General features: G+C 36.0%; 1 long non-coding RNA gene across 2 annotated transcripts; it reads right to left on the bottom strand.

The window, feature by feature from the left end:
- Positions 1-17319: 17319 nt before the first annotated feature.
- Positions 17320-62810, bottom strand: LOC308196724. Of its 2 annotated transcripts, XR_013952366.1 has the most exons (6): positions 61366-62810; positions 59387-59420; positions 57301-57430; positions 54638-54759; positions 24278-24364; positions 17320-24075 (listed from the first exon to the last, which is right to left on the bottom strand). It is a non-coding gene; the product is annotated as an uncharacterized lncRNA (long non-coding RNA). The 2 variants fall into 2 exon arrangements; XR_013952367.1 differs by lacking the exons at positions 54638-54759; positions 57301-57430; positions 59387-59420; positions 61366-62810 and adding an exon at positions 28715-49449.
- Positions 62811-72089: the final 9279 nt, after the last annotated feature.

The following is a 72089-nucleotide window of genomic DNA, read 5'->3' as shown; positions in this document are numbered from 1 at the left end:
AACCTGCCATGTAACTATTTCAACTCTTTTAAACCACACTGCTGTTGGAACTTTCATTGATATTTTCCTGATTATTGTCATCTTCTGTTTCCATTTTTGCTAGAACTTTAAGCCAAATGGTCCATCTGGCATTCTCTCTCGCTTGTCATTTTATAAGTTGTAAAAATAAAGTATATTTTAAAATTCTAAATCATCAGTTTTGTTTTCTCACATAAGAACTGAACATAAGAACTCAAAAGCTTTTACAGAATATTTTATGAAAAAAAAATCTTTAAATCTGAGATCTGCATCTGTACTCTATTTCAGTATCTTACTGGCTGCCTACTGATGATAATAGCCAGGGAGAAGCAGTGTACCGAGCTAGAACATAAGTGGAAGGGTTACAAAATTTATCTATAAATTTTCAAATAGTACAGGGGGTTTAGCCACACATTTTCCATTGGAATGAACATGTGTATTGTGTGTAGGAGAGAAAGAGATTTAGAGACAGATAAAATGTTTCAGATCTTTCTTTGTATGGTCTTCTGTTTGCATTGTGCCTGTTTAAAGAAAAAAAAAAAAAAGTAACTGCAGAACATGTTCAACAGACTGGCGAACACCTCCATGAGCACAATCAACATGAGCTGAGAGGGACTCACTTTACTTCATGAATACATTTACATTATGTCATGTGAAATTACTGAGCAGCTGTTAGAGAAAAAAGAAAACATGATCAGTATTCTTGCAGAGGGACTTACTGAGGGCCAATCATCAAACACACATGGCAAATAGAAATGGCAGTCTGAAAAGGTGATAAGCAATCAAGTACAGACAAAAGTGAGACACCGTGACCTTACATTCAGCATGAGCACTAAATTAACATATCTGTGCAGTGTACTAGAAAATTAAGAGGACAATAAGGACAAAGCGACTTTAAGCCCAGCCATGGCTGCACAAATCTGAACTATCTAATCTAGTCTAATTACAGTCTATTTTACATCCCACATCCCAAACCTTGGCCACCCAATCTTTTTGCCAGCAGCGAGCAGTTCACAGCTAGGTTTGCAGAGCTGACCTGCACTGATTAAGCGAGGCATAATTCATATTCTGTGGGACACAGCTTAGTCATAAAGCAGGGCAATCTGAAGACAGACAAGTGACTTGGACAATGGACTCAATTAACTTGTCTTCATCCATTATGCAGCACTCATTTTTGCTCAGCAGAAGTCACTTCCCTCTGACCTGTAAGAGAGCCTTTTTAGGCAAATCAAAATACTAAACACAGAAGTGAAAGTTATTCAGGTAAACCAATTCTTGTGCTATGGGCCTGCACCTCCACTGGGAACATAGAACAGCAGCCCTTCTGTATGAGGGATGTGCCTGGGAGTGCTCTCAGAAACTTGATTTAAACCCTTCCATGAATTAAAAGACTTATTTGAGGTGACCTTTCCTGTTTCAGAGGAAGGTTAGCACTTCTTGAATTTATACAAATTTATCCCGTATGGATATAAGTTATCACTAGGACTCTTTAAAACAACTTTTGAAGAGCATACCTTTTGACTTTGGATCTAGCACACTACACCAGGTATTAACTACACAGAACAGAACAATCCCTGTGGATACTGCCTTCAGAGGTCTTTATCCCTTACTATTTTAAATAGCATTCTGAATATGCATGATTAGACTAGTATACTTGGTATGCAAATTAAAATGAATATTTCTTACAGATGAGCTCTAAAATTTTGCTTGCCCAAGATTTTTGTTTTATTACTTAGAGGAGGTCAGGAGAGATACTTCTCTTGAAAAGGGAATATTAAATTATTATATTCAGTAACCTTTCATCTGTTTCCCTGGAAATATATATGCCTCTGACTTGCAAGGTTTATCATAGACACATCTTTAATTTGTTTTTTTTTGTTTGTTTGTTTGTTTTTTAATGAGGACAGGACATGAAGATTATCTGCAGTCTTTAAGGCAATACAAAGAAGTCCTGAAATCATAAAAAATACAGCTGTAAATTCTATCTAAATCTTATAGGATATATATGTTATGATAACTTTTATTATTGCTAGCATTGTCCAGCAATGTAATATAAAGTGAAAAAAAATTATCCAGTATAAAAGCTGTGATGTATTTCCAGGTTTAGGTAACTGCAGATTTCCATACAGAAATTGAATATTAGGAGGAAATGAGACAGCAGTCACTTCTCTGGATTTCTGTGTGTCCTAAACATTTCCACATATGCACTGGCTGATTAGGGCCACAGATTGTGCAGATACAAAGTGTGTCTGACAGGCTTAGGATGTTTCACACTCATGGCACATATGCTAGTTCATACATTCTTACATATTTGTCTGGGAACACTTAACTAGTGGGAACACTAACTCCCCTCTCTGCCAAAAATGATATTAAGAGTTAAAAACAAATTACCAAATTTATGGTTTATTAGAAAAGTCTTACAAGCCTGTTTAGACAATGTACAGCCTTTCTGCCATGAATATTAAACAACGGTAAAAAATGAATAGTAAGCCAAAATGGGTAATGGAAAGGAAAATACTCCTACAGTGGTCAGAGCTTGCTGAAGTCTTTGGTCAGGAACTCAGCACAGGCCACTCAAGAAAACTCCATTTATTTTAATGGAAGTACATGAGTTCATACAAATGAGCAGGAATCCTCAAATTAGCATTTTTTACTGGTAATAATTTGCCTATACATCTCTTTTATTTATCCATAATATTTTTTTCTGTGAATTCTTATGAATAAGAAACAAATTCACAACAGCCTTGATGCTTCTGCTCAGGATGTCAGGTCCCTAATGTAATGTGTGCTAACAGGTAATATTTGTTCACATTTGCACTGTAATGCAAAGAAAGAAAAAGCTATTAGAGATTACGCAAGAATTTACTTGAATTTAAATTCCATAGATAAGAATACTCTGCTATAGCAACACCCAGACACTTCCAAACACTTCCTGCAAGGTTTACAATAAAATACAACCTGTGAATATTACAGCTTCTCTCTAGAACTGAAAGCTAGCCATAATATACTCATTTCTTTCAATTCCTGTAGTATGCTTCCAATTATATTTGAGTTTACACTATGCAAAAATAAATTTGGATAAGAGCAGATTTCATCCACATTCCCATCCCTCACATACATATGTACATAGTGCACATATGTATATAGTGCATGCAGTTCATATAAAGCAAGATTTTGCACAATCATGAACAAATGATGAAAAAGATGCTGGTGCCAAGTGTAGGAGTATTACTGGTGTTTGCTTCCATTTTCAAGTCACCATATAGCAGTATGATTTTATACTTTTAATAGCGGTATCATTTTAATAATAATGCTTTTTATTTAGTCAATAAATGCAAATCAGAAAAGTTTAACAAAGGAAATTTCTTCTATTAGGTTAAACTCTCAGCTAGGAAAAAAAAAAAAGAGATCAAATAAACTTTTGAACATGACGGGTCTTCTTATGGTCTGCTTAAACCTAGTCTATTTCAAGCATACTTCAGAATCTCATTACCTGTTGGCACAAGAAACCTTTTTCTCACAGGGGCTAGAAACCAGTCCTCATATTTTACAGAAATCTGAGTAAGAACTGAATACTAAGTTTTTATTTTCCATTAGTGACCTACTACAGAAAGATACAAAAATAAAGGGAGAGTAAAAGGACTTCATCTATTTCTCCTGTGCTTTAATTTTGTTCTCTCACATCTTTCTGTGCTTCACTGCTTCAGTTAAAAGACCAGGAGAAACACCACTGTGCACACACACATACAGACATTTTCACCATTTATTGTGATCATGCGCGTCACTCTCAGGTCAAATGATAAGCAGGACATCTCTTGCTTTTATAATGTAAGGGATATAATCAAGGAGCTTTTAACATAATGAACTGGACAGTACCTGAAAAATGGTTCATTCTTTTCGATGCATTGCCTTCCACACCAGTATCTAATGAATACAATTGTTCTAGTGGATGGAAGTTAAATTGCAAGAGGTCTTTTTATGTGTATACCTAGGAAACAAATATATTGTTGTGGATTTTTAATCACTCTGTAATCATATGGCTATAATGCATACCTATAATAATATTCCATTCAATTGAATAAACGGTTAGTCCAAAATGTTTTGGGAGTGCCTTATTAACAACCCCCCTCCCAAAGTAGAACATTCCTCTTTATCTAACTGCAAAGAAATAAATAGTGCAGAGATCTTGATAATAGATTTGATTTCTAAACTATTTGTAATAAAAACTGTAATAAAATATTGCTTGTGACAGAAAGTGCATCAAATATTTCCTGCAAATGCAACATTATTTCAGTTCTCTTTGTGAACAATGAACTAACTCTTTTTCTGAGCTATGAAAAAAAAACACAGTTACTTCAGGAGATGCCTAAAATTTTGGAGTTTAAAGTTATCACAATGAAGCAATACAGATTTGGATTTTTAAAAATGCAAATTTGTACAAAAATAATTTGTTTAGAAAGAAAAAATGGCATTTTAAAGTGAAATTTTAAAAGTTCCATTTCATCATTTACAAAATGAACATTTTCCTTAGTTGTTCAAACATGAGCAGCAAAGTCTGCAGGCAACGTCTTCAACTCCATCTGAAATATGCCATATATTAAACAGATCCAGCTTTCCATTTTGAATATAGTCTTTGATCTGACCTAGTGTTTCCACTAAAACATCGTCACTATCAATATCAAATTATCTTTTATTGAGTTCCTACAAAAAATCATAACACTAAAAGTTTCTTTCTGATATCTTTGAAGGCTTAACTGCCACCTCATAAAAAGCTATGTTTGGTGTATCATGAAACTCACTATCTTTTCAACTACTTACTGTATTTTTTTGAACCTGTGCATAAAGCAAAAATATTTATTAAAGACTCACACCCAAGCCTGGAGGTGTATATAGAGTGAAAACACAACCTGTTAGTACACTCCCTTAACAAGCCAGGTTGAAAATGAGAGAAATAGCTCAAAATTGTATAATGGACTAACACAAGTGCCCTTTCTCTTTTTTTCTAGACTCACTGTATGACCAGATTCTTTTCTTATTTCATGTACTCTTTTAAAATTGACAAAATATTTCCTTCATCATGGCTTACTGATACCCTACTGGTATTTTGAAATATTTGTTCTTAAGCTTTTCAGGGTACAGATTATCTTAAAAAAAAAAAAAAAATCATGGTATAGATCCCCATGGTTTCAACAGCTGCAATGCAAATCATTGCTATCAATAAGAAAACTGCATATCATATTCCACTAAAGTAAGAAACTAGCTGTATTTCTAGTTTCAGAGTATTTGACTTCAAAATAAAACAAAACAAAACAAAACCCAGAAACAAAGGAAAATAATGCACTGGTGGAAGAAGAATATATCTATATGCATAGAAATGTATCTGGAACAAATAATTATATCTACTTCTTCATAACTCTTTAATATGTGTGCAAGCATTTGGCTTTTTTATCTCACCAGGCACAAAACTGGGAGAAATAATAAAGCGAAGACATAGATTGGTGTTGGAATAAGCTATGTAGCTATTTCTACATGGAAGAAAAGTCTAATAATTCTTCTGGAAAGGACTAGAAACATTGAGAAACATGATTCAGCAAATAAAAACATCTATTTTTTGCTGCATAGATCCAGTTTTTAGGTTGAATTGAAGGGTTTCACTGAGGATGGTTTTCTGCCAGATCATATCTGGGCAAGATTTAAGAAATTAGTTGAATCATCGTGGTAGAGATGAAAATGTTGTAAATGTAGGTTTTAAAGACCGCTGAAAAAAATGAATATGTGAATTTTTTATAGTGTCCCAAACCCTCATCACTTGTACGTGGTACAAGTAAATCTGTTTTAGCTTTGCTACCGTGAAAAGTTTGACATAGTGGTAAATGAGTTATGTAACATTTTTGTGGGAATGGTAGCTATTATCAGCTTTTGAAGCTATAATGTTTATGGATTATACAAGTTTATAACCAACCATATTAAAATAACATTCTCAGTTTTTACAAAATGACAGGAATTAGATACATTGAGGGGTTTTATTGTTCCTACTGAACTTGTTTAGTCTTACAGGGAGAGGGCAGTATCCGAGGAGCAATCACTTTCCAGCGATGTAAAGATGTATATTTTATGTGCCAATTCACAATTGTGTACTAGGCTTGAGCTAGTCTACAAATTTTTGGTTCAGCAGTAGCTGAAGATCACAAACTAAATCTCTGACATGCAAAATTTCCATAGACTGCTTGTTTCCAGTCTGAGTAGTACAGCATTTTGAAAGGACTGAAATGCTACCTTTTCTTCCACAACGTCTGAATGGAGCGTGACAACACATTATATATCTTGGCAAAACTATGGGCTGCATCTAAATGGCAAGACATTTTCACTCTGCCCTGCTCCCACTGTTCCCACAGGCTTAAAGATGGAAGTTTACAGAGATTGGTACAGAGTATCACAATTTAGGCACCATCTCATTTCATCACACTACTCACCATGTTGCTTCAAAGCAACTTCACAAATAACAGCACGAATGTAAGTCTTTTAAATAAAAACAGTAAAAAAGGGGTTAGTTTGTTGGAATATGAGCATCTGAAATCTTCTGAAACTGTTAGAGGTTAAGAAAGGTTAAGAATCTTTTGACTTTCCAGAAATCTAAAATTTATGTGTACCCAAAAAGCTACTGTCTGAAAGCCACTAATCTGTATATTATCCCTATGGTTATGTAAAAATGATTATGAGAAAAATGATTTGTATTTTGATTACTATATTACTCCAGCTAGAAGAATATAATTAATAGTGGAATTCAAATGTTCTGTTTCTTATACAGTGATAGGGCCTACTTTTGTTGTTCTCTGTGCATTTTTATCATTAATGACAGCAATTAATTAAACCCAGAAGGGAAATATTTTTTGTCAGTGCTGTGCCATAAATCCAACTTTCACAAGCTTTGTGGGTACAGCTTGCATATTAGATGAATTTAGCCACAGAGGGCATGCTCTTACTTCTAATGCTTCTTCTGTGTCAAGTCTTATTGACATAGTGTATATAAAAAAATAATAATAGTAATAATTCCTGAAGAATTACATTGTGATAGTATAGGACACTACCTTGAACTCCCTGTCCTCCCGTCCCAGCATTTCATGATACTCTGTGTCAATCAAATTCAGAGCTGGATTATTGGTGTTGTATATTCCCAACTCTAGAAAGAGGGTTAAGGCAAACTGCTGCTTTGGCTCACAGCTGGGAGCAACACTCTTAATAGGCGTGTACATCTGCTGCACATAGAATGACAATATCCTTGGCTATTTGCATTCATGCCCATCTGTTGGGATGGCGTACTGCCTGCTCACAGGTTGGTCACATCATTGCCACATGGCACAAAAAGCAGAATAGGGACAGATTATATGTCCAGTTTACTTCTCAATAAAAGTGCTCATCTCTTCTTCAGGACATCATTATAAACACTGGCAGTACCATGTGCTATTCAAACTTGGTTTTGCTGAAATACATTTTCATATTGTAGTACCCAACCAATAGACCTTTCAACAAGTTCGTATATGCAACAGTCAGTATCTTGGTGAAGAACTGCCTAAGTATACTATGTGTTATTGCACTCTCTTAAAATACTTGCATAAACAGTTAATATTGTGTATAAACATATAACCTCTAACTAGAAGCTGAATCTTCCAATCTCTGCAGCTCATTTATGGCCTTCTCAGACTCTGAAGAGATCTTTATCTACCAAAACAGCTATTTTGCTACATTTCTGAAAATAGCAATATGCCTCTTTGATCTCTTGTTATTGAGGAAGGCATTTTTCTCAACATAAACACAGAAGATCTTATGTTGTTGACTTCATTTGAACCAATGGTGAGATGAATCAAAAGATCATTTTTGAATAAATTTGTGGCTTTGATAGCAACACTTCCAAATTAAGGAGAAGCAACATCAAATTTCCCATTTTCAGGAAGTTATTTGTGGAACAAATATAGAATTATTTAATCTACTGGTAAGCGGACACATCTGAGGAAATTCTTCACCCAGAGGGTGATGAGGGACTGGAACATGTTGCCCAGAGGTTGTGTATGCCCCATCCCTGGAGTTGTTCAAGGCCAGGTTAGATGAGGCCCTGGGCAACCTGATCTAGTGGGTGGCATCCTTGCCTATGGAAAAGGGAGGTTGGAACTAGATGATCATCAAGGTCCCTTCAAGCCTGAACCATTCTATGATATTATTCTATGATTTTATCTCTGGAGCACATAGGTTTTTATGGCTTAAGTTCTTTTTGACACTTCCTGAAAAAAAATGTAGAATGTGAGTACAAGCATATGGCTCCTGCCATCAGCGATATAGTATTTGTTGAAAGATATATACGTTATATAGTATATAAAGAAATATATAGTAATTGTTGAAAAGGGCAAAAATGAATGACTTACTCATACTCCTAAGTCACATACTAAGGTTGTGAATACTAAGGTTGTGAATACTACGGTCGTGAATACTAAGGTCGTGAATACTAAGGTTGTGAATATTTGTTCTGTTTTCTGTTTCAATTTTTCAGTTTAATAATAATATTATGTATTAGTGAGTACTTTAAAATATCAGATATAATTTTAGAAGTCTTTTAAAAATAAAAGTACGTATCATTTACTACTTAATTAGCAAAACCAATAGATATGCTGAAATCTCATTGGAATTTTTTTGACTGAAACTTCTTGTTGATGAAGTTTTTAATTTTTTTTTGTAGTTTTTATTTTTTTTCCACAATAACTGCTTTCTGTTTAAAAATCAATAGAAGTTTTAACACATAAACTCCTTTCTCAAGGAAAACATTGAAAGTTGAATCAGAATCCAGAGTACTGTTTTCCTAACGGTGCTATTTTGTTGTATTTTAGATATCTAACCTACCCCAGTCCTCTGTCAGCTCAAGATCTCTGGAAGCATACATCTTTTTCTCTACTAATGTGGAAGCTAGTAGGACATCAAGAAAAATAGGTTTAAAAAAAGCTTTCCTTGAATACAGCCAGCAATACGTGACAAAAAGCCCTAATGTTTATGTGGAAACTATAATTGAAAATTAAAATGGATCATTTTTAGACGTTTTTACCAGACATACTATATTTTAATTTCTCTGAAAACCTCATAAATCAAAAAATTCTCTAAAATAATGACTGTTTTTATAAATATCATGCCTTATTTATAAACATTGTCACCTCTATCAGTGGGAAGAGAACAAGCAATGAAGATTTATTCCTAATTGCAGAAAATTTTAAAATGGCAAAAAATGTAAGTTTCTCAGATGAGTTAAACAGAAATTTTTGCTAAAACACTTAGCAGGATTCAATAGTTTAATGTTTTATTGTGAGAGGAGTTAAATTTATTAAATCGTTACATTTTTATTTTAAGGATGTATTTAACAATTCCATTAATAATAAATGTTTACAGGGGATCCCATGAAAGAACTTTGAAGTCTTTTCAGAGCAAATTATGAAAAATAAACCATTAAGCCTTACTGTAACCACAACTAAAATCGATGACAAAATAATTGATTCCACTGCACATTAAAAATGAGCAAAATATGTTTCATAATGTGGAACTAAGTGATAAAATGTCATGATAGTAAATTAACAGAAAAGCTTACTTCTGAGTTATTCCTTATATCTAGGTGGAGAAACGTTACTTCAAGCATTATTATGCAAGAGCAGGTAATAACACTAATATGTATAGCTTGTGAATAGATTTGGCTATCACAAATAAGTATCTCTCAGACAGTATTGCAAAAAGTTTGCTTGAAAATCAAGACATGATCAAAGCAAGCCAGTTTTAGAAAATTAAAATGCACCAACTAAACAGTGTAGCTGTGAACTTTACTAAAGTTTTCATTTGTGATCATTTTTCATGATGAAACTAACATACAGGGTTTCAAAAACACCTGTACAGTTTTAATTCCATTAAAAGATGAAAGAATTTATGTTCCTAATGTTCATAAATCAGAAAAAAAAAATTTTGTGCAAGTATAGCTATTTTAGCAGTGATTTTTTTTCACTGAAAAACATACAGTACAGATTCAGCTATGTTGCCATAATGTTGCATAAGCCTGCACAGTTTTTATTCTGTTCCCACATGCAGAATATCAGTATTCATACATTAAGTACATGATCACAATACAAAATATAGTAAAATGCTCACCTATAATACAACTTTCCAAGTGGTTGTTGTAGTCAGCGTTTTTTTCTGTAGTGAAAAGCAACACTAGGTTTGTTTTTGAAAAAAATACTAGTTTATGCCCATTGATTTCTTTGCCTGTAATGAAATAGTCTCCTCAAAGAATAAAAATCTCACAGGGTTGTTTATGGAAAAAAAAAATATCTATATACATATATACACACACATCGTATTTTTAGGTATGGGCAAGGAACAAATGAGAAACTGAAATGGATCACAGTTTTAGCATTTTATTGTGGTAAATAGGAGTACATAATTTCTGGAAGCCAATGAATGGACATGTTTCTGTGAGGATAAAAAACAGAACAGAACGATGACGATGGGTGCCTCTTCCAGTCAACAACCTAAGATGAGCAGAAGGAAAAGAATTATTTAGCATTGTACCCATTGTACTTTATATTCAATAGTAATGATTAGAAAACCTATATTGAAATTGGCTAAACAAAAAATAAAATAAAATAAAGAGAAAGAAAGTCAAAGAAAAGCAATTTGTTAAAAATTGCGGGATTTCACTTCAGAAAATTTTCTTCATTTTTTTTCTATATGGGAGATTCCCATTGAAAATTATTTAATCAAAAAGCCTTGCCATGGTGTATTATCTTTTTTTCCTTTTCCTTTTCCTTTTCCTTTTCCTTTTCCTTTTCCTTTTCCTTTTCTTTTTCCTTTTTTCATTTTCTTTTCCTTTTCCTTTTTTCATTTTCTTTTTCTTTTTCTTTTTCTTTTTCTTTTTCTTTTTCTTTTTCTTTTTTTTCTTTTTCTTTTTCTTTTTCTTTTTCTTTTTCTTTTTCTTTTTCTTTTTCTTTTTCTTTTTCTTTTTCTTTTTCTTTTTCTTTTTCTTTTTTTTTCTTTTTCTTTTTCTTTTTCTTTTTTTTCTTTTTCTTTTTCTTTTTCTTTTTCTTTTTCTTTCTTTTTCTTTTTTTCTTTTTTCTTTTTCTTTTTTTTTCTTTTTTCTTTCACTCTTTTTATTTTCTTTTTTCTCTTTAGAAGTTCATCATTTCTGGGGGAAATTTTTGTAATAATGTTGTGCCAATAATTTCTACCAGTTATCACATAAATGCAGAAACAGGAGTGGAATAATACAGTACAAGAGCTAAAACACCAAGACTAGCTCAGGGCTTCCTAAACAGGATAATTAGTACTAGTCAGTATGAGTAAAAATAGTGTAATTTAGCCAAAGTCAAAATTAAAGACTTAAATTTAAAGAATTAAATTTCACCTTATTTTGTATAATTTGTAGAATTTTTCCCCTCTTAGAGTACTTCTTGCCACTCTAGATAACAGCCACACTGATCTACAACTATCTGGTTTAGGAGAGTACTGCGTTGCATGTATTCACTAGCCAACCATCAGGAGAATTTTATTTCCTACACAAGAAAGTGTTCAAGTCAGATTTACCATTCTCAATTCTATCCCAAACACCTTTCTGTTACTTACTAAGTAAATTGTACTGCTACTATTAGCAAGCAGCCTCCAGTGATTTCATTGATTCATGCCCACTTAGGTTATGCCAAATTATCTCTGAACATCTATTTCATAACATAGCCTGAAAATAAAGTAAGATTGAGCTTGGAGAAGCATGAGCTAGCACTTTCAGTGAAATTAAGAATTAAAAACAACTTAATTGGGAAGAAAATACTAGTGTCAAGAAGAGGTTTAAAATGTGATAAAAGAAAACAAATTCAGCTACAGGATAAAACAGTAGTCAGAAACAGACAGTGAAAATTGCCTGTGGATGTTAGAGTTATGGATGACAGGGTTTATCTCAGCCTGGGATAGTACTCAAGTCTGGAGCACCATGACACATCACTAATATCCACAAATTAGCTGAAGAAAAAACAAATACTATTGGTAGGTAATTGACGAAATTGACTTCTGTGAGGAGATTAAAGGAGATAAATTCATATCATTTTTCTAAGTGTTTAGTCTGGAAAAAAATGTAGAATATTGTAACTACGTATTGTAGGTGGATTTAAGCACAGAGGAAGGAAAGGGATTATTTCAGGTGGCACAAGAGACCAGAAACACCTGAAGACATAATAGCTGACATTAAGAAAATGGTAATTTCAGATATACATTAGAAAATACTTTCTGATCCACTAGACTCTAATAAAGGAGACTATTGAAATCCTGACTGGTTAAGAAATTTAGCAATTAGACTGGAAGAAGTAACAGAAAATAAGATGGGAAAAACAGTACTTTACCTGCAAGAGAATTGATAAAAGCACTATCAGGTCATCTAATTCACCTTAATTTCTATGAAAATTAATGTTTGCTCTTTTCTCTTGGTTTAAGTTTTGCTCATCCAGTCATGACACCTCTTAAATATCTGGACCCAAAAACGTCTCTCATTCAGGCAGCAGTGCCTCAGAGCTATTCATACTAATTAGCCGAGGTCATTTAAATACATTTTGCATGAAGCACCTTAAACTCAGTGTGCCATTTTATGTATTTATCAAATTACTAATCAATATGCTATACCACAGTTACTACTGGGCCTTGAGCTACACACAGAATGCTACGTGAATTCAAATTGTGCAAGCTGCTGTTTGCATAAATGAAATTAAAGCGTATGTAGTGGTCATTATTCACAATACAAAAGAAATGAAGAAGTAGTCTAAATGCAGTACATGCTGCATTCTGTATTTTAAGTAAATCTCAACTGTGTTGTTTTTTTGTTGTTGTTGTTGTTTTCTTTAACAAATCTTCTATTAAACTAGCTTCAATTTCACTTTCTTTCTCCAGCATATTACCTCTACTGTATTGGTAAAGTAATTTATTCCATCCTCTGTGGAGAGCCTGGATCTCATTTGCCAGCATATTTATCTTTCCTGCCACTGCACTGTCATTCATCTGCAATCTCCACAGAATACCAGACCTGTGCAGAATTTCAATTAGGATTGATTCAACTAAATCCAGGCCACAGAACTGAGGCTGACAGGGTGACCCCCTGAGAATTTAATATGCTGAGTTAACAAATAAATAAATAAATATAGGAAAGAAAGACAGAAAGAAAGACAGAAAGAAAGACAGAAAGAAAGACAGAAAGACAGAAAGAAAGAAAGAAAGAAAGAAAGAAAGAAAGAAAGAAAGAAAGAAAGAAAGAAAGAAAGAAAGAAAGAAGGAAGGAAGGAAGGAAGGAAGGAAGGAAGGAAGGAAGGAAGGAAGGAAGGAAGGAAGGAAGGAAGGAAGGAAGGAAGGAAGGAAGGAAGGAAGGAAGGAAGGAAGGAAAAAGAATGAAAGAATGAAAGAATGAAAGAAAGAAAGAAAAAGAAAGAAAGAAAGAAAGAAAGAGAAAGAAAGAAAGAAAGAAAAAGAAAGAAAGAAAGAAAGAAAGAAAGAAAGAAAGAAAGAAAGAAAGAAAGAAAGAAAGAAAGAAAGAAAGAAAGAAAGAAAGAAAGAAAGAAAGAAAGAAAGAAAGAAAGAAAAAGAGAGGAAAATACAAAACAGAAAAACAGCAGAACTTTAACAGCATATTTCATTAAGTCCTCTATACACTCAATTTGATCTAGCTCACATTAGGTTTTTTTCAGACTCTGTATTGTGTGGGCAAACTGTTTTACAGTAGTTTTGATAACCACAGGAAAAAAAAATACCTTAAAAATCTCTACTTCTCTTTTGAGGTCCAGTTAACTTAAAGCCAGACAACTTGTAATGAACAGAAAAATGATTTCCACAGCTACCTTAAGCTTTCTATTCTGTATATGTATACATCAAAAAATCAACACAGTGTAAGTATACAGGTAAAATAGTTCTTTTCTTGGGTTCTTGATTTGACAGACTTACAGTGGTTTTCACCATAATTGACAGACTTCATCTGCTTGCCAGTTAAATGGCCTAAAAGAATTTCTTAAATAATTTGTGATTACTATGACAGTTTTGTGGGTTTAAAGACTGTTCAACTACAGAACAGTAACCTGAGAGGTTCTTTTTATCTCTACTATGTAGGTACATAGTATTGAAGTCTCAGTTTTATATTAGCTGCTGTAAAAAACATGACTTCTTCTTTAATTGTACACCAGAAGTGGATGTAAGTAAATACTGCCTTTTACTCCAAAATATTACAATAGAAAATAGAAATGATAGCAATTCCACATTTAATTATTTTTGTTGTCAACAAAGAATTCTCTTGAATATATTTTCCCTAAAGATCATTTTTTTACCATTGGAAAATATACAGCTATAAATTCCCACATAAGACAAGATAAGAACATACATATGAAATCAAATATAAAACCAAACATAGGAATTAAAAAGAAAAAAAAATAGAGTGGGAAAAATATCAGCACACGCACATATTTGTGTTAAATAAGACACGAGTCAGCTGGAACTCGATGAAATAATTGAGACACTGATACTGATATTTGTGCACACAGATACCACCACATCAATGAGTGTGGCATAAGCAAAGAACTGAACTGATATTTGCTTTTATTTTTTCCTACTGTGTTAACATAAATAAAGCAGAAAATATTTCACATATGACAAATATTTTATAATTTTTACCAGCCACACTTACAAATTTATCAGTGTATCATTATTACTATGAAGGAGAGGTACAATGACCATGAATTAAAATTCATTATCTACTCAAAGGGTCAAGAATTCAGTCACTATAAGGTAGATTTCTTTCTGAAATTTGGTCACAAGATCTACACATAACTACATTAAAAATGAAGCTGCATTAATACATAGTTTATTGCATTAGTAAAATAGATATGTGTCTTTAGTCTATAAGCACAGTGTGGGGTAGTATGGTTACACAAGAAATTGTGCTCCAGATATATTCTTCGACCATCACTTCTTTTCATGATTCTTCCAAGGTACCAGTTATAACTGTAACTGATTAGAATTTTTCTCCAGTACAACATATGTTGTGCAACCAGCACAAAGTACATTTGGAAGTACATACGTTTTTCTTAGTTCTTTTTCTTCTTTGTTCTTTCTTTGGGGAACAGCTGCAGTAATACAGGTGTATAACTACACTCCTTTTGGACTCCATTCAGATACAACAAAGAATTGTACAGTATGAAAATTTAATAATAACAATCAAATACAGTTGAAGAGGATGCAGGGTAATTTTACCTTCTTTCTTCCTTCATTTCTCTAGTTTTGATCTCTCTTCACTAATGATAAACCAAACTTTTCATTTTGGGGCATTTATCTGACTAACAGTACTTTGTTCCCCACTTTATAATCTGAAATTAAGATCAGGTGGTCCGATTCAGCAGTTTAGTCCAGTCTGTAGATCTAGCTCTTATTTTTAACAAATGCCCCCTATCAAAAAGCCTCTGCATCATAGAATTATGATATTAAAGACCAAGGAAGAGGGAAGGGAGCATAAGAGGGAAGAGACTATTAGAGTCCATCTGGGGAAAATGTTTCCCCAGAAAAGTTACTATGTGCTATAGAGAAAAGGAATAATAAAATAAAATAAATAATAAAATAAAGTAAGGAAATGGTACATTAAAATGTCAAAATAATAATAAAATTCAGGTAAGGTGTACCTTACCAAACTAGCCTCCGAATGCAAGATCATCTTCAATCGGCTTTATAAAACAATAATAAATTGCTATGTGGATGCAAATGAAGAAAAAGGAGTAGACTCTATGACACTGGGAAAACAGATCAACAGTAATGGTTCTTATTAGGAAAAGGATGTGATAACCGGTGAATACACACCAATAGAGGAACTCATGAAGGTAGTCAGTCTTTGCTTATGTGATAGGTTAGTTTTAATACAAGGCTGTAAGAACACGTCTCTAGCTCTTGTACTTGAAGTATCTTAAGTATTTACCTAAGTCTATAGATTCAGAGAATATAGGAGAGTAATATTTGTAGTATACTAGCTTACACTAAATAGTATATAGTATGTTAGTATACACTAAACTTTAAGTGCTTGTTCATTTCTCATGAAGTGCTTTTCTAAATAGCTAAATGTTTCCTGATTCTAGACCTAAAACTGAATAGCATAATTCCTGGAAAATTAGTAATGATACATAATCCCAGAATAAACATTGGAGTGATCATTTTTCAATATTTTATGGTATGTAATTAATAGTAATAGTGACAGTGATAATAACTACTTTCCCACGCAACTTAGTATAAAGTATATAATCTTCTGGATTTTAGACTGAGAATACAGGTCGAACACATTTTCTGCATATCTAAATGATATCCGCAGGCAAATTTTCTTTATCAGACTACATGTAATCAAAAGAAATTACTCTAGATATGCAAAGAAATCATTCTAAGCAGCATACTTAAAATAGATGATAGACTTTTACTCATAAAATGGACTGCTGCAAACAGAAAGGACTGGTCAGACAAATGGAAATAAAAGATCAGAATTGAATTCTGTCCTGTGTTTGAATACTAGTGATAGCTCAAACCATTAGCTCATAAGTAAATGGAAATATTGTTGAACCAAAAATATTGTGAGATATAAGACAAGATCTGTTCACCATTTAAAAACATCAATCTGCAAACATTTTTCTTCTAAGAAAAGCAAAATATTATTCTTTTTTTCCCCAGTGTCCTTTCTTTTTTAAATACAGACTGCAATTTCATCTCTACTTTTATCACATCAAGCAAAGAAACACTTCACTGTGTTCCCTATATTTTGTTCTAAAAATATTGCAGAGCTATTGATGGTGGAAATTTTGGCTGTTCATCGACTAGTTTCTTATCTTATGACATAACACTATATATGAGAATGTTGTGGTTTAACCCGGCCAGCAGCTAAACACCACACAGCCGTCCGCTCACCCTCCCCCCTCCCTCTCTGGGATGGGGGAGAGAAACGGGAAAGTGAAGCCGGTGAGTTGAGATAAAGACAGTTTATTAAGACAGGAATATAATAATAACAATAATAATAATAGTGATAATGATAATAGTATTAATAATAATAATGTGTAAGAAACAAGTGATGCACAATGCAATTGCTCACCACCCGCTGACCGATGCCCAGCCTATCCCCAAGCAGCCGGCCCCCCACCCCGGCTAGCCACCCCTATATATTATTTAGCATGACGTCAGATGGTATGGAATACCCCTTTGGCCAGTTTGGGTCAGCTGTCCTGGGTCTGTCCCCTCCCAGTTCCTGCTGCACCCCTAGCCTGCTCGCTGGCAGGACAGAGTGAGAAGCTGAAAAGTCCTTGGCCTGGTGTAAACACTGCTCTGCAACAATTAAAAAATCAGCATGTTATCAGCGCTCTTCTCATCCTAATCCAAAACATAGCACCCTACCAGCTACTATGAGGAAAAATTAACTCTGTCCTAACTGGAACCAGGACAGAGAAGATTTCCTTTATTTATTTTGCCACTCATGGTCATCTCAGAATCAGCTTGACACAAAGTCCCATCACTGAAATAACCCTAATAAGTATCTTATAAACCATTTAATTTTTTGTCTGTATGGAGAACCCTAGATTAGAACAAACCCATTCTTTAGATCCTACACTTACCTATCTTAAAAAATATCACCAGTTCTGAAATCTATATGGAAAACCACGTGATTCCAAAATTCCTTTAGATAGCTTTTAAATGCTGTAGATGGACTCTGATGAGAGGAAGGTTTCACCTTGTCTTTTACCTTCATTTTACTTGCTTGCATTTTTTTTAACCTACTGTATTTTTGTATTTGTATTAAACTTATTATACCCTTTAAAATTACTAACTTAAGAATCAATCCCAATGACTTTTCTTACAAATACTTAAGGAAGGAAAAGAACTGCATACATAGGTCTTCCCTGTGTTATTCACAATTTTCTCTCCTTTCTAGTAATGTATTTTGGTCTTTCAATTTATTTATACAATTTTTATTATTACTTTTTAGTGCTTGATATTACTTCTTTTGACTTATTTTGTCTGATTGTTCTACTGTTTTTATTCTATTACCTTACATTCAGCTCTTTTCCATTCTTGTGCATTTTTTTTCTTCTTAAAAGAGATTTGATGTAGCCACATAGATGATTTAATATATTTTCTATGTATATTCTTTACTAGGAAAGTTTGTTGTTGCACTTTTAATAAGGTTGCTTACTTTGACTGACAGCTCTGTTGTACTAGATTTTGTTCCCAAGAAGCTTTATCTTCTTTTCAATGATTTTACTGAGACTTTTTTTGTTGTTGTTGCTTTCAAGGTTTAATGATATCACTTTATTTAAACCATTCAGAAATTTCACTCCTAACTTTACATACTGAGGTAAAAAACCAAAGACAGAAAAAGTAAACCTATATCTTTTCACTTACATCTGTATAGGTACACCTAGTCCTCATCAGCTGCATGTTATATTTCTACTACGGTTGCTATTTTAATTAGGTTTTGACAATATATATTTTATTCCCAGTAATGTAATTTACAAAGTCATTTTTAGATATTTTTTGCAGTTACTCATTGCTGAAAATGGGATTTTCAAAGGCACATTGACCCAGTTCATTTTTCCAAATGAAACTCACTTTCTCATTTGCTGAATGCCATTTTTTTCTGTGTGAAATAAAATCTTTTCAATAAAGAGGAAATACTTCACTTATTAATGTCTATAGCAATAGTATATTGACTTCAGTAGGCCCTGGATTAGGTTGTGGACACAGACAAGTATGAAACACGGGTAATGACTAAGGCTGTAAAGTTTCTAAGTATTTTGTCTACTAGAAATTCTGTTCAATCCTCACACAATTCGGCTTTTGTCCTTTAAGTAGATTTAAAAAGAGCAGTGATTCCAGCAAATGGGCTAGAACTATTCCAGCAATCCACAATACCTTGAATAATATAGTCACTGCAATATGATGCACCTGGAATGTATGTGCAGCATAAAGACAATGTCTCCTGTATGGAACCAGGTAGATATACAATTTCATTTTACAGCATATCTATGACACTATAAAACAAAAGTAAGCACATTATTCTAGGATGTTCCCACTTATACTGTGCAGAGAGCAGCTGGGGGAGAGGCCAGAATTTTTGCAATGAAAAACAATAAAAGACAACCATTAACTGGAATTAGGCTTTGTTATTTCTGCAGTTTACTGAATGGATTGGTAGGGATTGCTTTTCTTTGAAGATATATTCTACAAAGGACAACACAACTGCAGAACTGTATGATGACATGATCCCACCAGTCATTTGTTCTATACCCAATACTGACTGTATCAGAGCTTCAAGATTCCACAGTTTAGTAAGACTTCATTCCTTTCAGAGTGTACTCTAGGGTACAGATTAGCTATTCCAGTTGATCTGTGAAAACAAGATTTGCGTGTTATCATTTTGCAACCCCTTGACAATATGACCATCAACGGTGAAATTCAAAAATGTCCAAGATGTCAGTTAGACTAGATTATTGGGGGCATATAATTTGCCAGGACTCCACTGCACTTGTCAATAAACCCACACATAAGGAAATATGTCCTCTAATCTCAAATCCTTATATTTCTATTTATAGTAATAGACAAGAGGAGATGCTTTCTGAATTATTAAAAAATAAAAATCTATGTTCCTCATTAAATCAACACTCATCACATGGCAAGTTACTCCCATCCATATATCCATAAACCACCAGATCAAGATGCATATTTTTATAGGCTATACACTTAAGTAACATTTTTTTTTTTATTGAAGACTACCTGCTAGTATATACTGTGAGTTAGTATAGTAAAATAATAATTAAAAAATAATAATTAATATACCCTCAAGAGTCTAGTTAACTCCATATTCAGCTTTCTATTCTAATCATGCCTCACTTGGCTGTTAAAATAAAGTATATGCCTAGAGCAGAATAGCTCTTTTGAGCAAAGTAATCAAAGTATCCATAGTTTAAATTTAAATCTTCTTTGAAACAAACATGTACTTACTTGTCTTGTTTTCAGCCACATTACTGTAACTTAAGCTCGTGTGAATTTACAGCACACAACTACTCCACAATGATTTCCCATGTTGATATTAGGAATACATAATAATGATATAATAAGAACAAATTGAACTTAATCCTTCCCTTGGTAAAACAAAATTCAGTAGGTGTTGTCTTTAAGGGAAAGACCTTGGACAAAAAGAAAAATCTTGATAAATGATTTGCACTGTATTACATGAACTTCTAAAAAGTGGATTGAGTAATATGTGTTCATTAATAATGTATTTAGTGATTCACTGGAAAAAAAAAAAAATGATTTCATATATTATTCACAAATATTATTCAAACATGTCCAAAAAAAGCCCCTGCACAAAATCTATGACTTCAAGTCTGCAGTGTGGTCTGCAGAACCATATTCATATCTCTGTGACTTCTTACTGTTTCTGTTCCAACAGCTTTTTAGGAAATGACTCTTGATAGCTTCTAATTAGTGGGAATCCACTGTAAGATTAAAATCTGTGGGGAAAAAAAAAATTGTCCTTTGTCTTTCAATGTGTTATATTCAGAAAAATTATTTTATGCTTAATACATTTCAGACAGTTCAATTTATCATTTGGTCCTTGAAAGAATTTTTATTTTTTCCATAGCAACAATACCAAAGCAGATCAAATTCATTAAATGATTATTAATAGTGCTCACATATCACTAACTAGAAAACTTGATTTCAAATACTTTACACTTTTGACGGAGCAAAAATGCAAAAAGCAGATTGCAGACAAATATTTTTGTGTTTATTATTCCCACCTCATTTGATGTGAATGGAACTCATACATTTAAACATGTTGATATCTCCTTAATCACTTATCCCTAGGCAAAGGTAGCTAAGACTTACAATGTGTCAAGTATATCCCTCCTAAGCATATATTTTCATGGCTTATGTCAGCTCTAGGTAATGAGTGACCTTGTTATAGCAATGTGTACATGGACAGATTTTCACTCTGAGGACTGCAGAGAATATTCTTTGTATCATTCTGACTTCAAAACCACAGGTAGACTTTTGAGGATGCAGTGTAAAGAGAGACTATGCATAACTTGTCCATAACATATTCAGGTAAAGATGCAGTCTTTCACAAGTTTAAATTAAAGTTGTGGTCCCATTCAAAGACTGTAAAGACAGCTGAAGCCAGCTCCACTTCTAACCAAAAATAATATCTGTTGGAAAATTCTTATGTCAAACTTTGTCAAAAAAGTGTCATTTATACATATATTTATTATCCAGAGAATGACATACTGTTTGTATACAAGACAAAGCTTCCATTCAGAGTGTTATTCTAACCCTTGTCCTTGAAAGAACTACATAGATGCCAGTCTTCCTAAAGAGGAATAATGCTTTTATATTACTTGGGATTACTCACATGCACTGAATTATTTTTAGGCAGAATATATATGTCCTGGTTTCAGTTAGGACAGAGTTAATTTTCCTCCTAGTAGTTGGTAGGGTGTTATGTTTTGGATTAGGATGAGAATAGTGCTGATAACACGCTGATGTTTTAATTGTTGCAGAGCAGTGCTTACACCAAGCCAAGAACTTCTCAGCTTCTCACTCTGTCCTGCCAATGAGCAGCCTAGAGGTGCAGCAGGAACTGGGAGGGGACAGACCCAGGACAGCTGACCCAAACTGGCCAAAGGGGTATTCCATACCATCTGACGTCATGCTAAATAATATATAGGGGTGGCTAGCCGGGGTGGGGCACAGGTTGCTCGGGGATAGGCTGGGCATCAGTCAGCGGGTGGTGAGCAATTGCATTGTGCATCATTTCTTTCATACACATTATTATTAGTAATACTATTATCACTATTATTAGTAGTAGTATTGTTATTATTATTTTCCTGTCTTAATAAACTGTCTTTATCTCAACTCACAGGCTTCGCTTTCCCGTTTCTCTCTCCCATCCTAGAGAGGGAGGGGGAGGGGGAGTGAACGGCTGTGTGGTGTTTAGCTGCCTGCTGGGTTAAACCACAACAGTTTTAGAGTCTAGGTAAACCACAAGCAGATGGCAGACATAAATGTGTGAATAAGCTATCACTAATGTTCAGCGCAGACCTGATCCAGATCTTTCGAAACCCATGGAAGTCAGCTTCAGCTGAAACAAACCATTTTACTTTTGGATTTCCATGTGGTGAAGAATATTTTAACTATTTTCCTCACTCCCATTTCAAGAAAGTCTCACAGTAAAGTGCTAAAAGTGGAAAATAACAAGAAATTAAAGTACATGAAAATCAATTCTTGAATGATTGCTTTATCAGAGACAAGGAAAAATACAACCAGCATAATTAATCATCTTATCTTTAAAGACTTTTAATTAATAGTTGCATATGTTCTTTCTGAATATAGGAAGAAAATATTAACAAGGCCCACAACATTCATATAGGACCTATACAGATGAATTTCACAAATTTCCAAGGAGTCACTCGTTCATATCCCCAACAATATAAGATGGTTTTGATGTTCCAAATATTAGTGGAAGAAAATACCTAATGAGTAATTTCTGAGAAGCCACAGATGACAAAAAGCATATTGCAGAAGGCTCAAAGTTTGATATGAAATATTTAGGTTTTGGTTTTTTTTTTTTCTTTTCTTTGACTGATTGGATAGCTTCCACATGGATGAAATACATACTAAATTATTTACAGATAATTACATCGCTGTATTTTTGCTAAAATATTAAGATGCCATTGTCCCACAGGATAAATTGTGACAGACACTGGCACATCAGCTAATGAATAGCTGTGGGGTAGTGGGAAAAAAGAGCTACCACAAGACCCTGGAATTAGGAAACAGAATGTCTGTAAATAATCCACACTCAAAGAAAAATGTCACTTTTCTTCTCCCCCTCCCTCCTACTAATTACATATAGAACAAATGCTCAACATTTGGTAGATGTTGCTTGAAGGCATTTTTTTCTGGAAATAGTCTCAAGGCCTCCTCCACTCCCTTTTCATTATAGGAAAGTATGACGTAGAAATACTGAATAATAACCTTGAACCAAAAATATTTTCAAATACTCACAAGAGTGGGCAGCCATTTTGGAGAAAAGATATATCACTACAACAGAGGAATGCAGTTCTCATATCATTTTTGTAATTATGGAGGAATGTTTTTTCACATCGCATTGTGAAACAATGAGAGGAACATTCCCAGGAAATATAGACAGATCATCACAGAATCAAACAGCAAGTCTACATTTTAAACAAATATTTAAACATTAAATCTGCTATAATTTGCCAAATCTCACCTTCCATTTCAATTAATAGAAATAAAACTATCTGGAATATTTATGCTGAAAAAAAAAGTACTTGAAAATTATTAAAAAGTAAAAATTAGCAAGACTCTCAAATATTATTATATTTTCGAGAAATAGAAGAAAAAATCCTTACGCCTAGCATTATGGGATTGAATATAGTCCAAAGGTGTCCTGCAAAATAAGGTACCCACTTTCATAGGACACACCTGTGGTTCTTGAAAGGGTGAAATGTATATCATTTGTAAGAAAACACTCCTCATAACCTCAGGCTGTGATTCTGACAAACCATGTATTTTGTTGTTAATTAAAGGATTTGTATGGCCTCACCTTACAATTAGTGATAGGAATCTATCTTTAAGACACCAGACTGTGCCACGTATCTAACGTAACAGTCACCAGCATGTTTATAGCCCTAGTGAATTACAGTTCTTCATTTTCTTGGCTGCATTAGGCAAAGTATTGCAAACAGGTCAAGAGAGGTGATCCTTCCACTGTACTCAGCATTGTTGAGGCCACACCTGGAGTGCTGTGTCCTGTTCTGGGCCCCTCAGTACAAGAGAGGCACAGACATGTTGGAGAGAATCCAATGTTGGGCCACAAAGATGATTAAGGAACTGGAGTACTTCTCCCATTAGGAAAGTCTGAGAGAGATGGAACTTTTCAGAGAAGAGAAGATTCAGGGAGGATCTCATCATAAATACCTGAAGGGAGGAAACAATGAAGATGGAGTCAGACTCTTTTCAGTGCCTAGTACCTAGTACCTAGGACCTAGGACCTAGGACCCAGGACCTAGGACCTAGGACCTAGGACCTAGGACCTAGGACCTAGTGCCAGGACAAGAGGCAATGGGCACCAACTGGAACACAAGAAGCTCCATCTAAACATCAGCATAGTCTTCCTTACTGTTCAGGTGATAGAACACTGGCACAAGTTGCCCAGAGAGGTTGTGGTGTCTCCCTTCTTGGAGGTCTTGGAGGTCTGGACATAGTCCTGGATAAATGTAAAAAGAAGCCTATAATTCCCCCTGGGAATCAAAGTATCAAAGTAAATTAGTTACATAACACCCACCTATTCCTTTGAAAACATCCCTCTTACTAAGATTTTTATAATAATGAGTTATACTAATGTGAACAGTGTTAATTATTGTTCTGAGTAGACTCATAAGTTTGGGCTGAACTGTATCACAACATAAAGTTAATACAAGTCACCATGGAAAAACAAAGAGAAAAAGTAAACAGGCAAAATATAGTAAAAATTCATACAACTTTCAAAATAATACAAATGTTGTAAGGTGTTTCTTACAGAAGCAAATTTGAAGAGAGATACTGGTGCCTTTGCCACCCAACTCCCCCCCGCCCTCACCCCCCCCCCCCCATTCAAAGGCAAGCAATATCTCTTTACATTTGTTTCTGTACATGAAAAGGTACTTTGACCTGGGTTTCATGATGTTTTATTTAGTTTTGGGACACAACCTGATGTGACACAATAAAATGTGATATGTCTGTCAATTTTACTAAAGCAGTGGGAATGAGTAAATATTCATGCAACTTGAATCTTTTTCTGTTATCTGTTCCTTCTGAATACACAGCTATTGGCATGTCCCTTCATGAGCAACACAAAAGAGCAGTTGATGTCCCATGGAGCACTGGGAAAAAATAAAAAATAAAAGTTTGGAAACAATTCTGCTCAAATTCAAAACTTAAGAATTTTTGGCCCTTGTCTAAGCTTGAAAGAATGACAACATAACTGTCTCCTCAGCTGACAATTGTGGTGCATCTCAGTGTTTTATGACTTCAGTTGAGCATAAAGCAGCCAGAACAGATTAGTTTTGAAGACAAAAAAGATTCTTGTCTGAGGAAAGAAAATGTTACAGAAACAGCAAGATATGCAACTAGAATAGTTTCTAATTACAGAGCCAAATTCACTGCCAGCTTTTGCAAGAAAGAGTTTTCCCAATAGTTGACAAGTAACTTCCTGGCAGCCTTTACCACAGCATTCTTAACACTGGCTAAAAAATGAATGATCCTCTACTTTAGTTAAAACTCCCAGAAAGGACAGCAGTTCAAGCGTCTTCTAGTCTCTTAAATTGATACTTTCCAAGCTTTGTCTCTGCTGTCAAAAAAGTGAGATTACACTATAATACATACATTAGCTACTTTGCTGTGAGTCCTCGGGGAGGCCAAACACTGCAGTTTTAAATGAGATAAACCAGCGGTGAGAAGTGTTGACATCAACTATATCACAAAGAAGATTGCAGACGTGTGACCTTCACTGTGAATTCCCGGTGAGATGACAATGGCCAGTTACCTTGTCACATCTCTACCAATTCCAACCTTGTGCTGCTGATGACACAGCACAGGTCACAGTCTGAGACAGGATGAGTTTTAAGCAAGACTGTCTGAGCCCTGGCAGACAGGGACTAAGGCTCATAAGAAGGAAGAAGCCAGGCTGGAGAGAGTAGCAAAGCAATAAACTAATGTGAGGGGAGAGCTATGCCCAGGCCTTGCTTCTCTCCCTCCTCTTTTCTGAGTCTGCCATTAACTCCTTGAAATATAGTTGATCCCACTGGTTGAGCACAGTCTAGTCTTTATATCACTTTTATGAGTAAGGTATAAAGATACGTACATAGTTTTCTTCCTGCTGTTTGTTTTCAGACTTTTAGCTAGCTCAAGCAATCTTTTAGAAGGAACATTTCTGAGATACATTGAGAACTGGAAATTGATATCCTGTCTGAAAGTCTATTTGTACTTTTGAAGAATCTCCCTTCAGAACTGAGGAGATAGAGCAGGATTTTGCTACATTTTCACTGTTTTGAAAATGTGACTCAACATGTATATGCTCAATATCTTCTATGTCATCTTCTAACCTGGCAGCTTAGTAAAATGGTAAAAGTATTAAACACAGTCAACCTGTAAATTTCATTACCACAAATGTAGAGGAATATACCCTGAATTAACAAAAGGGAAAGAGAGGAGAGAATGCACAGGTAGAAGCATAATCAGGACTTGTTTCAAGTATGTACTAAAGTTCAGCCTGAGATTTACTTGTCAGCATCACCAATAAAAGGGATAATTAATGAAGCCTGCATTTAAGAGATAAAGGACACTGTTGAATTTTGTTAATTTTCTTGGAATAAGAAGCAATAGTAGAGTAACGAAATTGAAGTTTCTGCTAACTTTAAATTCTTTCCAGCTATTTCTCTTTTTGTATAAGAACAATTGCTTGAAAATATTAAAGACTGGGAACAAAAAGAACCAAAGATGACAGAACAGAGTGGTTACTCATTATTTATATAGTCAGGAAGTCTGTTTCCACTTTGCAAGTTCAAGATAATTTCTCATACAAATAATATAATAAATCCACCATTTTGATTTCATTACAATCAATAAGGACCATATTCACTTCAACTAAGTGAAGAGACTCTGTCGAATCACATTTGTTTTGATCAGGTGGTATTTTAGAAGATTTTTGATACTGACCATTCTTTTGCAGTTAATAGTCTTTTCAAATTCATACATCACAAATAGTTTTTTTTCAAATTCATACATCACAGCTTTTGTGCTTGATGAACTCTCAGTTAATGTTCACCAAAACAGATAGATCATATTTTCCACATTGGCCAACAGTGTCAGCCTATCCTTGTGCTACACACACATTTCACACATTTTGTCTCAATTTTATACATTAGTTGATCATGGGAGTGTTTATGGTCTAAACTCAGCAAAACAGACTGTGCAAGAACAGCTTTTATGACAGAAATATGAGCATGAGCAGAGTACACAAACAGAGCACCCAAAACTCTTTTGTTCAGTACTGATCAAGTTGAAGAACCATCATCTGGATTTAAACATAACTGGAGAACCTCAAGGACACTTTTGAAGCAAAGACTGAGTTGGTTTCAAAGAAGCATAAAACAGTATGAAAATTTTTAACAGTAGAAAGAGAACTTTGAGGAGAAACAACAGCACTGTTCACAGCCACCCCTCAGTGCCAAGATGAGCACTGTCCCCATGGGACACTGGCAGCAGTTGGCACCCAGCTAGGCATGACATGTGAGGATCCGCAACCAGGTGTGCCTGCACAACATACGGGATATTGGCTGGGAACAGAGAACAGGAGCACACTCATCTCTGAGAGCAGGGGTGTTCAAAGGAGGGTAAGGTGCCCAGCCTGGAGAGTGGGCCTGCTGGTAGCCCACACCACCAATGATGGAGAGAGGTGACAGGGAAGGTGATATGATGGCATTAGATGGTTGTTTAGAAGGTTTATAAGATTGCTTAGAAATTCGTAATGTTTATAAATGCCTTGTAAGTATGTTGCATTTTGATTTGTCTGTTGTACTGCTGATATTGAACCTGAATATGTAGTTCATTACCTGCTTGTTAATTACATGTCATTGATAAATCAATGGACCATTCTGATCAATATTAGTTTTAAACTGCATGAGCTGAGCAGTTTTTTTTCTGCAACAGCTGATTGCTTCCTGTCTGTTCCAAACAAGCAAGGCAATGCAGATGGTAACTTGTACTAAACAGAATACTGATATTTAAAATTTGATATTTAATATCTGAATATCCATTCATTATGAAAACCGTATAATTTTTTTTTTTTACAAAAGTATTGTGACACTAAGCAGAGTAGCTTTATCATCATTGCTAAAGGACAAAAGTACAAGGAACTAATTAGGTTAGCAATTTTCTCAGAAGCTGTGAAAGATATAAATCCCATTCATAATCCCACATCAAATCCTAATCAGTGAACTATTCTGAAAGGCAGTAATTTACTATAGACCCGATACTTACTATCGTAAATACAATATTATTTTATTTATTTAAATTTATTTGAAATACAATAGTATTGTATTTACAATACAATAACATTATCAGTGAGATATGCTGCAAGTGAAAGATGTTTCTGCTTTGGGCTTTTTCCACCAACCAGTGTTCAAATCAACACTTATAGACTGTTATGATGACTTCCTCAGCCTTCTGAAAGATGAGGTTACCTTTTACTCCTTGCACATCCTACTTACACATGAAGCCATGATGACGTAAACTGCATGAACATACTGGGCATATTTTGGAATCATACTGTGCAGAAAACTGATTTTTTAATTAGTCAGACAGGTAAAAATCAATAATTCATCCTTTGGGTAGATTAGACACTTGTTTTTCTTTTTCCAATGAAAAAGTTTATTTTTTATCATTGTTAAATGTAAATAAAGAACTCAGATTCATAGAACCTTAGATGAAAATCAGGTTTTCTTCTTCTTGGATTTCATACTTCAGAATGCTCTGTAAAACATAAATATTAAGTGAAAGTTGTATTATAATCTCTTACCTCTCTAATTTAGAGAAAAGAAATCAGATGAGTGTTGATCATTTCTCCAAGATATATAGGGGGTGGGACCTAGGTAGGTTTTGAACTCTTGCTAGTTATGTTTCTTCATCAGTAGGAAAACAGATCACTAGGAAAAAGATGTTCATTGATGGATCCTCTATTACACAAACTGATACATTGAGAGAATAGCTGCAAAACATTACCTTATACGGTTTGCAGATCCTCCATTGTGTTATTTGTATAGAACTTTCTTCATTTCTGTTGTAGATACTTTGAATAGCAGGTATCTCACTTGAAAGTATTGATGCAGTAATATTGCATTGTGATGAAAATATTTTTTTTCTCCAAACTTACATCTAAAGGGTTTCTTTGTAAATTGAAGTAAGAGGCCAATCATCATGCTTCAGAAAGTTTGTCATATCCTCTTAAATTTTATCAGAACTGAAAACTAAGTAAATCATGAACCTTAATTTCAAAGGCAATGGATTTAGAACTGCAATCTATGTTTCAGACCCTCTGCTCTCTGAGATTTTGCACTGTTTCTTTCAAAATCACCTGTGCAAGAAGAAAAATAAAAGTAATGAAGGATGTTAAGTGCATGAGGTATCAACACCCTTTTATAAAACCACATTTAGCAGAAAAAATAAATGAAATGAAGACACTGGAATGCTTAAGAAAATTCCCTCTCTATGCATCTACAGTTACATATTTGTTTAGCCAAATCTGCCACCATGTAAAGTCAGCAGAGTGTAAGCCTATTAAGAGAACTACTCACAATGTTCAAAAATGTAGCCTACCTGTATGTTTTTGGAAAATCAGAACACAAAGAGTCAGAGAAATTGAACAAATACAGGATAATTCTAAAACATGAACTGGAAAAAAAAAAAAAAAAAAAGTTGTACAGCTCCAGTAAGTTGTGCATTAAAATAAAATTTTGGAATATGCTGAACTCCAAACCTAGGGCACCAAAATTTATAAAGGATTGAAGAATAATGACTAATGAATTAGTCAAGGTCGCAAAGACATTTCCTCTGCCTGACATTTACTAATTGTTTGATCTTACACTGATACAATCCTGAAGTACTATATTAATTAATATACTTTAAAATACCAAAAATGTGACTTCATGAATGAGTTACATGTGAAAACTGGAAACTAAGATAGAAAATTCTTCAGATACTTGGTAGACATAATCATATGTCTAGTTGCACACATATAGTCAGAACAGAGAACAGAGGTATCCTGGTAGAGCAGTTCCAGGATTTGGAGTTTGTGGTGATTATGTAACTATGACCTCATACTGTGAAGTTGTAACTAAAGAGTTAACACAAGTGACTGGTAAATAAATAAGAAACTAGCTAGTAAGCAAATAGATGAGACTTTAATTCCATGTTTGGTGCTGATAAGATCAATATTGGAACGTCATATCCAGTCTTGACTTTCATGATTTTAAAAATATTGAAAAGCTGGGAGAGAATTCTGAAGAGCCTGAAAAGTATATGTGAGGGCTGAGAGACAACTTTACAGAAAAAAAAAAAAAAAAAAAAAAGTTGGTTCTCTTATCAAACAGATGCTTGAGAGTCTTTCTTGACTTAAAAAAAAAAAGAGTAGAAAGACGCACAAATATATCTCATGTCAGATAGATCAGATCAGATAAATTCAGATCAGATAAGTGAGCCCTTCTATATCAAGGGTAAACAAGATTCACCACTAAAATCACAAACAGCAGTAGATTTTCCACTTGTCAAAACTTTGAAAACAACTATTTTTCCTAAATTTCCTAAAATAAATTTATGATTCTTTATTTAAAAAATTTGTTTAGCTTTTTCAAAATAAAATGTTCTTTACTACTCTTTTCAAAGTTTTCTAAAAACTTGTGTCAATTTCAAAATAAAACCATTATCAAAACAAAACTGTTTTTTTCATTATTAAAATATTTAAACACATATTTTTGCTTTCCTAGATAATCTTCTATTTCCTCTATCTAGCTCTTACTTGCATAATTTTATAGAAATAAATTACTCTATCTAAATTTAGTAGTGGAGTAACTGCATGGATTCTCTGATTTGGACTACTTCAGATAAATAATTGCTTCTGTCAAATAAAGCACTCTGTTTATCCCTACTGCTTTAAAATCTGTGAATTTGTGTGCATATGTGTGTTGACTCTGACCACGACACAGAACATTTGATTGAAACAACAGGTCATGGATTTCTTTAAATATGGAAAGCAGGTGTTCTTTGCCAGAATACAAAGGGCTTCTTCTTATAATACTCTCAAATGCTCATGAAACGTGGGTATGCCACGTCTTGTGGTATTGTAAACAACAACTTTCTTCCCTCCAAATTAATAAAACGTAACAAATTTAAGACCTTGTCAGCTTGATAACCCCACTGTTTTGTGTTTCTGCGTATATTCACTCAGATGTATGTGGAAATACAGATGCCTTTTTACAGTTTGGTTACCATCCCAGTGACCTTAGGATTGGCTTATGCAGGTTTAATCTAAGCTTTATTAATTGCTGTTTGGAAGAGGCAGGGATTTAAATAAAAGAGTGATTGCTGTTTTAACAGCAAAAGATAATCACTTGCTATTCACAGAAGTTAGAAGGATAATAGAGAAAACTTAATTTACCAAGACTTCTACATGTCTCTATATTTGCTCACACCACCACTAACTCCAAAAGAAGCCAAAGAATTTAAATATAACTATTAAAGAGTGCACTAGCATTAATTAAATTTGGAAATTAAGTTTATAAGTGCATGTTTAGGAAAACTAGACAGAAAGAAACTTAAAGATGGCAATGCTGATACACAGTCATCACACCTCCTCAGCAAAAGGATAAAATAATCTATTTTTGTGGGATTACAGCCCAAAAGTGTTTTGCATTAGCATTTTGCATTTCTTTAATGCAGGTCCTAATGAATTTAACTTCTCATGTCTTTCATTAAACTCAATATCCTTTCATGGACAAAAAGTGTAGCACAATTTATACGTCAAATGAAGAACCTAAATTATTAAAATCTAAAAAAAACTGTAAAGGTGTACCAAAATGCAACAAATATTACTACTACTCCAATTATAGAGATAATAATACAGTCTCAACACAAAACAATGTGATTAATGGTACTACAGTTAAAAGTTGTTAGACGTCAAAATCTCACATTATTTCCTCTCTTTTTGTGTGTGTTATTCTCATCCATCCACTGCTCTTCTTATCTTAAGATCAACAGATTATGTCAAGGGAAGAGGCTTGGAAAGTTGGCAGAACCATGGGGTCTCCAGCAGGAGGGTGATATTAATGACAGAGACATGAGATGTTGCTACCAACAGCTTTCCCTTCCTCCTCACTCTTGTGTCCACTTGAGCACATACTTCTGGAGTTTTTTAATGCATTTTAGACCTTGCTCTTTTTTTTAACATCATGTTACAGCCAACTTTTGCATATGGTGCATCGTAAATGTTAGATAATTATTCTTCTACTTTTTTGTTACTCAAAAATGGTTTTGTCCACCTACTAAGTTGGTATTACTTTCAGTAACTGACCTCATGCATATTCATAGAGCCTCTGTTATCAGCCTGTGCCTACAGCTACAAAGCCCCTGCTCTCAACCCAAGCCTGCAGTCATTTATGCAGCATCATAGTTATACTGGAGAAATAATTCACTCTTACAGAGCATAATTAGTTGTTATGACTACTAGCATCAAAAATATTAATGATTGGATTTACTCCACATGTTTAAAGAAAGATAAGTAGAACTAAAACAAACTAGATGACATCCACTTCATTATTAAGCCATTTTGTTACAACTAAAAAAGTTAAAACAAATTCCAATCAAGCCAAAATAGTCCAGGAAAAGCAAGCATGACAGCCACAGGCCTGCTGTTCACTTAACACAGAGCCAGTGGTCTGATAGCAGCAACATATTCTCTGCATTTCTGGACTACAAGGATACTCTTTTTATTACTTTTCCTGCAGAAAGCGGATTTGTTACAAGAATTCAAGGGCATTTTTTTGTGCATCCTCTGTACCTGAATGTCTGAATTTGATATCTAGATCAACAAACCTCAGTCCTCTTTTTGCTGGCTTCTGGTGCAGACACACTATATATTGTGAGCATTCCACGGAATAGGCCAGAAAAAATGGTTCTCCAAATACTCTACTGTGGAGCACTGTCTCCTGGGAACTAGCAGAAAGGCACTGCTTTAAATATTTATGAAGTGAACTTGTAAGAGTATTTGGAAAGTGCATGCCATCAATTCAGTCTTGCTTAGGTAAAGATCTGGGCAGAATGTCCTGCAACTAACAGGGCTTTTCCATTACTAACAACATTTTCAAGTGATGACAAGAGAAACTTGCAAAATCAGAAATTCAATAACCTCCTCCATATGTCTGAGCAGAAAAGAACTAGAACCAGAAGGAAATTAAAATTCATAGTGTTTCCTATCTTTACTTCAATATTTGCAACCAGCAAAAAAAAGCATTACAAAACAGGGTACAAAACTTTTCCTACAGACTGTTCTTGACATCTACAAAGTTTACATGAAACTGTGCAGGATGAGCCAAAAGACTGCAGATCGGTAACTTTGAGGCAGATGCTACCTTAAATATGGCAGCCATGCATTACCATATTGAGCCTTTTTGCAGAAATCTCTACATGCAGAGGGTTCATTAAGGCCAAATGTTGGAATGAATATAGGTCTATAGAAAAAAAAATGTAGCAAGGTTTGTGGAGAAGGCTGGAGCTATCAGTCAGGGTGATGTATGTGATGCTAGACAGATAAGGTACAAATCATGAAAGGATAATTGATTTCTTGATAGCACAAAAACACTTAGCTGTAGCCTTTTAATACAGTGCCAAATGAAGAATGAATTAGAGTTAGTAAGGACAGGAACTTATCCCTTTTCTCTAAAAAATCCCTTTTCTTTTTTTGTCTATTCAAAACCATGAGGTTGTTTATTAAAAAAAATGTAGAAAATAAATATCACTGACACAATCAAAAACTTTTATTTGATCTAAGCATCACGCAAATATTCCATTTAAACAATTCTCAAGCTGCTAATAATATCTCATTAAAACGATGCTCCAAAAGTTGAGTCTGCTGGGGATTAAGATGCAGTTGGATTGTCTAATCACATTTTTTCTGTCTGTTTGACAAGGCTTTATAAAAGATTTTGTAGCATTCATGAAGCAGGAAAACAAGTTTCTGTACTTGACATTAAACAGATGTCATTGTTTTGTAACAGCACAAGAAGTTCAAGGTAAATCTTTCACTGTGAACACTTGATAAGGTTGATAAAAAAAAAAAAAAACTTAGTCTATCTAAGAAGTTTAGGCAATATTTTCAAAACATTCAATATTTTCAGAATTCTTCATTTTTGCTTACCTGTCTTGGAAGCAATCAATTCTCTGAATTTCCTTAACTGAGAATTCTGGAAAGTAATTAAATTTAAACTAAAATGAAGCAAAACTATTTCCTTTGCAAAAAATGTCAGTAAAGCAAAGCACATGCATTTCCATTGGGGTTTCACTTTGTTCCTCTCACATTTTATCCTTATTCTGAATTTCTGGGGCCCACTTCTGATCTACAGTATTCAGCTATGTTGGTATGAATATGTCCTAACTTATTACAAATCTAACAGAACTGTACCAGTTCGGATACAGCTCAAAGTGAGCCTCAGATAAAGACCCAATTGATGTAAAATATTGGTTATTCATGAGAAAATTGACTATTTTAAAATAGTTTAAGCTTGGCATGTATTTTTATTCTAAACTGAAATTCCCCCAAAAAGCCAGTCTTTTCCAACTGAGTCACAAGGGAATTACAGAGGACACAAGTTTTAATATAACAGGCTCTTCTTTCCTTCTTTTTTCCTTTTCTTCTATTTGGTAAGTGCTTACAGGGGGCAATAGGAGTTAAAGTTCCTTCACACATCTCATAAATCACAGGTGAACTAAAGAGAGCACAGTTCTATTACACAAGCTGAAGAAAGCATTCAATGTCTGTCGCCTTTAATATAAGACATCACAGAAGTCCTTCAAAAATCAGTATATTCTCAGACTGACAATTGGCTGAAACAGTACTTAAAATCAGAAAGAAATGCTTTATTTCACAGTAGAGGGGACATGAATTCTAACAGCTTGAACTTTTAACTACTTCCTTTTAATAACCTTCACCACTATTCTCCAGTCATTTTTTGAATGAGCTGAGAAAAAAAAAAATGCCAGCCTCAGCACTTAAATTAAAGCTGTGGTTTAAGAACTGTTTTCCTTCAACCCTGAAATACAGTCTACCTAATTATTGTCATCACTGTGCTTTTTCCTTTAAAAGGAAATAGTGACCCTTCCTGTAGCTGACACCGAAAGAGCTTGGCTGCCCACAGTGGCAGCTTTGCAGCATGTACCATTCAAAGAAGCACAAGTTAGAATTCACTGAGAGGGGAAAAAAAAAAAGTACAAAATTAACCATGAAAAGCATATATCTGCCCCAAGTCTTGGCAATGCTGTATTCAAACTGTGGTGTGGGAGACCCAGCAACAGGTGATGGAAGCTAACCTTGGTCCCCAACAGTAGCTGGTTTATAATAGGGGTGATGCCCTCAATCTCTGAGGAACGGATTTGTGTGGCATCACTCACAAGCACTCTTCAGGAGCAAGTGTGCAGTACTACTCTGGTCCTAAAGAAAACTAAAAACTCCTGCAAAGGTAAGATGAGCTTGAACAATCCAGTTAAATGAATGTAAGAATAAGAAGCAGGATTAAATATGGGAGGGTGCCAGTTCGATGCAGGGGTCAGGAAATGGTCTGCCTTTCTTCAGAGCTGACTGATGCTGGGGAAATCCATTAAATGCTTGATGTTTTGATTAGAAACTTGTCCAGATACCTCTTGCAATTTCCACCACCACCACCCCCAAATTACTACAACATCACTGTCCGGAAAAAAAAATAAGGAAACAGCAATACTTGCAAATGTGCATTCTGTTCTCTGTTTCATTTCTTATAATGTTGTCTATGCTCTGCTGGAGGCTTTTTCTAAATCAAGTTCACAGAGGAGAAAAACATGGATATTAATTTGGCTCCAGCAGTTCTCACATCTTTTTTCTTCCAAAACAGAGATGTTTTAAGCAAACCATTAGAGGAAAAGATCTTTTTGTGCTGGACCAATAGCCCTGAATGTTCAATTTTTGAGGTGACTACTTTTCACATTGTGGTGAACTCTTAGCCATTGGGGTATCTGCAGAAAATAAATACAAAAATCTAATGGTGAGAATATTCACAGACTTAGTAAAATTTTATGAAATAGTTATCCAGACATAAATTCAAAAATTTTAAAGGGGAAACTGATTCTAGTAATTTTATTTATTCCACAAAGTACTTGTGGATTTGTATTTTTCAAAAAAATTGGACAAACAGGTAATAATGTCATGATTGCATGACACAGCACTTTGGAAGTGTCCCTTAAGATATTCTTACCCACATTTTTTGTTGTTTTTACAACAGATTGGTACTTTTGTTCACACCCTGACCCATAAATATCTGTGCAGTCACAGATATGCAGAAGTGATATTCCACAGTATGGGTACAGGAATGAGCTGCAGGATGTGGCAGAATATGACCTTAAGCAAACATGAGTGCTGTAGGTTTTGTATTACAAAGTCTCCCCCCCAAAAAAAAAAAGTCATGAAGCCTAGGAAACAATTTAAAATACAGAACAGTTCCTTCAGCTGATGTAAATCACTGTAGCCTGAGACTACCCAAGGATTTCAATTTATTTTGCCCCAGATTTTAAGCTAATAGAGCTTATTCCAATATACAAACTGAAAGAGCTTATACTGAGCTTATTCTGATAGAGCTGAATTCTGACAGAGGCTGAGAAAACACCACTGGACTGAGATCTCAAGTATTTCTCATCACAGAATCACAGAATTGTTGAGTTTGGATGGGGCCTCTGGAGTTTATCTGGTCCAACCACCCTGCTCAAGCAGAAACATCTAAAGCAAGTTGCCCAGGGCCATGTCCAGATGGCTTTTGAAAAATATCCAAGTACGGAGACTCGACAACCTCTCTCAGCAACCTGTTCCAGTGCTCCCTTACCCACACAATAAAGTGCTTCCTGATGTTTAGACAGAAGACTGATTCAGTCAACTTACAGTGCATGGTCAAAGATTTAACATATAGAAACACCTAGAAGTTATAACACTCTAAAAACAATTCTCCTATTTCTTCTTTTTTTTTTAATTTGCATTTAAACCCAGAAGTCCTTCTTTGCCATTTTGATGACTGTATAGAATCATAGAATGGTTTGGTTTGGAAGGGACCTTAAAGATCATCTAATTCCAACCCACTTGCCATAGGCAGGATCACCTCCCACTAGACCAGGTTGCTCAAAGCCCCATCCAACCTGGCCATAAACACTTCCGGGGATGGGGAATCCACAACTTCTCTAGGCAACATGTTCCAGTGCCCCACCACCTTCTGAGTAAAGAATTTCTTCCAAATATCTAATCTAAATCTTCCCCTTTTAGTTTAAAACCATTACACCTTGTCCTATCACTATGCTTCCTGACAAAGTGTCCCTTCCCAGCTTTCCTGTAGGCCCTCTCTACATACTGGAAAGCCAGTATAAGATCTCCCCAGACGCTTCTCTTCTCCAGGCTGAACAACCTCAACTCCTCAGCCTGTCTTCACAGGAGAGGTGCCCCAGCCCTCTGATCATCTTCATGGCCCTTCTCTGGATTCATTCTAACAGCTCCATGTCCTTCTTAGACTGGAGGCCCAAGAGTGCAAAGTACTCCAGGTGAGGTCTCACAAGAGCAGAGTAGAGGTGAAGAATCACGTCCCTCGACCTGCTGGCCATACTTCTTTTGATGCAACCCAGGATACAGTTGGCTTTCTGGGCTGCAAGCATACAATGCAGTCTCACGTTGATCTTCTGATCCACCAACACCCCCAGGTCCTTCTCCTCAGGACTGTTCTCAATCCATTCTCCACTCAGCCTGTATTTGTGCTTAGGATTGCCCCAGCCCAGATGTAGGACCTTGTATTTGGCTTTGTTGAACTTCTTGAGGTTCACATGTCTTTCAAGCCTGTCCAGGTCCCTCTGGATGGCATCCCTTCCCTCCAGTGTGTCGACAGCGCCACACAGCTTGGTGTCATCAGCAGACATGCTGTGGGTGCACTCAATGCCACTCTCCATGTGTACTGGGTCTGGCTGGAATGGAGTTAACTTTCCCTTGTAGAGGCCCATATAGTGCTGCGCTCTGCACTTGTAGCTAGAACAGCCCTGATATTAAACCAAGGGTTGGTCTATTGGTGAACAATATTGGCACATCAAGATCCCCTCCCAAACCCCCAGAGCCAGTAGGCTAGGGGTAGGGAAGAAGTAGGGAGGGTACATCACCAGGGCAGCTGACTTAAACCAACAAAAGGGATATTCCATACCATATTATGTCATACTCAGCAATAAAAGGTGGGAAAGGGGAAGGAGGAGGAGGAGGGTTTTTGTTATGAAAATATCTGTCCTCCTAAACTGCTACACATATCAAGACCTTGTGTCCCAGGACCTGGCTGAACATCGCTTGTTGATGGGAAGGAGAGATATTTTTTTCTCTCTCTCTGTGTTTTTGCGTGCTCTTTGCTTGTTGTTTTTTTGGTTTGGTTTGGTTTGGTTTTTCCCCTCTTCCTTTTCCCTCTAATTAAATTATCCTTATCTCAACCTGTGAACCTTTTGTGGTTTTTTTTCTTCTCATCATACTTTCTTCTCCCCCTCTACTTCTGAGGAGGGGGACTGAGAGAGCAATTGTGATGGAGTGTAGCTGCCTAACAAGGTAAAACCGCCACTCCATGTCACTGACAGAGATGTTAAACAGCACCAGTCCCAGTACTGACCCCTGAGGAACATGACTCATTACTGATCTCCACTTGGGCATCAAGCCATTAACCACAAAATTTTGAGTGCAACCATCTATCCAGTTCCTTACCCACTGAGTCCTCCATCTGGCAAATCCATGTCTTTCCAATTTAGAGATAAGGATATCATGCGGGACAGTGTCAAATGCTTTGCACAAATCCAGGTAGATGATGCCAGTTGCTCTTCACCTATCCACCAATGCTGTAACCCCATCATAGAAGGCCACCAGATTTGACAGGCCCGATTTGCCCTTAGTGAAGCCATGTTGGCTGTCACCAATCATCTCCTTATTTTCCATGTGCCTTAGCACAGTTTCCAGGAGGATCTAATCCACGATCTTGCCAGGCACAGAAGTGAAACTGACTAGCATGTTGTTCCCTGTGTCTTCCTTTTTCCCTTTTTAAAAATAGGGGTTATGTTCCCTCTTGGAGTCAGTAGGAACTTCACTAGACTGCCAAGACTTCTCAAATATGATGGATAGCAGCTTAGAAACTACATCCACCCCTTCCCTCAGGACCCATGGATGTATAAACCAAGAATAGCTCCATTACTAACTACAGTTTAAAACCTATGTCAAAATAAGGCTCAAAGATGACCTGTTTAATCCATATCTTTTTCTCTTTTTTCTTATTTCACCTAGAATTTAATGTGTATTCACAATATTTTTAAAATTTAATATAAGATTTTCTTTAAAAACAAAAATCACAAGATAGCAAAAGCTCTATTCAGCTCTTGTCTTGTTTTCAATCTCAGAACCCCTAAACCATTTTTCACTATCATCGTTGGTTATGCTTGCTTTACTTCAGGGCAGGTTTTAATTAAATACTCACAATATTTGCTGTAAAAACATTCCATAATTTCTGTGGTGGCTAAAATAAGATCATAGTCATCCAACCTGTACTTCAGTGAAATGTTTAATTATCTCTCTACAAAACAGGCGAAATCATAAAACATACCTTCTAAAGGAGATAACAAGCTTTAATTCAGGATGTTTACAACCAAGGGGAATCATATTAACTGCAGATGTTAATTTACCATAACAAGACAGGTCTACTGCTAACTACTCCTTCTTTTAAAAAGAAAAACATTTGAAATAATTATTTTAACTGCAGGTGTTGGTAATGGCTCAGCAGGAACAAAAGTATCATTTAAAACCCATCCTGTCTTTCGGCTGTGTTTACAACCACAGCTTTATTCATTCTAACAATAGACAAAACATTACTAAAAGCAGCTTGTTTACCCACTTGTCAACAGCAGAAATGCATCATTTTGGGGCCATGGTCCTGCAGTATGTTTGTTGTTCTGACTCAAAAGCCTGTCAACTGTTCTGATTGAAATTATCATAGCCAAAACCTAAGGGCAGAGAATATTTTTCCCCCTTTTCTAGCTCATTATATTATCCACTCACTTACACTATGCTCTGAAACTAAAAATTGTCAATGTTAGTCCATGGATTTTTACTTTAGGATTTGGTTTTAGTTTCATTCTGGTTAACATGAAAATGACTTTGGTAGTCTCATGGAACACTATCTGTAACCCAACAATAACTGGGAACCCAGAATATTATTTATATTCCTCATCCTTCAATGCAAGGTCTGCCACAAATCTATTATTTATATGCCTATCCTCAGCTGCTCAGCATTTTAAAGTATTTTTTCACATAAGTTATAAATGTCAGAAAGTATTGTCTAAATTTTGAAGACTTCTATTGTTAGGCAAGATTCATCGTTAACTTTATTTGACTTTTACTAGATATGATATTAATTTCCTTGATACCTGTAAGCATTCAAATTTCATGCATGTTTGTTTGGACTTTTGCAGGTGAATAGCATAATGTCAATCTTAATAAGAATATTAAATAGCAACAACAATAGAATTAGAAATAATACATTGGCACATTAATTCTTCCTCACAGGTTTCTACATAAAATTTATTTCAATTTAGAAAATCAAAATTGGACTTATCATTGAAGTTAACTTTTTATATCCTTAAGCCAGCATTTGAAGACCAAGCCATGTCTTTTCCGTTTCACACCTCATAATCAACAATATAAAATTTGCACTTAATAAGAAAATGCAAAAGTAAAACAAATCTACAGTTTATTCTTCCACAGATATATTGGTCTACAGTGAGTACAGTACTAATGGTATGAAGTTGTCAGTAAACCTAGGAGATATAAGCTGGCAAACAAGTGTTAAGAAATTACATTACTGAGCTTTTAAATACATATACATATTATGAAGAAAAAAAATCTAAACCATTTTAGAAATGTGATGGTTTGTATTTCTGCACAATCAAGAAAACACAAACCCAGCACAAACCTTGTCTCATTCTCTTTGCATTTTACACTACCTAAAATCTGATTTTGATCTTTATCCCTTCTATGCTATAATTCTGTTTTTTATTAAGAAATACATGGAAGTAGAAGTAATTTCCAATCCTGGCAGAACAAAATTCACATTAAAATGAATGTGATATATTCTACATTGGGTGCACTTTTGGATGATTATTCTCACAGCTTATTGAAGTGACTCAAAGAGAAATTAATCAGTTACTAACAGTGCTATGGTAGTTGAATCAATGATTTTGCTTGCTCTTCAGGATGTCAAATTTAAACAGAATAAATAAAGATTGTTGGAGTCCACTGTATTCTGCAGTCCCTGTGGAACCTCTTGTTCTCTCCTTCTCTCATCGTTATTGAAAAACAGGGATAATTTCTGCACTGTTTTTACACAGTGTGGGACATTCATCCCCTCCTTCAATAGTCCTGGGTGTGCCATTCTGTTTGCCTAATTCAACTCATTGATCGCTTTGGGAAAAAGTGGAATGATTCAGTAATCAGAATCTCTACTACCTCCTGCTAACCTGGATGCATTCCTAAACAGTTCTCATTATGGACTTCAATCACATCTTGCATTCCCAGAGATGATACCCTAGTCTCTTAACAGGTGGACACATCTGTTCTGCTCTGACAAACTCAACTTATGGTGACTGTGTTTTGAAATACTTGCACAATTTATTCCAAATACTGTGCACATCTGTTCAGATCTAATATTAACTTGAAATTATGACTTAGTTAAATAAAAAAAAGACATTTGTATATTATTCAGTAGTTGCACAAATATACATGCTTAGAATATTGTAAGAGACCTTCATGTTTTCTGACCATTAGTTTTGTTATAGCAACTGAGGTCACCATCTTCCTTATTTTGAGAAACTAGTAAATACAGATTGCAATGATACCTGAAAAATAACCACCTGCCAACAAACAGAAAAATCATTCAACATATGAGGAAGTTCTTATTGTAAACAGAATAGCTAGTATGCTTGAACACTGTGACAGCAAGAAAATAAAAAAGGAGAGAAGGAGGGAAGAAAAAGGGAGGGAGGGAGGGAAGGAGGGCGTAATAAAACAATGAATTATCCTATATATTCTAATATTTTCTGAAATCATAGAAGTATATGGTATGTAAATAAACATGTCTTCATAAAGAAGCAAAGGATGGACAAGAGACTAGAGAGTATGAAGGGTCAGAGTGTACCTATCATGGTCTCCAGAGAAAACAGACTTTTTTCTAGGAATACTTTCAGAGAAAGATCTGCATTGTTGTTGTTCTTTATAATAATTAGGGAGGACTTAACATTATAGCAATCATTTGGTAATTTCATACGTTTTCCCATTTTAAAATATCCTCTGAGAATAGTGTGAAAAGTCTGTGAAAACTCACATCTGTGGGCTTTATTTGGGCTTTTTATTTTTTTTATATTTTTTTGGCTTTTTTTGTTGTTTGGGCTTTCATTTGCTATTTGAAGTTTTGAAGCATGAGCATGAGTCTGATTCACCAAGACAGCTCATACAGGTCAATTATTACTTTGGAGATCAGATGGAATTAAATCTAGATAGAATTAAATAAGAATTTAGGTTTGTGCTATACCAACCTGCCATTTTATGTGCACAAATAAAGAAATGAAAACCTAAGAAATATCACTTTTGTTGTTGTTCTGCTCTGGAGGCAGTTAAAATCCCAGGGCACTTAAGATTTCAGCAATAAAATTCTGTATTTGCCCAAGACTGCCTTCATTTTCAAAAGGTTGGGTGTCTGCTATTTAAATTCTATTCAACTCTGCAAACTAAACATTTCTCTATTTCTCTCACTTAAGAGAGACTCATCTAAAACAAGTCTAGTAGATCGCATCTGGCATAAAATACCCTATAACACTACTATTATATTACTATATAATTATAGTTCCATAGAACATTTATATAAATACAATGTTATCTATAACAGATAAACATTTTGCAATGAAGAAAAGTAACAAGTATGAATCAATGTCTCTTTATTCCAGCTGCAATGGCTCCTGCCTGGAAAGAACTACATTCAGGTACTGACCTGTGCTTCAGTGGATATATAAACATTGTCTGATTGCATAACATGAAACAGACATAACCTTTTCTCCATAAGTTGAGTGGTCTCAACTTGATGTTACAAATTCATGTTAATAGTTGCTTTTGCTCTTTCTAATTATTCATGAAAGAAGAAACTGCTCCAACAGAAAAGCCCTCAAAGGTAATCTTGTGATGAGTGCACCAAAAGTATGAGTTTGATTCCTGCCACAGTAAGAGAGACTTCGTGCTATATTTCTCATCTTTCAAGTGTTGTATTGCCTAGGAGGCAGGCAGGCAGAATTACCAATGCACTGAAGAGGCTGGTATCACTCTCCTTTATGAAAAATAAATAGTCACTTACCTACCTTTGAGAGCCACAGCTCAGAATGGTGGATTTCAGATCAAAGGAGTAAGCTTGAAATCTCATTATGTCTAGAAAGAGCTCTCTAGATTATGTCTAGAAAGAGGCTGCCCACTCTGCAGCCATTTCCTAATTACTGTTCTCAGCAAACTGGCCTTTCTGCTAGGCAACTCATCAAGCCATATATCTTATAGGGAGTCAGATACCTCATTGAGATAGATGCATATTAGAAAGGTGCTAAAAAAATTCAGAGTTAACAAAGAGATCTTGAAGTCCTATTGGCAAGAGCCATTTTCAATCAGTTTGTCAATGATGAAGTTCTCTAATTGAGTTAACATTCTTATCTTTGAAGCATGTCAGAATCTATGCATATAAATCTCATATATCCCTAGATTTAAATAATTATTCCCTTTCTAAAAATCAGTGTTAGAAAATAAACGAGTTTTGAACAGTATCAGAGCCTTCTTATGAAGCTTAGGTCCAATTTTACTTACAATTCTGAACTACTGAACTTTTGTATGTTCAGATTCATTGAAATTCAAACCATACTCGTGGACCCACAATAGCCTCACTTTAAAAGCACATTCATTCAAATGTGAAGTTTTTACATTCTTCAGTGACATATGAATTACATTTGGTACAAAATTCTCAAGGTCTTCCTAATCTAGTTCAGAAAGTGAACCATCTAGAAAACATTCCACACACACGCACACACACAAAAAAAAAAAAAATTGGAACTTTCTGAAGAAGTTTTAGAACTTCTTCATTATTACCTACAGAAGAAAAATAACACTTTTTGAACAATTATTATTCATGGACCAAAAACTAACTCTTATCAAAGTCAATATCCAGAAAGGAAGGATTTTATTTATGGTATAGTAGAGCAATTCTGAGTGCACTCTCAAATTCTGAGAAAAGATATGAAGAAGAAATCCAGGTAAACTTTCTTTTTTACTTACCTTTTACTTTTTTTTTTTTTTTTTAAGGTAAGCAGAAATCTGGGGGTTTGAGAAGAAAAAAATGTGAGGTTGACGGGTCTCATCTCTTTTTTAATAGATTTGAGAACCTTTGCTTAGTGTTTTGTTTTGTTTTTTCCAAAATGATTGAGTTTCCTCAACAAGTTTTGGTATTCAGAATATTTCAGCCCTCCAAATCTGAAACCTACTTGGAAGGGCTCGAACAAGTTCATTTCCTGTAGATCTGCAGAAGTTGTCTAATGATTCCTTCCCATAACTAGTCAGAAAAATAGCTTAAAATCATCTACAGAATTATCTTCAGGCCACCTGGACTTTCATCTGCTACTGGAGTTCATCCATTACGCTATCTACTTTAAAGACCGATATTTCAAAATTGTATTTTTTTAATGAAAAATAGAGGCAAAATGACATCCGCCTAATCATGGCCAGGCCACTCTATTAGCACAAGAAATCCTAGAAAGTTGTCTGGCTTGATCAGTTGGCTCCAGGTGGCTGCAAAGGTGTGTTTGACTTCACATTCAGATGGTTTCATGTGCCAGTGCAAGGATCACCATCCTATATTCAAATAGCCCTTTCCTTCTTTGTTTTAATTTTGGCTGATTTAAACCTCAAAATTAAAATTTTGTGCATTTATATACACATAATATAAGGAAACTGACAAAACATTTTATAATTTATTATGCATTGCATGAAGAAAATACACCCTTTAAAAAGCAAGGCTTTTTAAAAACTAAATTTCACAAAAACAACATTCTGAAGAAGGAACTGACAACAAAAAAAACTAAAATCACTAAAAAAAAACTACGAATCAAGCACTTTTCCTTTTCCTTGTAAGTTTAAAATCTGTATATAAAGAATGCTCTATTACAAGTGAAAATGAAATCTGACAGAAGGATTGTTTCCCAAAGTCACAATCTCATTTCCCCCCACAAACACTTTTCACTTAGAAAGACAGAAAAATGCATATTAATAATTATGACTTGAGAGAGTTAGAAGAGTATTCACATATTCTAGATTTGTCCTGGATGTCTGTCAGTATGTCAGGTGATATGAGTCAACCTCTACAATGATTATAATGAGAAGGTACTTGAGAAAAGAAACCTTAGCATATACTTGACTTTACTTTTTTAGTACATCGAGTAAGTCATTTATATATATATGTACATACGTAATTATACACATTTACATACAATAAACTAAAAAATATATTTCATCCCTGATTTTTTTGACTAGGTGGAAACAATTTTAATATGCAATAATATTTTCAAAAGGGCCCTGATTTCCAACGTCCCATTATTACTTTGCAAATCAAATAAAGAAATCAGGTTCTAGACAAGGATTTCATCTTCCATGAAAAGTATCTCCTATTAAGGTTTTAAGACATCACTTAAAATTATAACAGAAAATCCAGTGCATATTCACTATCACAGACCATTATTTGAGTGAGAGAAAGCATTCCCATCTAATTCACATCTTTAATTTTCTGAAAATTTTAGAAATCTCAAACTGTTCCTTCACAACGATAGCATAATTTGTTCACATATAAAAGAAAGAAGATTCTTTTGGATTTCATAAATTGATCTGAAGTTTTGTCCCTATATTATCCATCTGTATGTATTTTTTCCAATATAAATTTGTTTACTCTTCCCGTCCAAATCATGCCAAAGATCAGAAGGTGTGTGTCCATACATAAGATATAAAAGAAGAAATGCAACTAATATTAAACTGACATCCAGTTTATACTAAAAAAAAAAAAAAAAAAAACAAAAAACTTTTATCTGATGATGAAATAAAATTGGACTAATAATACACTGGTATTTTTTGCATCAGTGGGATCCCTCAGCAGCAGTGAAAGGAAGCAGGCACTATTGTCTAACTTCAGTTATATTAAAGAAGGAAGAAGACAGATTATTTAGAATGGATCCATAATGCTGGAATTAAAATGGGAAAAGTTAAGTTCTCACTTTAAGGAACAACTTTCTGAATATGAGATTTTTTTCCTTTTTTTTTTTTTTTTTAATGTGCCATACCCTACCAACAGAAATTAATCTTTATCCCATGAAACACTCTGGCCAAAATTGCTACTGACTCTCATTGACCGATGTTGAAGATGAGATTTTAAAGATGTTCAGTAGTACAGTTCTCGGATTTGATCAGAAGGCTCATTATCTCATTTTTTCTTAGACTAGAGTTGTTCTTGGTACTTATTCTATGAATCATTTTTGGTAAGAATGAGGTTCACAGTGGGGACAAGCACCCTCATTTGTAGGTGCTTGCTTTAACTCAGACTGAAGATTAGTCAGTATAATAATGACTTTGACTTTTCAGTAGAATACTACTTTCTGATTGAGAATTCCCATATATTTGTCTTCTACCCATCTGGGAACTAGAAGACAAGTGAGCAGTAGTGTAAGGGTTAGCTAGCCATTTGTTACTCGAACACATCTTCAGACCTTAGATCTCAAACACTGCAGGGAATAACCTTGGATCAGCAGAAACCTAAAGTGGCTCATTGTGCTGTGTCTTTTCTATCTTTACTGTCTCAGAATCTTGGAAACTATTTGCTAATTTAATTTGTTGTGATTAATACATTGTTCCAGTGTTTCCTGCTGTTATAGTCTGCAGGAGAATTTAGTTATAATGATGGCTAAACTCAACAGCAAATTTTAACAACAGGAATTATAGCACCATTATGCAGAAATGTCTAGCAAATTATGCAATTGTATCTACGACAATATAAATCTCAGATATATTAAAACTCTCTTTGTTTCTTTGAAGCTGCTAGCCTGGGTGCCAGCCAAAATGTAAAATTCACAAAGGCAATTTATTTTATTATTTTATCCTATGGGCTTTTCTGAAGACTGTTAGCTGAAGCTCTAGGTCTTTATTAGCTCTGTTGATAAAAAAAAAAAAAATGTATTTGCTTACACAAACTGCATGCACATTGCAGGTTATAAGTAACATCCTAAATATGACTCAGATGTCTCAGAAATGTACTGCTAAGCATACATTCCAAAGCAATTTATAAGTGCATAAAATGTCAGGTTAGCAAATCTGAGGACATTTACAAAATGAGCAAAAGAAGTAGTAAATACTTATCAGGCATTGAATGAATATCAGGCATGAAAGGCACTTACCAAAAGGTACAAACAAAGGTATTTTTGCTCTAACAAACTTTTATGAGAAATGCACATGACTGCAAAAGGGTAAGAAAAGAGTACGTGACTGTAATATGAGTACACTGCAAACACTTTATAGTGTTCTAAATAATTTGCTAGGCATGTGACGCACGTTGCAAATAACAAGAGACAAACTTCAAAAGCTTTTCCAGCCTTCCACATGCAAACCAACCAAGCCCTTAATCAACTTCCTTCTCTCCGTTTTCCCTAATTCCCTTATCCTAAACTATTTAAGGCTTTGCTAATCCCTACAGCTTGAATTCACTGTTGTTTTTTTTCAGTCTCAAATTCTCTTTATTGCACTGTTCCCCTTTTAGCTCCAGCACTCCTTTCATCTTTTCTAATATTCCTACTTTAGGTCTTTAGCAGAGTCTGCAATGACTTTTCAGAGACTCATAGTGGCAGCTGTTGCAAAGTTATACTCCATGGGGTTCTCAGACTGCCATCCTCAAAATGCACTACATGTCCCAAAGAATGAAAGAATGCTTTCAGAAGATAAAATAGCTGACGTCTTCTCATCAGCCAATATGTCAGCTTTTTTTCTTCTTCTACCTCATGTTTTATCACCATCTGCTGGCAGAACTTCGTAACACTGCTCTTAGACTTCCTGGATCCTCCAGGCCTCTCAGCACTGAACTGGTTGAGAAACAGGGTTGATATGCAGTTGGTGGTCTTTCTTACTCATGGTACTTCTGCTGCAGGCATGCACCAGCAACATCACCTTCCAGAACAATCAATATCTAATTCTATATTGTATCTAATAATATCTATCTCCAGTGAGGACAAGTTCTCTTATTTTCAAAACAAAGCTGAATTAAATGAGTATAACCATAAACCGAACACCACAACCTTCACTCTCTTCTCCCAAAAGTTCCAGTTTTGAATTGCACATTTGATCACCTGCTGAACATGACCTGTTCGGGCTATGGTTTCCTCCTCCAGCCCAGACTTTACCAATTGCTAGTAGTATAGAAAATAGTGTATGCAGGGAAGTAAAAATAAGAAAGCCAAATGAAGGAATGTTGTTAGTAGGACAGGGCACTTGTAACAGAAATAAAACATATTGTTGAAAGAAAAAATATAAATAGGAAAGTTTTAAGTATAAAAATAGCTTGATCTTGTTTTATGGGCCTGTGCCAGGCATGATGTACGTGTAGGCTACTCAAACCACACATATCAACAAAATACTGTGTGGGTCTTTAATTTCAGATTGCTTTCCAATGCGGGGATCAAGGTAGGTTGCTAAATAGAGTTCACTTCTGTGGTAGCATTTTGACACAATGTTCTTGTGCTTGCTGCAATTAGAAAATAGCAAGTACTACTGTTCTCCAGGTAGTTGAAATTTAAACTTCTGAAACTATTTCTTAACAGACATATGCATTAACTTTTGGGGAGGGGGAAACAGCTGATTTTACTCACTTCATAAGTCATACATTACAATTATCTCCAAGGACTCATGGGCATGTCTACGCTCAAAATAAAAACAAACACATTCTTACAGAAGTGCCATGCTTCTAGAGTCTCTTGCAGAGACAATTATAAAGTACTATAAAAATTTATTGTAACAACTGTAATTTCTAATTTAGATTATAACTATTATAATTCATTATGAATATTATAAAAATGAAAAAGACGATTCAAATTCCTAAACAGACAAAGACTCTTTTGCTTAAATTTATCAATTATCACTCAGTAGAAAAAAGGCTTAGACAAATGTAGTTTTGTTTGTATCCATGTCTCTGTTTTAAAAAACTTAAACTCACTAGAAATGAGTAGGGCTTGGCAACAGCTATACAAGCCATAACATTCTCATTTCAAGAAACTTCATTTAACTTTATATACAGAGTGTGCTAGACACATTATAGCCTATCTATGGCTATAAAGATTTGGTTCATGTCCCAGAGAGTTTCTGCTCTCACTTGAAGACTTAATGAATTGAGTGATCAGAAAGAATACAGAATAAAGAAAACTGAGGTTTATACAATAGTATCTATATAGTTAACAATATGAATTTAGAATAATATTTATTATAAATTTGGAAGATGTATTTGGAAAGGAAACTCACACGATTCAACATGAAAATAGCTCCTAGTATTATAGCCTGTAAGTTGAATTCAAATTGAAAGTTATGCAAGGTCTTAATTAGATCAAAGACTTATTAAAATTGGAATCCTATTTTTTTCTTGACTCTTGCTGGATTATTGTTTTTCTCCAAAGAGGAGGTCATGTAATTATTGTACATGGCTTTTTACTGCTCCTTTGAGATTTCCAGGATATGAATAAATTAGTATTATTTAAAATTTCACATCATTGACACATTACTTCTGAAGAATCTAATCATCTCTTCACCCATTTTGAATTCTGTAATTTGTCTTTGTCTGTGCCCATTTTCTTTAAATTACAAAAATCAGAATTATACTGCATTATTATCCTCTTATATTTTAAACAGAGGAAAATTAATACATTTTCTGAAGTAAGAAAAAAGCAGCCTCATTTTTTTTTGATGAATCCTGCACTTCCTGAAGACCTCGTACATTTAATGTAAAGACAGGAGAAAAAATAAAAAATAAAAAATGAAAGACCCAACAAGAAAGTATAATTTTATATATTGTTGAAAAGTAAAGGTCAAGAAAGGTCAAGAAAGGCAAGATCACAATCTGCAAATATTTTCAAGCTTTTCAGAATGAATGAAGGAAAGGAATTCCATCTCTGGATGGAATTCTGTTGTCTACTCATGAGGTCAGACTAAGAGACCATCACAATACCTTTCTTGCCTTAAACCTGTAAATCACGTTATCCAAAGATGACAAAAAAGACATCTGTACCTAAGGAAAAAAATGCTTAACTGAGATATTAAAAAAATATTCTTAACAATAAAAGTCCGGATATCCTTGTTTTTAATGATCCCTAGCCCCCCTTCCTACTTTTGTTCATGGAGAAAATAGAAATATCCAGAAGTACTACTGTCAGTCAACAATAGGAATAACATAGAATCTGATGATGACCTAAGACCTAGAAAAAATTACAGCAACTCCCTTTTATGCCAGAGAGAGATTTGTTATGCCACATGTACCTTGTCATCTCTATGCTATACTACTATCATTTTTCAAGAATCTCGATCAGTTCTGAGATCCTATGGGAGGTCTGTAACAACAAAGAATATATCTGGGGATACTTCATCCACAGTACTATCCTTGTGTTTTTAAATTTTTTTATAACTTTGGTATCACTAATCAAAAACAAATGTCTACAACAGCATTTTAAGTGTGAACTGCTAAGCATTTAAGTTGCAAACTTCTGTACTCTTTTCCATACCTATTTCTTCCTACTTAAATTTGAGCTGAAAGTAGCTGCATGTCACAACTTCACCAACTTAGAACTAAAAAGTCAAACAAAAGGTTAGATTAAGAGGTTAGTAAGTATGATATATGAGTAAATTCCGCAGAATGCAAAGGTCAGACCAGATGACCCAAAGGACTTTTTTCTCTGTTTCTAATCTCTCTGATTCACTGTCCTGCTGTTCTTCCAAAGACACTTCAGTAATTCTTACTTCTTTGCCTTCTTACATGTAACCCAAAGGGAAAGCAGTGATGTGAGAGTCCAAAATATAAGGTGAAATTTCAGAAATATCTTACCTGTATTAAGTGATGATGCGTTTCAGATAATAAACCAAGGGGCAGATTTACAAAAGTTTACCAGCCAAAAAAGGCAAATATGTGTGACATTTACCCAAAAAAGTATCTAATTGAATACTATCAAGAATCTTAATTTTAATGTCTACAAATAGCCTTACAAATCCAGCACCCAAAAGATGTATATTTCATTGTATGAAGACCTGAGCCACTCTGGATCGTTTTCAGGTAAAATAGTGAAAATCAAATTTATGTGTGCATGCATATATATATATAATACTTTTGTTTTGAGGAAATGGCAATATAGTGGGATTACATAAATAATAGCTGTGCTTGAATTATTATTTCAACTCATGGATGTAGCAGTGACAGTTAAGCAAGGTAACAAAAAGTTGCTCTTCTGCAGATAACACACTTCACAATACCCACAACATGGTCTAACACAACATTTAGCAGTTAGTTGAAAGAGAAGAGAGAGGTGGGTTTGAGAGGCATGAAAAGGAATTCCAAAACACAATGCAGCCGTACAATGTAACATATGAGTATGTTTCCTTCATCCTGAGATATACTGGTGTAGTACAGAATGCACCTACCCATTTTTAAGTATTGTGGACCTTCACCATTTTGTTGTCTCTGACTTAGAGGCCTACCTGGAGTCATCTTTTTAGCTTTGTTTGAGCATTTCATATGTGAAGCAGAGCAATATTTAGAGACAGATCCATACCTGCTCACTTTCAGCAGAGTGATCTTATATTTAAAAAGACGCTTTTTAAAGGCTTGTTTTCAAGTTTCATAAAAAATAATAAAATTTTAAAAATATGTTCTCTACCCTTTATAGTTTCTTCTTAGTACAGTCTGCATTTGCCCTTTCCTGTACTGCCCTCACCAACTGCTGCTACCCTTTCCCCTCAAAAGAGTTTAATGGATGAATTTTTGCCTGAGGAACTTGTATGTGCTTCCCTTTGGGTAACCTGCAATGCAGTGGGACGCACTGCAGCCAGTACACTCTTTGCTAGAACAGACTGTTTTACTCTAATTCTTTTCCCTTTCTACGTGTTACTCTGCCCATAACAGGGAAGAAAAATTGCAAGGAGGCATCTAGTTTGATATTTTGCTTTTGCCTGGTTGCTTGTAAAAGTCTGTTTCTGTTATCAATATGTGATATAGCAAGGTTTCTTTAAGGTTACTAGGGGCTTTGCAGAGTGGGACATTATCATGTAAACTCAGACTTCTTTGAGATTTTAGTCTTAAAAAAATGCTCATTTGCTGCCAAAACATCAAGTTATTTTGAGTTTAAATTTCTTTAGATGCCAAGAAGTACACTTCTAGCTGGGAACAAAATTGCTCCAATTTCACCAGCACACATACATCCACTTATGATCAGTAATCATGTTTCTTTCAGTTAAGTCCTCTAAAAGGTCTTATCTTATGTGTGTTCCAAGAGCTTTCCTGGCATTTCCTAACTCCAGAAAAAATGCAGCTATCAGGATTATTTGGGGTTTCCTTTAAAATGCAGCTGGGAATTATATCAACTTTTACAAAATAATAATGTTGTAGTCAGAGAGCTTGTTCAGAGGGGAAGGATGGGTCCATTGCTTCTGTGAGCCCTGGGGAAAAGTCTTATGACCATATTTCTCACCTTCCACAGAAACACTCAACTTCTAGATTATGGAGTTCACCTTTGAGAAAACACAGATAGTCCCCTACTCCTCATTACTGAAGCTGTGCCAGAAGCAGATAAAAATGTATGATGGTGGTGGGGGAAAAAAAAAAGAAAAAAAAAAAAAAGGAAGACAATGCATGTTTCTGCAGTGTAATATAGGTACATTTTCAGTGCAAAATAAAACAGCTGTGCTGGGAGCAAGAATCAGAATTAAGGTCTCCCTGGTCCAGCATAGACAAGCTTATAGAGCCATGAGTCTCCCTTCCTTGCTTTCCACTCCAACTTTCTTTTCTCATAGTGCAAAGATAACATATGACCTCATTATCCTTCCCTACAGGTCCTAATCTGAGAGCAAGTAAATCATGAGGACCAGACTTTATGAGGACACAAATTAAAAATCAGAATACTGCCAGATCAAAACAAGAATCACTTCATTCACACAGATACCTGTGCATATCCACTGCAAATTAAACTGCACAGAATTACTGGTCATTGCAAATGATTTTTATTTCCCCAAGTGGAAGATTCCAGCTTTATTTCTACTATTTTCCCTTGTGATTGGGTAGTCATAGACTTCATCTCCCATACATGCTGTGAATGTCTCTTCCCCATCACTGAACAGGAAAACACCATCCAGTTGTCCTGTGGAGTGTGAACGCGCTGTGTGAAGACATTTTTTATCATTGTCATCCTGCCACAACACTATTTCCTGTATTTTTTAAGTTCTGAGTGCAACAGCTCATAAGTTGTACAGTCTTCTGTCAGAAAGTTGGTTTAAACAAATCATATAAAAAGACTGCAGCCCCAACATTAGGGGATATCAGAGCAAGGAATCTGCTCAGTGCCACCTGTTCTATCATCATACAGCTTTGTAATGCATTATTCTCATGGCTGGTAGCAAGCTATAAGATTTGTACTGAATTTTCAAGGCCTTAGGGCTGAAGTTTGCAAGGCCTGCTTTGTCTGAACTTCCTTGACTTGCCAGCAACTTCATTTTACTTGGTTTAGCTGTAACAGCAATTTTTTTTAGTTGTTGAGATGTCTGTGGGTAATTTTTTACTTTTGTTTATATTTGCCTAGTATCACCATAGTTTTTACAAGCCTAGCATAATAATGTAGCGTAGCAAATACAAGCCTAATATGTAAATAGGGGTCCTAAGGGCTGAAGAGGTAGGTTTAGATACAGAGGAACACAGGCACGGGATGATAAAAGATGGGGCACAGACTGGCACTGGAGGCCCCACAACTGTAAACAACACCTCAACAGTCCATTATGAAATGCAGACCTGGAGATGGCCAAAACTGAGCTTAGTGGTAACACAAAGAACAAAGAAGTACTATCTGAAGTATGTAAAATGCACCATATGTAGCAAATTTTGATGCAACACTGACCTTTGGACCAAAAAAAAAAAAAAAAAAAAAAAGAGCAAGAGGTAAAAGCGTGTTAGCAAGCATATAGAAAGAACCCCATGTGGATCCTAGAGCAAAGAAATCAACGCAAGTATCACAGAGCGAAGAAATCAACGCAAGTATCATATTTCTTTCAGTGAAGGGCTATGGTGCTGACAACTTATTACAACACACCCAACCAGAATGAAAATGCTGACATTAGGACCCAGAGGAGCAGAGATAAGGTGAGTATAATATCAGGATAAGGGCTAGAAACTGACTACATGTATAACAGCAATTTGTACTGTCTTATTATTCCTTCCTTTTCTGTAATAATTAGTTCTGGGTTAATAACTATTAGACTCATAAATTTCAGTTATCTAACAAAAAATGTTTGGATATATACATGTAAGCGTATGTATACCTTAGGTGAACTTTCTTGTTGCCCATGAAACAAGATTTTGAGAATAATGTGATGGTTTCTGAGAGTTCGGTTCTCACTGGAAGCAGTGCTGCTGATTAGACTAGGTCTCTGCTGGTAAAGGACTTAAAAGGAATATGAGTAAAAACAAGAAAAAAACATCAATTCAGAATAATTTCCTTCTGGGTACAAAGTATGGATGATAACTAAAATTCAGGAACACATTCTTAACACTACTGAATTTGCATGGTAGCTATTACCTGCTATACTTCATTAAAATCCTTTCATCCTCCTTTCAGCAGATATTTAAGCTTAAAAAAAATCTGCAGTAAAGCAATGCCACCTAACCAATTTAGCTTATTTTGCTGCACCAAAATATCCCTAACTGAATGGTAATCCCATAAAACATGTTTTTGATACAGAACCAAGAGGAACTGCAGGTCTGAGAATTCTTCTACAAATGTCAATGATAACAGTTGGAAATACTTTGTTCCAGACCTAATGTTCTAGCAAAGAAAATCCCACCAAAACTACTCTGGTAACATTTATGTCGCAGCATGCATGGCAGGGCTGATGGAATGAAACAATCCATGGACTAGTTTTATCCTGCTGGGCAAATTTTTATCGCTGTGTGCTGAAATCCAAAAATGATTAGCATACCAGAAAGACATGCAGTGCCATCCCTAGTTCTTTGTCAGAAAAGAGAAGTTTTGTTTTTGGTAGCATTTCAAAAATTTGGAAACAAGGACAGCTGATGGAAACCTTTGCAGCTGCTAGGTCCAGTGTCAGCCTTGAGACCAGTATGGGAGCCCTGGCATTCTCTGTCCCTGATTACCAGAAGTGGAAAAAAGAACACAGACTACTGCTTTTAAAAGATTCACAATTGCAGAAGAAAATAAGACAAACTTTTTTTTTTTAATCTTTGCACCTTCTGTAGTTATTTGCATGAACATAATGTGGTGTAAAATCACCCCAACAGCTGAGGAAAAAGAATTTTGAATTATATTCTTGTTTGCTGACTTTGAATAAAATAAAAGTAGGTAACTGTCTATGGAGATAAGGTCAAATATTTCAAAAACGCGTGCATTCAGAAAGACATTGAGGTGCTACCTATAGCTTTAAGCCTTTAACCCAGGCCTCAAAGGTGTGCAGGTTCCCCATATAACCAGTGAAACAAACAAACAAACAAAAAACAAGTGCTTCTAAAGAGTGATTGGGAACATTTAAGTAAAACCTAGCTGCTGCCTTTCATGGGCACCTTTGATTAACCACTTAGATGTACCCTGTCCTTCACCAGGGACAAGTGCAACTGAGGTGCTGAGTGTAGGCACCTGAACAGGCTTCTGCTGTAGGCACTGAAAACACTTCTCTCCCTCTGCCACTGTAGTGTAAACATGCACTCAGCCCACTGAGAAGAAGAAATTGCATGTAGCATTTCTACTTTTTTTGTCCTTTAATCATGTGTGTTAGAGAAGGAAAATGTTTATATATTCCCATTTGATATTATTTAATGAACTTTTAGCTGTTTCAAGCAGTGGATGCATATTATTTCTTTGGGAAGTTGCTTTACAACATAAATGTTCTTGCAGCAAAGATTTTTATCTGAGTTTTCCTTATTTAGTGTAATTACAAAAGATAGTCTTTTCTATCACGAAAAACAATTCCAGCAGTTTCTGTTGTGCTTGTAATTGAGCCCACATTTCCCAAAACATATTTGCATGTACTCAACCACTTGTAGAAGTTATCATGTCAAAAATTCATTTTTATAATCTTTTCTCATAAATCAGTGCCTTCTACCCATAAACATGCTTATTTATTTTCTTTTCACCTCTCCTAATATAAGAGGTTTTTCTTCTACTATGGCATGTCCATCATTTATCATTCACTCAAAACAGTGTTGCTATGAGCACTGCTTGGATTCTTCTCCCTTTTCTTTTCTTTTAAAAGAAAATTTTTCTTTTAAAAGAAAAATTGACCTATAAAATGGAGTACCTGTAAGTTGGAATAGGCTACGCATGCCTTAGTGTCTGGTTATAGTCAAGGTTTCTCACAAAGCTTTTGTGTCTTACCTCTCATAGATCATACCACATCTGCATCATCAGATAAAAATCCTTTCATTAGGGTGAAACAAAGTGCAAGAATCTGTCTTGCCCCCAATACTCATGTTAGGGCATCTCTCCTTAACTTAGCTACTTTGAGCTACATGTTCACATGGACCTCCAGGTCTCCTGCTCCACACTGAGAGCATTCAGGTTTTGCATAGCTAGCATAGTAGTTCTCTACTCATCTTTTATCCTATAGGACACCGGACAGATCCAGTTTGCAGTTAATTCCTCTCCCTAATGAATGTTACTCGTAAAGGTATGTTCTGTGCTACTCAGCTAACTACTAGCATGTAACATAAAGGGTGCATCAGGAATGCAATCCACTATCAGAGGCCAGCAGAGGGAAAGCAGTGCAAGAATTGCATTTAAGGATGGTACAGAAAATCCTGCATTCCCAGTAAAACCTTCCTATATTGTTACCAGTGTCACTGTATCTAGGATATTAATTTAGCCTTCTTTTTCATCATTCCATCATCATGTTATAGATGATCAAATGTCTGCAGTATGATACTGCATGAAATGATGCAAACTCATTTAAAGCAGCATGGTGAGATTACTGACACAATTATTTCCACCACAGGATAGGAATATTCCTTTTTCTGCTATTAATATTTGCTTTAGAAAAACATCCAGGTCCTTTATCAGCTCACAGTTTTCACATAACTGAAATTAGCAGCATTAATCTTCTGTTCTGCAATAAAAAAAATGTATAAAAATTACACAGTGATAGCTTTAATACCATCCATTTTCTATTTCAAATGCTAAACTAGACTATCACATTGCTGCTTGGACACATTACTCTAGCATGGCAGATTTGTCACTATAGCAGGTAAATGCTTTTCTTTTGTGTCTTGACTCCTTTTTAAGTCAGCTGAAGATCACGTTATTTCTTCTGATTTTAAACACGGGGGGAAAAAAATGTGGGGTGCAGAGAAAACAGCCATTTTCTTTTTTCTAAAGGGTGCATTAAAAGATTAGCAGCCCACAGGAGGAAAAGCACAACAATGCTGTAAAATAACTCTCTGTCTTCTACTTAAAAATGAAAAAGATTAGCACAAATTCATGCCATTAGGTTAGCTTCCTTTTTACAGATCCAGCTAGCTGGGATTTGCATAATGCAGAACTTCAGCTGTGCTTTTCCAGATTCTGACATTCTGAGCCTAACAAAGGCTGCCTACGATTTTCAGGTCGTTTTGACCTTCAAGTAAACTGTAATAAGCAAAGGGAAGATGCACACAAGAGCCCCTGCATTAAAACCCTGCTCTTCTGTGACAGACGGAGATTGCCATCTACTGGTCTCTGGCCTCTACCTAAAGTCAAGCAAAGGGGATTTCAGTGAGGATCCCCGCAGTTGCTCTTTCTTTAAAGCAAAGGATATTTTTCTTCAGCCCGCTCTTCATAAGCATATTCAAAGCATACATTTGCATAAATAAGCATTTATTTGAAAACGAAGCCGAACTATTTGGTCACCTGTTGCAGTCTAGCTGTGCAGGGAGTTGCTGTGATAGATGTTAAGTGGCATCTGCATAATGCAAAGTTCTGCCATTTCAGGGATAAGGATAAATGACAATGGAATAATATTATAGAGATTCTGACACACGTATGGACCACATCATACAACTCCACCAAAATGCGATTCTTCTGAACGGCAAGATAGTGGGCTTTTTGTCAGAGAACTGGCTGGGAAGCAGGACTGCACAGACAGCCTGAGGATGTGCTATGTCTGCATGGCAGAGCATGGATGCCTTGCATGTTTCTGCATCTCTTTGGCATTCTTGCTGCAGCAGTGCAGCTTTTGACAACTGGTGGACTGCATGCCACAGAGCGTTCGGCCCTACCACTGCAGCTGCCAGGTAACCTCCCATTCTCACGCAGTGATGCATAAAACACCTATTACATCAGGCTCCAGTGTGAGATATTCCTACTCATGACTGCTCGGCTCACCCTTCATTTGGGCATAGTGTCTTTCTAGTCATGCTGACAGAAAGGAAAGGATGCCTGTTCCCTGTCTAAGAGGTTAAATTGTCCGTGTAAATGAGGATAGTGCTAAAACACTGAACTGCAAACAGAAGCAGCCGACACAGGCACATACTCCATCCTGCCAGCTCTGGGCAGAGCCCCTGACGCCCTGCCAGGCAGACAGTGAGTACAGCACCACTGAAATCGCCACGTGTCTGTTGGCCACAGGATATTTTTCAGAGCCCTGGGTGTGAGCTTTGCAGCAGTGCCATGGCCCTGCTTCCCTCCCTGCAGAACCACGCAGCCCTGCACAGGCACATACAAACACACAGGCCACTCAGCACTGATGCATCACGCTTTTCTAGCTGTTGATTGTATAGCCCAGCCCAATAGAAAAAAAAGGGCTTGAGACAGCATAGAAGGATTTAAATAGGAATATAGGAGTCTTGTCGATACAGATGGCCATGCTGGAATCATGGAAAAAAATATTTTGCTTGATAAGAGCCTGAGCAAGGGAGCATGGCATGTGAATAGCTATACCCACACAGCATCAGTAGAGCATTTTCTGCAGTACTGCCAATAATTACACACATCTGAAAACACCTGATACTCAGGAAAAACTCATTACCCTAACGTGCCTGCAAGCTGAATGCACAGCCCCTGCCATCCAGCCTGCCTTCCCACTTACCTCTGGTCCCTGTGAAGAAGCTGCAGGGCAGACTCTGAGAACGAAAAGCAGAAATTATTTCTTTATCATTCTGGTCATTAATTTGGATATATGGCAGTTAACCACTCAATGCAGCACTCCTTGCATTACGCTGCAGTTTCATAGGAGAATAAGCCTAAAATATCAATACCCATTGGTGCATGTTTGCACACACGTGCATCTGCACAGCTTGAAATTTCTGGTTTGGTATTTGTTTTCTAACTGGAACAGTGTCTTTGATGAGAGCAGACTCTCTAGAAGCAGTTGTTTCTTTGCAAAAGTTGCAGGGAATGTTTCATTAATATGAAAAGTGCTACGAGTAACTATTTTCCTTATTCTTCAACCACTGAGGAAAAAAATCTGAGGAACTGTAATCCTGTTTTAAATGAAATTTCAATTCATCCTCTATTATGGGTATGCAGCCTTCTCTTCTTTAATATATTGTTCAAAATTCTTAATGCTACAGTGCACTGGAACTCATGTTTTCAGTCATTTCTCCATCACTATTCTACCTCTTTCCTAATCAGTATGCTGGATGACTACGTATTTAGTACATATTTCTTAGACTGATTCCTTCCTCCCAGATGAATTGTTTAACATTTTTCTACATTAAACTGCATTTGCTAGCTGGTAGTTCACTTACTTAAATGACCCAGAATCCTCTGTGGTTTTGTTTGGTTTCTATCACCTGTTTTATTTCTTTCAGAAACAAAGTAAATAAATAAATATAGTAAAAGCAACAATAAATATTATAAAATTAAGTTTTTAAAAAGCTTTCCTACAGATTCTCTTTATTATCCATTCTTTTCCCTAGAAAAAAATCAGAATGCTGTTTGTCAGCAGTGGTGTAAATGAATAGTTTGAATTTAACTTGCATGTAATAATTTCAGAGACAATTCTGAAGTAACATGGCTATAAATTAGTAGTGAGTGAATGTATATCTCTTGGTTTTGTAAGCATTCATTTGCAAACTATAAATAAAGAGTAAGATCATCAAGGACTCATCCTTATGCAAATGATATGTTTAGGTTTTGAACTTGCTTACAAGAACAATGTAGCATTATTTTATAAATGTGCATCTGACCAGAACTTACATATTACAGTGCAATACTTTTGTGACCAAACAGATACAGACATGATAAATCTAAGTCCTGCCCTATATTGATCCTATATGGGGTATCTAAAACATTCTTTCACAGACATTTTTATTCTATAGGAAAGTACTTTTATTGTGGCACCTATTACCTGATTAGGCTGAGATTTTTATTAACCCACCTAACGCACTGCTCCTGTGTCTGACTTTGCAGCAGTGTAAGCCTTATTTCTACTACCCTCTCAATGTGTAACCATGAGGAAGCTTTATTTTGTTTAGAATTTATTGAAGGGCAGAAATAGAGAAAATTCACTCTCTAGCAATTGCACAACAAATTAAGTAATAAATTGCATTAAGGAACATAATGGGGAATATAGTTCTACCAGCCAGCCTAAGACCCTTACTGTCCTACTTTCAAATGGCCTTCCAATTTTGTCCTCACCTGACTGTATTGCAGACTTTTCTCCAGGTGGGTGATATTCACTCCTGTGCACCAAAAGGATTATTGGCCTTCTTAAGACTTAATACAGACATTGCACATGCACTATTCTGGTCTCCCCCATACCTCTTGAAAGCCTGAAGAGTGTTTTAATGACCCAATTTCCTTCAAGTCTTTACAAAGGTGCCTGGCTTTCTTTGAATCTTGCTGTTTTCATTTCTTATCACAAAGATTTCCCTATGGACATGGTATCACTAGCAAGCACTGCAAGACGGAGCAGGCTGTAATTTCTTACCTTCATGCTCCCTGCTTTAATCAGAATGGCATTTACATAAACCCCTCCCACCAGAATTTATCCTCTGTTCCCAAAGCTGATTCTATAGGCTGAATCACCCTGAATGCAGCGCCAGGTGTCTCGCATCCCCTTACCTTCTGTGCAGTCTTACAGAAAGCTCATCCCTGGTATGAATCCATGTCACTTTGTTACTCAGTGTAATCAGCAGGGACCCGACTCTGCACACAAGTCCATATATGATGCTTCCTGTATGACCCTTCCTTTATGCAGCTGTCCAGTAGCTGAGCAGGGTCTTGGTCACTGTTCAGAAGCTCCATTTCTCAGTTTATGCTTGTTCTGCAGTGATGGTACTGGATGCCCCTCTACACTGCGGCTCCTGTTACTGCAGTATCTACTGCAATATTTACCAGCTTTATCCCCATGCTTTTCTAAGACTGGAAAATAAAAGGGGAAGAATGAGAACACAAAGAGAAATAACAATGGTGCCACGCAGAGGTCTCTAGCAGAACAAGACAGGGGTCCAGGTGTCCAGCATTTTAAATCAGCACCCATCTCACTTCTTTCTATTTCTCGGCAGTGTCTGCAGCACAAATCACTTAGTTCTACAAAGGACATACAAAGATTTAAAAAAAAAAAAAAAAGAAAAGGAAAATATAATATTCACCTCTATGTGAATGGCATGGAGATTAGGGGCTGCCTTGCTTCTGAAGGGACAGAGTTTCAGCTGGTATAAACTGGCCTGATTTTATTGACATCAGTGAAGATGCATTATTTACACCAGCTTAGGATCTAGCTCAGAGGCTTCAACAACTGAACATTTCCAGCCAAATAAAAAGAAGGCTGCCAGGAGACTTGTTTATGGCTTAAAAATAATGAGTGGGATCCCACAAGGATCTAGGTAGCAATTTGTTAAGCTATGAGGGCAAGACCTAGGGGCAAATCTGGGCCTGAAAAGCATTTCCTTCCAAAGACTGCTACCACACCAAATAAGCTACCTAGCAACACAAACAGACTCCCTGGTGCTAATGAATTTAAACATAGCACAGATACATTACCACCTATGGCTCCTTCCTTCCAAATCACCCGGTTGAGCTCAATAAAATGAAGACAACAAATGTTTCTAAATCTGTAGCTGCATCCAGTGTGTGGTGTTTTATCATTTTACCCTGAAGTTCATTTCAAATTGCGCCTACTGATTCACTTACAGAATTTCTTTCTCTGAGAACAAAATCCCCTTGTCAGTCTTTTCACCTCACTCCTGCTCTGCATCACCAGCTTTGACGTGCAGTAGCATGTTGGTGGAAAGAGAGAAAAAGGAGGAGAACTAACAAGAAATCATTTCTCTTTTGACCTGAGATTGTAAAACTTAGAGAGCATTTTGGCACTGTGTAAGGTTAATATTACAGCAAATAGCCTATCACAGCAGCAAGTATAAAGCACTATCTTTTTTCTGTCTGTGCACTGAGTGGGTTGAGAGTTTTTATTTCATACTTCATTTACACCTTGCTGAGTGATGCCATAGAAATGGCAGAAGTTTCATCTCCTCCCACTCGTGCAGCAGCACAATATGTGTAACAGCAGCAGCTCCCACACCACTCACTGGAAGCTCAGGCCTGATGCTAATCACAAGTTCACATCTCCTTCTCCTGTGTGACATTCTGAGATGACATCAAACACCTTTTGTTTTCTTATTAAAGCTTATTGCAGAACTAACAGCTGACTGGAAAGCCGTTTGAGAATTTTAATCACATAAACTAAAAAACACCAAGGTTTTCCTCAAAAGCTCCTCACAACAAAAAATGGGAGAGTAAATTAACAAAATCTGTTTAGGAAAATACTGAAATGAAGAGGACAAGCATTTGGATATAACACACACAGTCTTAAGCAAAATGAAAAGGGTAAAGTTGTATATCCTTTTTATATCAATATCAGTTCACTGAAAGTGCAAAGTCAAACTGCATCTGAAAATCTAGAGACTTTCCAGAGGACTCAGAGAAAACTCGTGCTAAACAAGGTTGGAGGACTGTTAAGAACCACCGGTACTGCTCACAGAAATTAAACATTCGGGTCTCAGGTCCTGAGCAAGCCCAAGAGTCCTGCAAGGTGCTCAAGGCCATCACTTTGGTTAACAGTTTCAAAGGCAGCATGTAAATCAAACAGAAGTAATGAAAAGACACAGCTCATGCCAAACTGCTCATAAGTCTAAAACCTTCACAAAGCAGGCAAGATAGCCCATCAGGTTGATAAGGAGCTCAGAACTAGTTTGAGACTAGTTCATGTTGGTAATTGACCAAGTACTGCTACTTCTGCCAACTCCAAGGTGTTCTAGATTTGGCCATGGTCCAGTCTGTCCATTAGCACAGATTCACTTCTCATAATACACCAGAGCAAACACCATTAATTGACACTCTGCTAGCAGTTTTACTGAAAGGACCAAGAGCTAAATCTGTATATTATTTGAATAACTCTTAGTCTCATATCCTGTATATGAAATAGTTTTTATCAGAACTTTCACACTACCATTCTATCATGGTAGAGGGGAGCATAACAGGACCACCATTTCAAACACGTATTTCAGTGAACCTTGTCTGTTACGAGCAATGGGGTTGACAAATCAGTCTGAATACATTACAGTAAAATGTTATTTGTAGAGATAAATAGTAGAGACAGAATCTTTGTGAATATTTTGGTGATTAAAAAAAAAAAAAGTGACTGCCAATTCACTAAATATTAATAAATAATAAATTCACTAAAATAAAAAATAAAATAAAGTGAATTCAATTTCCTCAATTAAAAATGTCAACAGGTACTTTGACTATTTAAAACCTTTTTTTCTAACAATTTCTTCTCTTGGGAAATTCATCAAAACTGATTCTGGACACTAAGCTCTTATTTCTACAAATAATAATTTGAAGTAAAAAAATGCAACTGCTTGTCAAAATATTACCAGTATTAGCCACATAAGCAAATTTTGTTGTCCTTCCAAATTATAGTTGACGTATGAGCATATCTAATAAATAACAAAATGAGGTTACAGAGAATTTGGGGTTCCTGGAAAACATATTGCAGATCTGGGAGTCCTATATCCTAAAAGAGCTCTAAATTTAGTTTCCAGAACAAAACATTCTTAAGACTAATCATTCCATCACATTCATATCACTTTTTTTTTTTTTTTTTTTTTTTTGAGAAAATGATTAAACAGTTTGTCTGTAGCATTCTTTCTTGCAGGTTGTCGGGACCTACACATGCACAGCAGTACTCCCACCCGCAGCATGCTGCACGGGCAGCCACATTTCTTTCAGGTCTACAGTGAGAGGCCCAAGAGCTGCTTTGATATACAGAGCTTGATGATGGGGTATCCTGCTCGTAAAGGAGTCCTGCTGCACTTTAAGCTGCATGCATGAAAATGCCCTGAAACTTGAACTGCCTAAATCAAAGCCAGCCAGCTGAGAAATCCAGCACAGAACCAGCAAAAGTGGATTGCATAGTAGTGAAAATTTGAGAGGCTGATACATCAGCAACTGGACCCAGTCTAGCTCTAACACCTACAAAAAATCATCAGAATTCCACAGGCTAAGAATGGAAAAATCCTATTGACACAATGGAAAAATCCTATTAATACATATCCTGTGGATTTGCTATCCTTTGGAAGCAGAAGCTGCTGCTTAGATGAAAGGGTCTTTGCCTCCAGAACTGTTTGGGGTTCCATCCCACACATTGCACCCACCTAAACCAGCCTGTAATGGCTCTCACGGGAACACACAGAATGCCCAACAATTAAAGAACTAACAGAGCAAATGTAAGAGCAAACGGAAGCTGGTTGCATTGACAGGACCAGACCAGGCTGGGAAAGGAATTCCACAGAAACTCCCCAAAGGGAAGAACCCAAGATGGCCTCAGGTGAGGAGGCTGGCAAGGACAGTTGGCTGAGGCCACTCAGTGAATCAAAGTAGAAAAACATGGATAAAGTGGGAAAGGAAAAAATATCTATAGAAAACACTATAAAGCACTTCAATTGTCAGCTGATGTGGAAAATCCATTATATTCCTATACTTCAGCCTTTATGGAAATATCAGTTGCAGCAAGCATTTTGGAGGCTGATATTTTTACACAGAAAGAGCTTGCAAAAACCTTGGAAAATGGGGTCATAAGCATCCTGGATTACATGCACAGAATGCAGAGTCCTGTAGCTCTTCCAGATGGTAAGGAGACGGTGAAATGCAGAGCCGAGTAGCCAGAGGCTTAGGCTATTGAAATTACATAAAAATTGAAAGTGAGCATGCCAGAGCTGCTTTTAATTTTCAAGTCCTTCTATATGCATTAGCTGTAAATAAGACCTTAAAAACCTTTTTTGGACTACTAAAAAAAAAAAAAAAAAAAAGAGAGAATTTGGAAAGGTATTAGCTGACATTCCTGATGTTCCCAGATCCAAAGCTTTCAGAACTATTCTCTTTTCTCCTTTCAACATGAGATTAATGTAAACATAGAGGATAGCTTTACCTCACAACACACACTTACAGCCAGTAATAAATTTATCAGTCAAGGTGTCAGGGAAGGATGCTGTAAAGTCACTGAAGAGCTGAAACAATTTGAGAAATGTAGAGGAAATTTCATGGACAAGATTGACCTGCTGAATTAGAAGCAATCGCAGCAGTATGTTTGACATCAATTCCAACATTTGGCAAGACAAATCCACTATTCTGATTTATTCCACTTGTGATCTCTTTTGGTCTTCCCATGTTTGTACCTTCTCCTGCATAACAGATCCTTACCCAATTCCACATAAGACTAAAAAGCAGAAGCAGCAAAACGCCTAACTGCAATTAATTATGGAAGGATGAGAAATACCCAGTTTTCATGTGTTCTTTCTTAAATTAAGCTCAGTGATTAAGCACAGGAATACATTGTAAATGGGCTGAAACACAATAGTCCTTTCAGTAACAGAATGGAAAATGATACAAATGTGCTTTCTGTGGACTAAAATCCATTGAAAGTGTCATAGAAAAAATAAAGAACTGTACGGAAAGGCTGAAATGGCACAATAGTATCTAAGAACTTCACAAATGTAGACACTTTATGTTCTCAAAGAACGTTGTTATGTTTACAAATTCTCATGGTAATGCCTGCTGTCTTCCCTATTTGAAACATTCTCATATCCTTAATGTGTAAAAGCATGTAAACAAAAGAAATATATAGCACTGGAAACATCAATTATATAATTGCACATACAGCTGACTTTAAAAAAAAATGACAGAAACAGGCATTTTCCTATGAAAGTCTTCAGTTTATTCCAAAGCCATTTTTATCACCAATAACAACAAAGTTCCAACAAGATGTTGTGAACAGCTAGTTTTGTCTTAGCTAATCATCACCTCTTCCCACACCCAAGAACAGCCAGCAATGGCTGGGAATGAGATCTGAAGTTATGATGTTACCATCTGTGCCAGGAAAAAAAAAATAATAAAGCTTCGGGAACATATTAACCAGAATTGCAATAGCTGTAAATGACTTGTAGGGTTATAATTTCTCTGTAGCATTTCATCATTTTGAAATTATAAGCATTTACTTTATATATATATGTGTGTGTGTGTGTGTGTATACACATGTTGGCTGAATGACACACATGCGGATACCGCTCCTGCTTCTCCTGTCTTATTCATCCTCTTGATAGGTTTGAAATGAGAAAACACACAAAGAATAACAATGTAGTAAAGCTAAGCATTATGACCTGCACTGTATTTACAAAAGAATGGGATGTCTACAGCTTTTGTAAATCAGTTACTCTCTTTTCTTACAAAGTTTATTTTTCCTATATAACACATCTTATCTCTAAAGAGATACTCATGGCACAAATGACTTGAAAACACAACTAGCTACCTGGAAAACAATTTTAAGGTCACTGGCGTAAAACTTTTCTCCTAAAGGATTTCTAATAACTTTCTGAAAGCTACTACTAAAAATAGAACAATTATATACAGTTTAAAAGCATTTGTATGTAAGAAAGCTGTATATCAATATCTAGACACTGTCTTCCATAAAATATGTGTGCCAAAACTATTCCAGTGGAGGGAGCAAATTCAATTTGTTAAAATTTCCCCAGATCTAGATGTTTTAAGTGGCAGCTTAGCGTGGATATAAACTCTTCCTTTAGTCCAAATTTACTCCTCCTCCTTGATCCAGAATCCAGTTCTATTTCATCCCAGAGGTCATCAATGTCACTACATGTTTGAATTTAGAATTCCAGCTTTGAGGGCTTTGTTTGTAAGAATCTAAAATACAGTTTATCCCATATTTACCTTTTCTTGTTGGAATGGCTGTTAGGCTGAATAACCAACAATTTTGAAGTAACATAATCAATGAAGTATAACAGAATAAATGATGCAAATCAACAGTTATATGGAAGAGCCATGTAGTGGGAGATGACAAGGTATTTTGTTCTATGACAATCAGATTATAATAACTCTGAAGACTGTAAGTGTTTATTTTGTTCCCTGCTAAGGTTCAGATTTCAAAAACATAAACTTACATGGAAGACTGTGCATGAAAGCAAATTTTGTACATGATTATGCTCACATCAAAAAATAATTAACATCAAGCACTCCCCCTTGTCAGACATTGAAGTGCTGCTTAAAATTAGTAGTCAACAAGAAAAAAGTTGTTTTTGTTTTTGTTTTTGTTTTTTTCCTGAGGCAATGATTTTCATATTAAACCACAGAAAAGTAATGATTATAAATAAATAAAATTTCAGTTGTAATACAAAAAGGCTTGATCTTCACTACTGAGAACTGAAGTAATATCATTAGCAGATTAAATCTTCCTCATAGATGACTATGCTTTTTTATGTTTTGGTTAAGACTTCCAGTGCTGGAACACAGCAACATGCTCCAACAGGGTGAGTGGCAAGATAGTTAATTACCTGCTGTTGCAAAGAAGACTGAAGGCTGCTTGCTGTGAAGGAAACTGGAGACCGGGGCTGATCCTATTGAAATATCAGAAGAGGAAAGGCCCTCCAGCTCATGCTCCTGCTGCAAGTCTGAAGGCATGATGGGAGACTACGCGCTGGATTACACACGGCAGACCAGGTGCCCTGTTCACTGGCAGTGCCCCTTGTTACCCAAAAGAAGCCCGAGGGGAACAAAGAGGGAATGGGAATCTGATCAGCAATGATAGAGACTGAACATATTTGGGACCTGAACAAAAAGCTGCTTTTTCTTATACACAACATAACTTAAGTTCAGCAGACATATACAGCTTCAGCAGAAGCCTGATGGGGATCTGACAGATGTTGATTATCTCTTCTCTGGGACAGCAGAGAATAGGGCTCTTGCCAGTACTGCAAATTACTGCCTGTCCCCATTACTCTGCTCTGTAGCTCAGGGAACATGCAAGGAATCACTCTGTCTCCATCCCACAACTCAGAGCATACGCATAGGGAAGAGGCTTAGACTCAGCCCAAGTCTTTGGAATTTGTAATGGCTGAACTCAGGAAATCTTGTTCCAGCAATTACAGAGATTATTATTATAAGTGGGAAAAAAAAAAAAAAAAACTTTTCCTGAGGTGAAAACCACTGATTAAAGTCTTCCCTCTAAAATTGTTCCCTGCTTCTCAATACCATCATGCACATGCACTCATTAAAAGAAAGAAAAAAAAAAAAAAAAGAGACTTCTGTAAATCTCCGAAGCAAACCCACCTCTATCAAGACTTCTCTACTCTGCTGCCAGCTCAACAACAACCAACATTCATCAGTGGTGGACCCAGGGTAGAACAGACCTCCTATTATAAGCAGAACCTTGAACAAAAGTGTTTATCTTTTAAAGAGAGAAAATAAATGACTTTAAAATGTTTTTCACAAGCCAAGCTCAGTGTGTCATCCAACTCTTATAAAAATGGATGTTTCTACACAATTACTTGTACTCTGGACTCAACTGCTTCATTTAATAATCAATGCCTCCCACTCTCAGCTGTTTGCATATGTTCTTTAGCCTCTTTTACTAGCTCGATTGTAAAAATTATGTGTGTGGATATGTAGGAGTATACATATACATCCAGGACAAGAATGTTTATTCAGAATAAATGATTTGGCTCTAAAGGAAATGAATTGGCTGGGTAGATAATTCCTAATATCTCTAGACCCCCTGAGAAAAAGAACATCAGAGATAATACATGGGAGTGAAATACCAAGTGCTATTTCTCAAAATTCATACGGCCTGTTTAAGTAGAAAAGAACAAAATGTCTCAGCCATATTTCACTTAATCTACTAGAAACACTCATGCAATAACAGGCAGTGTTTTTATTTTCCAAGCTCCTCCACCGAGGACTACCTTAGTCCCATTTGGAAATTCACATTTTCTAAAAAAGCCAAGGACTTCTGGGAAAATGGGGGCATGGAAGGGGTTTTCATAACAGTTATTTTTCCCAACATTCACCCTTAGTATGACTTCCATTTACAGCAGTATATTACGCACCCAATCAGACATTCCTCTTTTTGAAACCAGATCCTGAACCATTATATAAGCACTTACCCAATTTCCAGAGTTTGTGTAAACAGCTTGCTTGTAGACACAGGCCATATAAAACAGAACTGAAAGGGCCATTTGAAATCCTTTACTATATTCACGTTCCTTGAGTTTCACATTCAAAGAACACAACTAGTCAAAGGCCACCATTAAGACAAACACATGAAACTAATGGTTTTACTTTGGTTTTGCTCATTGGTCATACTTATAACTGTTACTGAATGCTTTATGATGTAAAAGCATGTAAGCGTGCCAGGCACTGTGTAAATATTGTGCATATGTATTAATTACCAGACAGCCTTTACCCTGAACAATATCGATGCTGAAACAAATGAGTATAAAAGATCAATTCAAGGGCACTGGGTGAGGAAATGATGCTAGAAGGTGAAATTTCTTGATACAAAAACGCTGTTAGGAATTGAACTCTGAACATTCATCCCCGTTGATGATTACCAAGCTGTTGTCACTAAGGATTAATTTCCATGCGTTCGTAGAATACAATATGGCAAAGCACTCAGAGACAAATCACAAGTTTGCTGTTGCACCAGGCTGAATCATCAGGCCTGACGAGGCAGCTTGTGAGAACTTTGTCCACTCACTGCCAGACTCACTCAAATAGTAATCCTCTGACCAAAAAAAAAAAAAATCAATTTCAGATTTTAGCACGACTAAAGTTGGGTAAAACCTTTACGACTGAAAGGCTTGCAGTTTGTGCTTGTCCCGAAAGGGACCAAAAGGCTGAAACGATGCTGTCTGACTTCTGGGGAGCGTTTTGCTACTCGGAGACCTAGAGGGAAGGGCGTCGGGAGCAGCAGCCCCCCCGCGGGGCCTTACTGCTGGCAGCTCCCGCCGCCAAGGCAGCGCCCCCGGCCGGGCACCGCCGCGCTCCCGGCTCCCGGCTCCCGGGGGGGCTGCAGCCGGGGACCCCCAGCCGAACGCGGCGGGTCGGCGGCCCTGCTCCCTCCCTGCCCTCGCGAGCACCGAATACCTGTTGGCACCGCCCGCCTTTTGTTCCAGCTACACAGTGACAAACATCACACACCCAACAGAAGGAAACTGTATTTTTGTTTAATCGTGTTTGCGCTTGAGTTCCGCCTGAATTTTGGAAGTGCGGGAGGGCTGGGGGGCAGCGAGGCGTCGCCGGGGCCGGGTCGGGGGGGCCGGAGCGCGGTGCGGTAAGAGGGGGCGCACCGCCATCTCGTGGCCGCCCGGCAGACTGCAGGCGGCGCCCCGCGCGGGTGGGCGGCCGTGGGCAGCTACCCCCGGCTGGCGCGGGGAGCGGGGGTGCAAGAAGCACAGCCCCCGGGGAGGAACGCATTTTAGGTCTGAATATGAGCCTTCCGGGCTCTGTTCAATTCGTTCAGTTGTCCTGCAAAACCTCTTCGTGAAACTTGAAACGTCAAGACTACATGATATAGAATATATATATAGTATATATACTATATACATGTCCATAATATATAATATATATATAATTTTTTTCTCCATCTCTGAATATTTTCCTTTCCATTTTCCTTTTTTTTTTAAAAGTATGTTGTAATTTTATGAATATATATTGCTCTTCTGATCTAAGAAAATGCAAGACTTTTAGCTTTATGTATGTAAAACCAATATACGGTGAGCTAAAAAACACTGGTCTGGGATGTCAGAAAAGTTTCCTTTATTTTTGATGATGAGATGTTCTCATTATCCAACACTGCCTGTTCACATCCAACATCTTCCTAAAGATTTTTTTGTGTATATCTTTCCTGTATTAAAGAAAAGGGGCTCATAGGATGGCTTGGGTTGGAAGAGACGTTAAAGACCACCCAGTTCCAACGCCCCTGCCGTAGGCAGGACACCTCCCACGAGACCAGGTTGCCCAAAGCCCCATCTAGCCTGCCCTTACACACTTTCAGGGATAACGAAGTAGGGCCACTTTCAATGCGTACTGAAGGATTTTTAGACACATCACGTGATCTTCAAGGTACAGTCTACTGATTTTGTCATCTCAGGCTTCTTTTTGTTTTGTGATTTCCAGTGAATCTGGTTTCCAGTACTGCCCACTCATGTGCAAACAGAATAGACTGATTGAGTCAGGACAAAACATAGGCTTGTAGAGTTCAATGCAACTTTTACACATATAGCCCTTTTGCTGTAGAGTGCTTCAGACTCAATCTCACTTCAAAGAATACAGGTTTTGATGAAGAAGAGGGTGCAAGAACAATTTGATTAAAGCATGAGGTTGCAAAGATACAGATGAGGTGTGATGGGGCACTAGCCCTAATTCATTCTCCGTATCACCAGCCACACTGCTGGTGAAAATATCAAATCATCTTGCTTTTAGTGTTCTCAAAACAT

The sequence above is a fragment of the Anser brachyrhynchus genome, assembly GCF_964034855.1.
Source record: "Anser brachyrhynchus genome assembly, chromosome: 5".
In the NCBI taxonomy this organism is placed as follows: Eukaryota; Metazoa; Chordata; class Aves; order Anseriformes; family Anatidae; genus Anser; species Anser brachyrhynchus.
Note: the sequence above shows the minus strand (reverse complement) of the source record. Positions and strands in the feature narration are given on the sequence as shown.